General features: G+C 39.5%; 4 protein-coding genes and 2 long non-coding RNA genes across 14 annotated transcripts in view; 3 read left to right on the top strand and 3 right to left on the bottom strand.

Annotated features, from left to right (window-relative positions):
- LOC131003164 (uncharacterized) overlaps positions 1-7,916 on the top strand; it is an 8,092-nt gene extending 176 nt beyond the window's left edge. The window contains exons 1-4 of one of the 3 annotated variants that reach the window (XM_057929645.1): positions 1-515; positions 1,800-2,171; positions 2,320-6,748; positions 7,287-7,916. The exon at positions 1-515 is cut by the window's left edge and continues 176 nt beyond it. In XM_057929645.1, coding sequence (XP_057785628.1) covers positions 402-515; positions 1,800-2,171; positions 2,320-6,708 — 4,875 coding nt within the window. In that variant the 5' untranslated portion in view covers positions 1-401 and the 3' untranslated portion in view covers positions 6,709-6,748; positions 7,287-7,916. The remainder of the gene's footprint in view (positions 516-1,799; positions 2,172-2,319; positions 6,749-7,286) is intronic. The other 2 variants (XM_057929647.1, XM_057929646.1) reach the window with 2 other exon arrangements.
- Positions 7,917-33,890: 25,974 nt separating this feature from the next.
- On the top strand, positions 33,891-36,882 carry LOC131003163 (protein DEHYDRATION-INDUCED 19 homolog 4-like). The gene is made up of 6 exons (XM_057929644.1): positions 33,891-34,026; positions 34,142-34,208; positions 35,025-35,164; positions 35,980-36,057; positions 36,180-36,445; positions 36,546-36,882. Exons 2-6 carry the CDS (start codon positions 34,148-34,150, stop codon positions 36,649-36,651), a joined length of 651 nt encoding a protein of 216 aa, XP_057785627.1. The 5' UTR covers positions 33,891-34,026; positions 34,142-34,147; the 3' UTR covers positions 36,652-36,882.
- An 802-nt stretch (positions 36,883-37,684) lies between these two features.
- Positions 37,685-41,547, bottom strand: LOC131003162 (uncharacterized). The gene is made up of 6 exons (XM_057929643.1): positions 41,008-41,547; positions 39,909-40,120; positions 38,900-39,170; positions 38,723-38,808; positions 38,545-38,636; positions 37,685-38,354 (listed from the first exon to the last, which is right to left on the bottom strand). Exons 1-6 carry the CDS (start codon positions 41,206-41,208, stop codon positions 38,146-38,148), a joined length of 1,071 nt encoding a protein of 356 aa, XP_057785626.1. The 5' UTR covers positions 41,209-41,547; the 3' UTR covers positions 37,685-38,145.
- Positions 41,548-50,099: 8,552 nt separating this feature from the next.
- LOC131003161 (uncharacterized) lies at positions 50,100-53,664 on the bottom strand. Of its 3 annotated transcripts, none has more exons than XR_009094565.1 (4): positions 53,233-53,664; positions 52,183-52,288; positions 50,374-50,532; positions 50,100-50,290 (listed from the first exon to the last, which is right to left on the bottom strand). It is a non-coding gene; the product is annotated as an uncharacterized LOC131003161 (long non-coding RNA). The 3 variants fall into 3 exon arrangements; XR_009094564.1 differs by having other exon boundaries at positions 50,426-50,532; XR_009094566.1 differs by having other exon boundaries at positions 50,100-50,515.
- A 9,819-nt stretch (positions 53,665-63,483) lies between these two features.
- Positions 63,484-64,644, bottom strand: LOC131003160 (uncharacterized). 5 transcript variants are annotated; one of them, XR_009094562.1, is made up of 4 exons: positions 64,373-64,632; positions 63,950-64,220; positions 63,783-63,834; positions 63,484-63,670 (listed from the first exon to the last, which is right to left on the bottom strand). It is a non-coding gene; the product is annotated as an uncharacterized LOC131003160 (long non-coding RNA). The 5 variants fall into 5 exon arrangements; XR_009094560.1 differs by having other exon boundaries at positions 63,484-64,025; positions 64,118-64,220; positions 64,373-64,644; XR_009094561.1 differs by having other exon boundaries at positions 63,484-64,007; positions 64,118-64,220; positions 64,373-64,644.
- A 1,963-nt stretch (positions 64,645-66,607) lies between these two features.
- LOC131003159 (major strawberry allergen Fra a 1-3-like) lies at positions 66,608-67,746 on the top strand. Its single transcript, XM_057929641.1, has 2 exons — positions 66,608-66,895; positions 67,297-67,746. Exons 1-2 carry the CDS (start codon positions 66,709-66,711, stop codon positions 67,587-67,589), a joined length of 480 nt encoding a protein of 159 aa, XP_057785624.1. The 5' UTR covers positions 66,608-66,708; the 3' UTR covers positions 67,590-67,746.
- Positions 67,747-70,848: the final 3,102 nt, after the last annotated feature.

Below are 70,848 nucleotides of genomic sequence, written 5' to 3'. Positions count from 1 at the left end.
TGTGTCCTTAACCCACCTATAGATTCACCGAATCCCGAAAAATTGCTGATTAGTTCACTCGATTTGGGTTTATGTATATGGCATGTCCGACTGGATCGGAAGGTTAAATGAGTTTGTGATTTCCGTGTTTTGCAGATCGCCCAATTGAAGCCGCTGCTAATTTCAGATGTTGAGGCCCTTATCCGATCATTAATTTCGGATGGTTTAGGGTTTTCTCGACTGGCAATTAGGGATTTCTAGGGTTTTCGTGAAGAGGTTGAATAATCGAGATATTTAGGGTTTTGGATTTGCGAGAAGCGGAAAAGGGTGAAGATTCAGGGCAGTTGATTTGAATTGATGGTTGAAGGCAGTTTTTGTGGTTGTGTCGAATATCGGAAAAATGCAAAGAAGGGATTTTTATTATGCATGGGAGGTTTCGGAGGGAAGGTGAGGGGAGTTGCAGAATTCTACAACGCAGTATCAGTTGGCATATGCACCCAACTGTAATTGCTGCGGATTCAAATTCGTTTTTTAAGGTGCGGACTTCTTTTCTTTTGTCTAAGTTTTTGATTCTTTACTAGTATCAGTCGATTGTTTTGATTGAATACATCAAAAATCGTTCATTTTTCATGGTTTTTGGCGATGACATCTTTGCTGCCATCGTGGACAATTGAAGATTTTACTGGGTGCTGTTATGTAGATACCTGTTTACGTGTATATATGCCTCTAAAACTTATATGGCAAGAGTGATCGATTTACATACCTCTTTGGCCTACCAACAAGTTTGTGATTGGTCCAATAGTGAATGTCTCGATTGCTGATGTTTTATACTCTAATGTGTAAGTTTTTACCATGAAAACTTTTCATATGTGCCTCGTGTGATTTGGCATGGACAAAACAAATCTATGTTAATTGGACGCAGATATGAAAACAATCCCTCTGCTTCATGTACAGTGTTTTTCGTGGATTTTGTACTTGTACCTCTGTGCCAGGATTTATGGGTTTCTGTTGGCAGTGGACTGATTGACTTGTCGAAATTTCAGAGATGACAAGCCAGTAGAAGAAACCTTATTCCTCAAATAGCGAGTAGTTTACAACCTTTACTATGTCACATGAGAAATGGTATCTAGAAAATCTTATTTATAAGATGAAGGATTGCTTAAGAAACTATAGGTTATTAACACTGAAAGTGGTCATCTAAAACTTCATAACTTATAGTGATTAAGAAAAACGAGTATCAAGGTACATTATAAAATAAAGGGGCTATGAGGTGATCATATTTTGTCAAGGCTTTGTCTGTTTATGTGATAAATCAATATTGTTTAGATTCTTGTGGTTTATGGTTATTCACTGTTTTTTGAAGTAGATTAGGTTCCTCACCTGTTTCTTTTAAGTGAGTTTGTCTAACAAATTTTCAACTATTTATACTTCCCAGAGGTATGCAAAAATTTTGGTTCTGTACACCTTATAATATCTATATTATACATAACTGATACTCGTTATCATTAATACTTGCTTCTATTTTGATGCATCTAATGATATATGTTTCTGGGGAATGGTAACCTCATCCGTCATTCTCTACCCATCGTCGTTTTGATTCTTTTTTGACATTTTGTTTGAAGAAAATGGAGTACCATGTGACTAAGTGAAAATTGGAATAATTTTCTGAAGCACGCATCCTAAAGAAACTCACTGCACCTTTTTCAGAACATAGTATGGCTTGTCAACCATTCAGTTTTATTTTTTAAGAAACAAAAATGTTAGTGGATTGCATGAAAATACTTGACTTTACAAGCATGTGTCATCTTCTTGTCTTGCAGGATGGTCGCAAAATCAGTGTTGGTGATTGCGCTCTTTTCAAACCTCCACAGGATTCACCGCCTTTCATTGGTTTAATTCGTCGATTGACATTAAGTAAAGATAATAACTTGCGGGTAGGAGTTAATTGGCTTTATCGACCTGCTGAGCTAAAGCTCGGAAAAGGCTCTCTCTTGGACGGTGCACCAAACGAAATATTTTATTCGTTTCATAAAGACGAGATTCCTGCTGCTTCTTTACTTCATCCATGTAAAGTTGCATTTCTTCCTAGAGGTGCTGAACTTCCCACAGGGACATCCTCTTTTGTTTGTCGGCGCGTCTATGACATTGAAAACAAGTGTTTATGGTGGCTAACAGATCAAGATTACATTAATGTTAGTTGTCATTGTCATTTGTCAATAATTTTTCTCCTTTGCTAGTTATATGTTTTACTGATTAGGGAACGGTTACGGTAAGGTAGCCATGCTGATTCTTTCATCTTCTCAGAATCTTTTTCTAAACAGATTTATGCGTGACTTGCAGGAGCGTCAAGAAGAAGTAGACCAGCTTTTAGACAAAACAAGGACAGAAATGCATGGAACATTGCAGCCTGGTGGCCGCTCCCCGAAACAAGCTAATGGCCTGACTTCAGCATCACAATTGAAACCTAGTCCAGAGAATGCTCAGAATAGTGGGACTTCCTTTCCTTCTCAAACCAAGGGTAAGAAGAGGGAAAGAGGAGATCATTCTACTGATCCTGTTAAACGGGAACGTTCCTCAAAGACAGATGATAGTGGTTCCGGTCCGCACAAAATTGAAAATAATGTGAAATCTGATATTGCAAAGATAACAGAGAAAGGTGGAGTCGTAGATTTTGAAGGAGTCGAGAAGCTTTTACAATTAATGCAACATAGAGTGGAGAAGAAAATGGATTTAATTAGCCGTGCCGTGCTTGCTGGTGTAGTAGCTGCAACTGAGAAGATTGAGTGCCTCAATCGGTTTGTGCAGCTGAAGGGTTTATCTGTATTTGATGAGTGGCTCCAGGAGATCCATAAGGCGAAGATTGGTGGTGGTAATAATTCAAAGGATGGTGACAGATCTGTGGAGGATTTTCTTTTGGTGTTACTGCGCGCACTGGATAAACTTCCTGTGAACCTCCCTGCACTTCAAACATGCAACATTGGTAGATCTGTGAATCATTTACGATCACATAAAAACGTAGAAATTCAAAGAAAGGCTCGCAGTTTAGTTGACACCTGGAAGAAACGTGTTCAAGCGGAAATGACTAGTATTGATGCAGAGACTGGTTCAGCCCAAGGTGGACCTGTGTGGTCTTCCAAATCACGCCTCCCAGAGGCTTCCCATGCTGGTAGCAGGACACCGAGTGGATCTGATGTTGCCATGAAAAGCTCTATCACTCAACATTCTGCATCTAAAACTACTTCAATAAAGTCCTCACATGGGGAAAACAACACAAAGTCTGCATCTTCATCTCCTGGTCCAGTAAAACCATCTTCGCCACCGGCATCTGTTAAGGAGAGCCAACCTGGAACTTCTGTTGGTGGCAGTGGCACTCCTGATGCCCCTCTGATTAGGGAGGATAGGAGCAGCAGTTCAAATCAGTCTCATAGTTACAGTCCATCAATTTCAACAAAGGAGGAGGCAAAGAGTTCGACTGCAGTTTCTGCATCTGCTAGTAAGATATCAAGCAGTAGTTCTCGAAATCGAAAAGGTGGTGGTTTTCCAGGGGTCAGTGGAGTTCAGAAAGACAACAATTCTAGTAGAAGTTTATCAGCAATAAGAAATTCTACCTCAGATAAAGTATCTCCATCTGGTCTTGCTAGTGAGAAGGTTAGTGATGGACCGGTGCTTGAAGCAGGCAATCCTAAGCTAATTGTTAAGATACCAAACCGGTCACGGAGTCCAAGTCAAGGTGTCAGTGGAGTATCTCCGGAAGATCCTTCTGTTCTGAGTACCCAAACATCTCAACCAGGGCTTTCAGACAAACATGATCAGTTTGACAATAATTCAAGGGCGAAGAATGATGCTCTTCGATGTAATGTTAGTCCTGATGCGAATGTTGAATCTTGTCAAGTCAATTGTAGGAAAGATATTGTGACTGGATCTGGCGATGGAGCTGGGTCAGCTGCTGTTCTTCTTGAAGAAGAGAAAAGTATGTCAACTGAAGACTCCAGGCGATCTATGGAAGGCCCAAAAAAGAACCAATTGAAGTGTGGAAAGTTGCATGAAACTTCTTTTAGCCCCATGAATGCTTTAATTGAGAGCTGTGTCAAATATTCTGAAGCACACTCTTCATTGTCCCCCGAGGATGATGTAGGGATGAACCTACTTGCTAGTGTGGCAACTGGGGAAATGTCAAGATCCGAATTGATTTCACCCTCTGATTCAACAGAAAGAAGCACACCTGCAACAGATGGAGTTTGCTTTAGCGATGATGCAAAATCAAAGTCATCCCCTGAAGATCAAATTCGAGGAACTGAAAACCAGCAGCTTTGCAATGACGGGGAAGGTGGTTACAAGAAACAGGTTTTGTTAAATGGTTCATGCTCGGAAGATGGATTACATGTGCCTAAACAAGCATCATTCTCTCCGGACATGGATTGTCGTCCATTCCATACTTCTGAAGACACGCCAGCTGGAGAGAGAAACAAACACTATGATGCTGCTAACGCAGATTCTAAAAGCACTGCTGACCCTAAGTGGGAGGTTAGTAAAAATTTGTCTCAAAAGAATGATGCCAATCAGAAGATTGAAGATGGTGAAGTAAATAAAGACTTTGAGGAGGAAAAGACACCATCAAGTAATGCTTGTATGGATAATATTGTCAACTGTAAAAAAGATGGAACTAATGTTGCAGGGACTGAGTACAAATCTGGTGATGAACCCTCAGACACAGCTAAGGGGACATTAATTGCTGAAGATGCATCTATGAGTCAATTGTGTAATATCGACTGCAAGAGTGATGTAAAGGATGGATTGATGGTGGGTACTAACTCCATGAAGAAAATCACTGCTATGGTTGTTAAGTCTGAGCTCAAGGATAGAGCTAGTGATGAGAATTCGCAACAAACTTCATTACAACCGATATATTCTGAAGCTGGTGGTGTAGTGAAAGCTAGAGAAAGGGATGAGAAGGATATCAAAAATTGTGCTAGTGAGATTGAAAGGGGTAGCATCAATAGGAGAGTGGACAGAAACACAGCTCTTGATGGCCGTAGCATTGCTGGTTCATGTTCCACTAGTGACGGTCTCAAAAGTCATATTATGGACACAGCTACAGAAAAGAAAGAGATCAGCGAGTTGGTTTCACTCCCTGAGACGGGGTTTCCTGCTTCTGTTGCCCACGAAGGGCATACAAATGATAACATTAGAGGAACAAAACCTGTTGGAATTAAAGTGGATGAAGTAGAATCTGCTTCAAATGTTGCAGAAGCACCTTCTGCTGCAGCAGGAGCAGATCCAGATGCAAAAGTAAGGTTTGATTTGAATGAAGGGTTTACTGTTGATGATGGAAAGTATGGGGAGCCAGGGAGTTTGGTGACCTCTGTTTCAACAACTGTTCAAATGTCCAACAGTCTGCAGTTTTCTGTTAATCCTTTTCCTACTCTCCATCCTGCTTCCATTACAGTGGCTGCTGCTGCAAAAGGCCCCTTTGTTCCTCCAGAGGACCTATTGAGAAGTAGAGGGGAATTGGGTTGGAAGGGATCAGCTGCCACTAGTGCATTTCGGCCGGCTGAACCCAGAAAAATTATTGAAGTGCCTTTGGCTACAACCAATTTTTCATGTGATGCTTCTACCAGTAAACAGGGCCGTGCTATGTTGGATATTGATCTTAATATAGACCTAAATGAGCCAGATGAAAAAGTTCTCGAGGAGACGGTTTCTCGAGATTGTTATTTGGTTAATGATAGCTCTATATTGCTTAATAAAAGTGCAGGTTTTATACCAGTTCTTGGCTCTGGTGGGCTGGATCTTGATTTGAATAGAGTTGATGAATCCAATGACAATGGACAGTGTTCTACCAGCCGGAATCATAATGAAGATACTTCTGTAGTGCATGTCAAACCATCGAGAGGCTTTCCGTCTGCTGATGTGCAAAGGGGTTTTGATCTCAATGATCAACCTGGGTTCGATGATGGTAGTGCAGAGCACTTAAGAACAGCTCAACAAGTCAAAGTTGCTATGACATCTCAGTTGCCTTCTATTGGTCCTAGAACAAATAATCCCGGGCTAGGTAGTTTGTCATCTTGGTTCTCACCAGCTAGTACTTATTCAACTGTGGCTATTCCATCAATTATACCTGATCGTACTGAGCAATCCTTTCCAGTAATTCCACCTGGAGCATCCCAGAGAATGTTTGGACCTGCTGGCATATCTCCATTTACGCCTGATGTTTACCGTGGATCAGTATTGTCATCATCTCCTGCTGTATCATTCCCCTCTAGTCCTTTCCAGTTTCCGGTGTTCCCTTATGGGCACTCTTTTCCTCTTCCATCCGGCAGTTTTCCTATCGGTGGAACCTCATATGCAGATGCCTCATCTGGTACTAGGCTTTTTGCACCTCCTGTAAATTCTCAGTTATTGGGACCAGTTGGTGCAATTTCATCCCAATTTCAGAGACCGTTTATGGTTGGCCTTCCAGATAATAGCAGTAACAGTGGACTGGAAAACAGCCGAAAGTGGGGTAGACAAGGTCTAGACCTCAATGCTGGCCCTGGAGCTGTTGAAGGTGATGTCAGGGAAGACAATTTGCCTCATTCATCGAGTCAACACTCTGTTATCAATTCCCATGTGCAAGCAGAGGAGCAAGCTAGGCTCTATCCAGCTTCAGCTAATATTTTGAAGAGGGCAGAACCTGACGGAGGTTGGGATAAAGAGAACTTCAGATACAAGCAGTCATCATGGCAGTAGGAACTGTAAATTTCTGGGCTACATGCTCAATATAAGTCCTGTAAGTTTGCTTCTCTTTGCAGCACTTAATTTGATGGTGGCTGGTATTACTCCATGTGAATAAACTTACTTGTTTTTATGTTGCTGAGTGTTGGGTGGTGATTGATCTAGATATGTTATAGTTTTGTGGATATTGAAAGTTTGAAACATAGTTTGCTTTCCATTTGAGGCTATGATTTGTTGAATAATAGCTAAAATGTGTACTTCTAAACCTAGAGGTTAAAACACTTCTACACTGTTTAGCGGGACGCCTTGAACTTCTTAAGTCTTAACTGCTGATAACTTTTTCACTAAGTTCTTACTTCCACATATCCTCTGTTAATTTTTTTTACATAATGTTTAGTCTCTCAAAAGATTTTAACATCGACAATAGTTATCCAGTCCATATGATTTTCTTACAACACTGAGTGTTGCGGAAATTCTCTGTTTACCTGTGCACCCTTGTCGATCTTTAACATTAGACGTGTGACATACAAAATCTACTTCTTGAATGGACTTTATGTGATGTGGATCTAATGAAAGTATCTTAATTGTCCTAGCTCTGCAGCAGGTTCTGAACCCTCATCCTACCAGGGTAATCTTCAAACCGTGAGTTGTTTGAAAAACTCGTTTCTTATCTATCCGGTCTCTGAAGCCCACCTCTTCTGAACATCAGTGATATCCTTTCCAAAGCCTACTGGGAGGATGGAGGTCCTAATCCACCTGTACATAGTTTGACTGCTGGAGAAGCACGAGCTTTTGGCACCAAGATATACTGAAGATTGATGTGCATAGTTTCTGGCTAACCGTTCTGAGGAGGCTGGATCTTTGATTTTATACAAGCCCTTGTGAATTTGAGCTTTACTGTTCATCGTCCTTTGCTCTTTTATACTTTTATTCTTATTTTTTTTCCGCCTACATATTTATAAGTAGATTTCTGTCGAATTTTGATGCTGGTGTTTTTTCATCTCAAGGTTTAGTTGTAATGGCCTTTGCTGTACTTGAACTTGATGTTGGGTTGCTGTCCTAACCTAGTTTCAGCCAGCATTTCGGATTACATAGCAGAGATACGCGCCATTGTGTATTTCTGATGCGCAATTCTGCGAACTAGGGTGAAGCCAGAGCAGCAGTGTTCGAGGAGAAAATAACACATGTGAAATTGAAATGCTATAATGCTTCCAGTTCTGCTCTTTCTTTCTCGTCATGTCATGTGGCGCCAATTTCTGGGACTGAAAAACTTATTTATATCGTAGCTTAATATTCAAGAATTGCATACTCATATTTCTGCAAAGATGTTGAAATCAATATAGGAGGAGACTGCAGCCATGACTATAACAGAAATTTTAAGCATGTTTTTTTTTGGAACAATTTATTTGTTTGCGACACAACGCAACCTTCAACCTTGTGTGTTTAATTTATATACCATTTTAGGAAGGTGTAATGTTATGTCCCAATTTTTTGCGTAAGTTATTCTATTGATTTTAATTTCCCTAGTAAAATAACTAATTCAACATTATTATATTTTTTTGTAAAATAAATTAATTACTTGGTACTTTCCAAAGTCTCTTGACCATCCTTAATACTTGGTACTTTGGTAGCACCAGCGATTGAACATTCTTTTTGAACAAAAATATTTATTCATTTAAAGTATTCTTTTAATTTTTTCTCCAGGTTGAGTGCATCTTGCAAATTTTGGCATAATACACAACTTTTTTAAGAAGATATATGTACACAAAACTTAAGTTCAGTGCCGCGATTCATTTATCTTTTGTAATTTGTATATTATTATATAAATGCTACATTTACTCAAACATGTAAAACCACTGCTAATTTATACGAGTATATCCAAAACCAAAACGAGAAAACAAGTTATGCAATTTCATAGTTTAGCAAGTGCACCGGACTTTTATCCCAAAAAAAAAAGAACAATTAATGCAGGGATCATTTTGTTATTTACAAAGAAAAGAGGCGATCATAAATTTCAGTATGCCCCAAATGAGAAAACTCTGACAGTGTCAGATCCCTGACTTGTGTCTTCAGTCGAATCAGCAAATCACTCATTTTTATATTCCGTTTCAACGGATCCTCATTACACGTATTACTTGTCTTGTCTTCGTTTTATGATTTAGAATTTCAATCTTAAGAGCACCCGCAACGCTGTCCTCCAGTGGCTACTCGAGGAAGGTGTTGCGGTCGAGTAGGTGCGTTGCGGCGGGGGGCGACTCGAGGAATGCTCGAGTGCTCGGGTAGCACTCGAGCGACGCGTGCTCTGCACGCGCCCGAAATAAAAAAATATATATATTTTTTCCAACGGCTTTTTCGTCCTTTTTTCGATTTTTTTTTTCAAACGGCTCTTTTACCGTTGAGCCCATTTTCCTTTTTTTTTTTCTTCTTCTTTTCTCTCTATAAATAATACTTCTCCCTCATTCATTCATTCATCACAACTCACTTTCATCCATCACAACTCACTCCTTCTTCATCCTACAATTTTTCTTGCAAAATATCATATTTGTTCTTCCAAAAATGTCGTCACCTGAACATGATTCTTCGCCCGATTTCGACGAAGTCGCTGAAAAGTTCATGGAGTTGGTTGAGTTGCAGAAACAACTGCTTCAATCATACTGCCCCCAACCGGCGCCAGAGCCGGCGCGTGCCAAACGTCCCCGATCATACGTCCACCGTGATCGTGAAGAGGCCCATGTACGTCTTATGCAAGACTACTTCATCGACAATCCAACGTACGGCCCTACTTTTTTCCGGCGTCGATTTCGCATGCAGAAGGAGCTGTTCTTGCGCATCGTCGAGGCTGTTCAAGGTGAAGATATTTTCTTCCATATGAGCACTGATGCACTCGGTCGAGATTCTCTTTCTCCTTTGCAGAAATGCACGTCGGCTATCCGCCAATTAGCCATCGGGGTTAGTGCGGATGTGTTCGATGAGTATCTCAAAGTGGCGGACTCAACCGGTCGTGTATGCCTAAAGAAGTTCTGCAAGTCGGTCATACGGGCTTTTGGAGCCCATTACCTGCGCCGTCCAACGGCAACCGACGTGCAACGCCTACTTCATATGCACGAGGCGAGACATGGTTTTCCCGAGATGCTCGGGAGCTTAGACTGCATGCATTGGGCGTGGAAGAACTGCTCAAAGGCGTGGCACGACGCATACACACGCGGGGATCAGGGAGAGCCCACCTTGATATTGGAGGCCGTTGCCTCTTTCGATTTGTGGATTTGGCACGCCTTCTTCGGCGTCGCTGGTTCAAACAACGACATCAATGTGCTAAATCAGTCTCCTCTCTTCTCCGACGTATTAGGAGGAACTGCGGCGCCGGTGGTCTTTCATGCCAACCAGCGCGAATACCGGATGAGCTACTATTTGTGTGACGGCATATATCTGGAGTGGCGTTGCTTCGTGAAGAGTCCATCAATGGCAACCAATCCGAAAGAGGCAAGGTTCAAGAAGATGCAAGAATCGGCACGGAAGGATGTGGAACGCGCCTTCGGAGTCCTTCAAGCTCGGTGGGGAATCATTCGAAGTCCGGCGCGCAATTGGTACGTAGACATCATGTTGTGTTGCATCATTCTCCGCAACATGATTGTGGAGCACGAAGGTGAAGCGGTTGCCAACTGGAGAGATGATGACGGAGCGTCTAGCAGTGGTTCGACGGAGAGTGCTGGACAAACACCGGTGTCCTTCGAGGAATATGTGCGAAGGGATAGCCTTCTCCGAGATAGACAACTACATGCTCAGCTCCGATATGATTTGATGGAGCACCTTTGGGCACGTTTCGGACCTCTAGGGCCAGAGTAGTTAATTTTTAGGAATTGTTTTTATTTTATTTAAGTTTTATGTACTCCCTCCGTCCACCAATCAACTACCCATTTGATGGTCGACACGGAAACTAAGAAAGCTGAAAAGGTGGTGTAAAAGTGGTGTAAAAGACTAAAAGGGTAGTGTTAATATATTTTGATTACTTTTGTTAATCTTTCATTAGCTATTTGACATTATTTTAATGCCTTGACTTATTAAAGTGTTTTTTTTTGTTTTTTTTATAAGCTATTTCTTTCTTTTGTTACTCTTTAATTAAATAAATTGAAAGCTGGAAAACAAATAAATTGAAAATTCAAAAATAAATAAATAAATAAACTGAAAATTCGAAAATAAATAAATAAATTAATTAAAAACTGGAAAATAATTTTTTTAGAAAATAAATAAACTTAAAGTTCGAAAATAAATAAATAAATTGAAAATTCAGAAAATAAATAAACAGGAATTAAATAAATAAATAAACTGAAAATTCGAAAATAAATAAATAAATTAAAATCTGGAAAATTATTTTTTATAGAAAATAAATAAACTAGAATTAAATAAATAAATGAAAATCTGGAAAATTATTTTTTTTACAAAATAAATAAACTTAAAGTTCGAAAATAAATAAAAAAACTGAAAATTCAGAAAATAAATAAAATGGAATTAAATAAATAAATAAACTAAAATTCAAAAAATAAATAAACTTAAAATTCAAAAATAAATAAACTGGAAATAAATAAATGAATAAATAAACTGGAATTAAAATTTTCAGAAGATAAATAAATAAATAAACTGAAAACTGAAAAATAAATAAACTGAAAATTTAAAAATAAATAAACTGAAAATTCAGAAAATAAATAAACTGGAAATAAATAAATGAATAAATAAACTGGAATTAAAATTTTCAGTAAATAAATAAACAAACTAAAAATTGAAAAATAAATAAACTGGAAATAAATAAATAAACTGAAAATTCAGAAAACAAATAAACTCGAATTAAATTTTTTAGAAAATAAATAAATAAATAAATAAATTGGAAACAAATAAATGGATAAATAAAGTGGAATTAAAATTTTCAGAAAATAAATAAATAAATAAACTGGAAATAAATAAATAATCTGAAAATTCGAAAATAAATAAACTGGAATTAAAATTTTCAGAAAATAAATAAATTAGTAAATAAACTGAAAATTGAAAAATAAATAAACTGGAAAATAAATAAATAAATAAACTGAAAATTCAGAAAATAAATAAACTTAAAATTCGAAAATAAATATACTGAAGATTCAGAAAATAAATAAACTGGAATTAAAATTTTCAGAAAATAAATAAATAAATACACTGAAAACTGGAAAATAAATTTTTTAGAAAATAAATAAACTGAAAATTCGAAAATAAATAAATAAATATAATGAAAATTCCGAAAATAAATAAATTGGAAATAAAATTTTCCGAAAATAACTGAACTAGAAATTTAAAATATCCTACTCCATTTAATTAACATCAAAATTGGATTAAGTAGACAAGTAATGGTAGAGCGTGGTGGGTTCAATTGGTAAAGTGTAGTAATTGAAAAAGTAAGGAAGTGTATATATGTCCAGAAAGCAGAGTAGGTAGTTAATTGGTGGACAAAATTTTTGAGGCAAATGGGTAGTTGATTGGTGGACGGAGGGAGTAATATTTAGGATTTTATAATTATTGCAATTTAAATTTGAAATAAATTGTGTTTTTAAATTTGCGCAATTAAATTTAAGGGTTAATTGCCTATAAATACACAAACTATACCCAAATTTTGGTTTTTAACTAAATCTATTTTTTTGGTCAAAAAATACATAAACTTTTAATTTTTTGTAATCTGACATGACCCCAAAAGTTCGTTGGCCAATAACTTGATTGTCTGAATTCTGATGGCCAATCTGAAGATACAATTGGAAAGCTATTGACGTTGTCTTTCTAATGATACTTATATTGTTGAGTTTTGGTAACCGAAAGTGGTCGAAAAAAGGAAAAAAATATAGAGTTTCGTGACCTTGACTTTCATGCCATTTTTTTTACTACTTTCGATTATCAAAACCCAACAATATAAGTATCATTAGAAAGATAACATGAAGAGCTTTCCAACGGTACCTTCGGATTGCCCATCAGAATTCAGTTAATCAATTTATTAGCCGACGAACTTTTGGCTCCGGTCAAATTCCAAAAATATAAAAGGTTATGTATTTTTTGACCAAAAAAATAGATTTGGTCAAAAATCAAAATTTGAGTATAGTTCGTGTATTTATAGGCAATTAACTCTAAATGTAAATGAAAAACATAAAAATAGAAATTAATATTATCAAGTACGCTATCAAGGAATCCCAATACAGCACTACCTACTCAATAACACAACCACTATCAAGTAGGCTATCAATGGTTTGGCGAGCTGATGTCCGACAAGCATGATCAGTTATCAATTGCACCCTACTGTAGCTGTCTCTACTTTTTTCCTCGTTGATTGATTAACGTGATTTCGTTATGTTCAGCTGGGATTTATGTTTCTAACTGTTAATCACATTACTCCAATTTCCCCTGTTAATGTTATGTTGCAGAATATTAGTATAATCTGTTTTTTTTTATCTTATTATGAGAGTGGAATAGATATGTTTGCCATTTGTATGTGATTTTATTTTTGGTGAATTTCATCCCCTGCTAAACTTGAGGTACCTTATTTTAATCTAAAAATGCAGTTTTATGTCAATTACTACGTGAAAGAGGTGAGAGAGAAAGTTGACACACAATTAATTTAAATTTTGTTGTTTTGTTGCGGCGAAATCAGTTGTTGTGTATTTCTCTTTTAAGAAATCAATTAAACAAAGATGAAAATTTGCTGGTAGGAGTGAATTGGCTGCTGGGAATCGAAATCTTTGAATCCTTCAGTTGAGAAGTTGATGAGAGGGTATCTTCTGAAGGGGATCCCTCCACCACCAGGAGATGAAAAGCGTGGGCCGCCGCCGTTGACTCCGATCGAGATCTGAGCGACGCCGCTCCACCGGGCCACCGCGCCTTCTCGCGGTACCACCACCACGCTGCATCAAGCGTTGACTGGAACCCGCCGGAGCTCTGAGCCTCGCCGATTCCTCCGAGCAGAAGAAGGCATCTGTGCGGCGGACGTGGAACTGATCTGCCAGTGCTCGGCCATTACACCACCAGTGCCGTTCCAGATCGCCGGTCGCCGAGCTGCTGCTGCTGGATCTGGACGCCGCGCTGCTACTGCTGTTGCTGGATCGTGAGTTGCGGGCGATTGACGGACGAGCGCTGCTGCTGGATCGTGTAACTGAGATCTGCACGCAGCCGCATCGCCGGCAGTCAGTCCTCGCCGGTCATGTACCCACGGCAAACTACCTCACGCCGCTGATCTTCCGTCCGTCCAATGGCGTCAAACGGCGACAATGGCCCCTCGACCGTTGGTTGGTTCCCGCCGCTGCCTTTGGCTTCCGGTAGAATCAGTTCACCGGGCGACAGAGGGGCGCTCAATCTGCCGGTCGTCTCTACCAATTTTCTCCCAAATACTACTCGTTACTCGTTCGTTGTTGGAGAGCACTCCGACACCGCTTCTCTGGATCGAAGTTCCGGTGTGGCTGCTACGCCTGCTGGTGCGTTGCCTGCGGAGCGGATCTTCACCAAACAATCTCCTCTTCGGCTTGGGGGGCCGACCTCGGCTATGCCGCCACTAGAACACTTCGTAGGGAAGGGTCAATCTAAAGCACAGCAATCCAGTCGATCTTTTGCGGATACTCTCAAACAGACGAAGGGAAGTCGGCAAGCTGATGTTCCTGCCTTTGACTTCACTGTTCTACAGCCTTCTTTGGTGAACGACAAACCCTGTCTTATCATTTCGGAAGGGTTCCATCAACGACAAGTGCGATCATTCTCTCATGCCCTGCATTGCCGGATTATCCTTCGCAAGGGGGATCGTCCTCGTTTTGCGGCTGATTTGCATGATGAGTTACAGCAGTTATGGAAGCCGGATTTATCTTGGGAAATTATCCCTCTGGGTAAAGGTTACTTCACCCTGAAATTCTCCTCTGCGGAAGATATGGCGCTGGCTTTCGCTAAAAATACATGGAAATTACGTCCGGGCATCTTGCATTTGCAGACTTGGGTCCCAAATTTTAATCCATACAAGGATTCATCCACTAAAGCACAAGTTTGGATTCGTGTTTTTAATTTACCTCACGAGTATTGGCATCCGGAGGTGCTTTCTGGTATTGCTAGACACGTAGGGGCACCAATTGTTATTGATGGTTTATCTGCTCATGCTTCTGTGGGTCATTTTGCGCGTATTTTGGTTGAGATGGATGTCTCCAAGGCTGTGCCTGATTTTTTTGATGTCAAATGTGGGGATCGGGTTTTTGTTCTCGAATTCGGATATGAAGACCTACCATATTATTGTCACTCTTGCTGTGTTGTTGGCCATGCTACTACCTCTTGCAGGAGATCTACAGAGGGGATGAATGATACTGAGGGTCAACCAGCTGGCAAAGGTACTGACCCAGCCCCTGTTCAGCAACAACGCTCCAAATGGAAAAAAGTGGATCGTAAACAGGCCTGCTCTGAGGCTTCTCTTCAGATGGTTGTTTATGAGAAGGGTGGAATCCTGAGCCCCTCGAATCGTGACTCTGCTCTAGGGGATGACGAGATGGACACCTACCCGGATTCAACAAGGGAGGAAGTCGTTGGTTCCCTAAATATTGGATCTCATGCTGCGCAGGTGGACCTTCACAACCCCTTTGCTGCTCTGGAGACGTTGGATGCTGAGGTTCAGTTGGATAATGATGTTGTCTCTGAAAACTCGGTTGGTGATAACAGGGCGGACAAGTCTGTTGGTATGGAGATTGTTCCGGTGATGAATGACACTACCCGACATCCGGTGGAAACTACTATAATGTCAGATACACAGGTTGATATTGTCAATCTGCATTGTAGTAATACAGACATGGCTTTGACTGTGACGCCAGGAAAGGCGACAATGGAGGATCCCCCCATAATTCGCGGTCGTGGGCGCCCGAAAGGGGCTTCCAAGAAGGGGAAGGTTTCTGATTCCTCTATCAAGAACCGGCTCCGTCGTATAATCAAGAATGGTATGTCCTCGGACAAACAAGCAACTGGTCGTGTCGCTGGTGCTGTTTTGCAGGGAGCCGTTCTTGACTCTTCGTCGCCAATGGAGTTCATGAAAAAAGTGCAACAGGCTCATTCTGAAGGCGTGCTTATGCAAAATTTTGTGATAGAGTCTTCTTCTTCTGACGCTTCTCGTGCTATGTCGACCGTGGTTTCTAAAAGATGGGGAGATATGCTTGACGACGAAGATCCTTTTGATGAGGATGATCCTCTAAATATGTTCTCTTAGTCTTGTTTGTTTTTCGGTTTCTCGTGGCTTATCGCGGGGGCTTTCACTTGTTTTTGTTCTTTCTATTTTACTTTTAATAAAATTTCTATTTCAGCAGATGAGAGGGTATCTTCTTGTGTTTGTATGAGAAAGAAACAAGTGTATACGATGGTGATTCAATGCAGAAAGGTGGACTTGTATGCTTGGTGGTGTCTTTGAGCAATGACGGATTCGGGTTTTTAAATTTGGGGTGCGATAAATGAGATAACTATAAAGATGTGAGATCCAGGTCGCAAACACTGCGTCTTTCACTGACAACTTGTTCTTTGTCTGTGTTTGTTGTGACTTGTGAGAAAAAAAGGAAAACCGAAAGAAGCATAGAATTAAAGCTAGGAAAATTTTAAATTTTTCAGCTGTACAAAATATCAAATATATTACTCCCTCCATTTCAATAATAATGTCCCAAACTTTCGTTTTGGACGTCTCATTTATAATGTCCAACTCAGAAAATGAAATAATTTACGGTATTTACTCTTTGCTATCTTTCCCCTCATTTACTTTATTGTTATTTTATGTTTTTTTACTATTCTATCTATCGTTCTCCCAATATTATCTATCTCTTACTTTATTACACATTCTTAATTTGCGTGACCCATTTTTTTTGAGACGTTAATATTGGGACGAAGGCGTACTATATTTCATATTGTACACATATATTTGTATATTTAATTCAATTTGATTTCATTTAATTCTGATGAGGAGTGATGTGTGCAGAGTAGATAAAGGATACAAATCAGAGGAATCATCCTCATCAGAGGAGTCATACTGGTCAGAAGAATCATCCTCGCCAGAGGGATTTCATCCACCAGAGACAACTCATCCACCAGAGGAATGGCTATTGCCAGAGGAATCGTGTTCGTCAGAGAAGTCGCCCTCGTCAGAGGAGTCACCTTCGCCAGAGGAGCCACCTTCGCCAGAGAAGCCACCTTCGCCAGAGAGGCCGTCTTCGCCAGAGGAGTCACTCTTCGCCAGAGGAGTCACTCTTCACCAGAGGAATCATCTTTCGCCAGAGGAGTCACCCCCGCCAGAGAAATGCTAGAAGGCGCGGGAAGAAATCCCGCGTAAAGACGAATTACTGTTATACCCTCCGACCACGCAAGGAGCATGCGTGGATAATGATTTTACCTTTTTACCCTCAATTGTAATCTATAAATAGACCTCAGCTCGTGTATTACATTTACGCTATCTGATACTTTTGAATATAACAGCTATTTTCCTCTAGTGCAAAGTTTCCGATCATTCACTTCGTCTTCTTCAGTCAATCGCACTAGGTATAGTTTATGATTTCACTTTGTAGTTTTAGGTGTTGGTTTCATAAAACACCAACTGGCGCCGTCTGTGGGAAAGTTACCGGGCTAGGACGTGAGATCACGGTCGCCGGCGTACGCAGATCTGAAATTCCAATCGGATTTGCGGGCGTTGGCACCAATCGAGCCGATAATTCGGACACCCAGCTGTTTTTAATCGGTTAATTGCGTCTTCTGGTTTAATATACTGATAATCTGCTGTGATGTGCGTTGATTTATGTTTTTGGTGCATGGGGAAAGGTGGCGACGGGTACAAATCATGAATCGGGGAATTCTACGTTTATTCACCGTTTGTTTGGGTTAATTGTTTACGCACGAAGGGTTTCCTGGTATAATTGATGCTTTCTTCACTGATCTAATGTTTTATATGGGAAAATTGTGGTGTGAGGCTCTGTTTTGATTATGTTGGGCGTTTTTTTTCTTACGGATCCAGTGTTTTGCGTCGATGAACTGTGGATTGACCTCGTATCGCCGGTATCTTGGGTTTATGCTGTTAGTATACGGGTGTTTTACGTATAAACGGGATAATTGTGGGTGATCTTCATGTTTTCTCCGATAATCTTTGAATTGTGCTTGTGGGCTGTTGAGTATTATTCTATTTTTGGGAGGATGTGAGGGTTTGTTGTTAATTAGGGGCTTTGAACTGATGAAAGATTATTTCGCACTTTGTCTCTTGTCTCATGAACTTCTTTACTGTTGATTTACGGGTTTCACACCGATTAATACGTCGATTAGTGTTTTGGTGTTGTTATCATGAGGTTTGTGTTGCTGATGGGTGGATAATTTACGTTTAAAAGAATAATTATGGATGTCCTTCATGCTTGCTTAGACTAATTTTCGTCCTATACGTTGAATATTGCCTTGCGCTAATAATTTGGGGGATGGTCGTGATAATCCTGTTGTTTATAGGCTTTGTGATTATTATAAGACAGGATCATGTTAATCTTGGGTTGATTGCCGTGTTAATCTTGTTCGTTTCCTTACATAGCTCTCGTTTATCTATCATTTCTAACGTATTACGCTAATAAGTTTGTTGGTGGTTGCCCTGTTTTTGCTTGTCTTTGGATTTCCTATTTTGGTTCTCTGGGTGCTCTGTTTTCTCCGCCGGACTTTGGTGGGGGTTCACGGGGGAAACCACCGTTATGCGGGCTCTGTTTTCTTAATCTATGCCCTGGGTTTATTTCCCAGTGTATAGAGTTACTGCGTGGGGAATTTTTTAACGGTCTCTGTACCGGTAGCCGGGATTTCTTATTGGATTTCTTATATCGGGACTCCAATCGGTAATAAGGGGTTTATCCTTTCGTCGTTAGAATGGTTTTCTCACTTTGTTTATGTGTAGGTACCATGGGATCCTCTGATGCACACCGCAACCTAGAAAAGGAGTTCGACTCCGCTGCGCTTACCACTGAGGTGCCTACCTCATTGTTCAACAACTTGCAGGGCAACACAACCTTCGCTACGCCATCGGGATTCCCCGCTATTTCGGTTACTCCGCTGATGGGATTGAATGGTAACTTCCAGAGGTCTGCTCTGGTGACGCCAGGATCAGAGGTGCCGAGCTTGGCCCCCACATCTGGTGGGGGGATCGATTAACTTTGGGATAGCAGAGCAGATGATGGCCTTGCTCAGTTACGCTAACATGCGCCAGGCAATGGGAACTCTGATGCTGTCTATCATGCCTACTGTAGCTCCCCTGGTTGGAGCAGCAAACCCGCAGGGCACTGAGGCCCCACCTCCAACTGCCCAGGAGGTAAACACTTTAGCAATCAACAAACAGGCCGCGATGCCTCTGGAAATGCAAGGGGACCCGGCTGACAGGGAAGTGGAAAGAAGACCAGAGGGGAGCCGGGTCAGACTCAACAGTGTGGTCAGAAGAGAGCGGGTTGACGAGTCTGATAGTCAATCCGTCTCCCTGGTGTTTGAAGAGGGGAGACCGAATGAAAAAAGCAAGGTTGAAAAACCAAGTGTCCCAGCTGAAACATCAACTCCAGGATCTGGAGGAATCACTGAGGGAGAAATCCCGAAGGGAGGATAGGGAACAAAGGTCAGGAAAATCGCACCGGGTAGAGAAGTCCCATCGATTAGAAAAATCGCGCTACACAGAAAGGTCAGAGGAACGGGAGCCGGAGTATTCCTCTGGTAGACCTGAATATAGAATCCACAAGCGCCACGCTCGTGATGCGCCTAGAGACAGAAGGGAGCAGGGGAGGCATACAGGGAACAAGAGGGCCAAGACTTCGCGATTTCACCCCGTCAGCAACCGTAGTCCTTTCTCTGAGGATATTCTGGCAGATACCCTACCTAGAAGCTACAAGCCTATCTCGCTGGATTATGATGGCACTACCGATCCAGAGGTGCACCTCAATCGGTTTGAAGGGTTAGTCACGTTGCATATGTACACGGAGGGCATCAAGTGCCGCATCTTTTCAACTACGCTTACTGGCCCGGCTCAGTTGTGGTTTGGGATGCTTCCCCCGAACTCTATTCATTCCTTTGAGGATCTACAAACTCGTTTTTTACGTCAGTTCGCGAGTTCGCGGAGGGTAGGGAAATCAGCTCTTTCGCTAATGGATATCAAGCAAGATCAGGGTGAAACGTTGCGGGAATATACAGCAAGATTTAATCTCGCTGCTCTGGAGGTGCCAGAGGCAGAATCGCAAATCAAGAATTGCGCCTATGTCAGAGGACTCAGGCTAGGAATCTTCTTTGACGAATTGCAAATTCGTCCAGCAAGGGATTTTGATGACATTATGGCAAGGTTGCCAGGTTATTTGCAGTTGGAAGATGCCAAGATGGCAAGAAAAGTGGAGAATGATAAGCATAGGGTCAAGAAAGCTGAGGAAGCACCCGAAAGACAGAGACATCAGGAAAGGGCCCCGTTCAGAGGGTTGCCTCCCAGGGTATTGCCACCCCAGGGAGGAATGCCGTCTCAACAGCAGCGCACAGTGAATGAAGTTACGCGGTTTACCGAGTACACACCCTTGAATAAGCCACAAGAAGAAATTTTTCATTTGATAAAGGATCAGCCGTTCTTTCGGGCACCGGGAACCTACCGGACGGGGCCGCCACAGGAGGGGCCTAATAATAAGTTGTGCGAATATCACAATTCCTTCGGGCATTACACGAAATATTGTGGACATCTTAAACACCAATTGGAATTACTGGTGCAGTCAGGGATATCTCGACCACTTCATTGACAGAGGAAATGAGGGCCAGAGGAGGACTGATCAGAGAGATCAGCGGGATCAGAGGGATCAGCGAGATCAGAGGATCAAAGAAATAACCGGGATCAGCGACAAGAGCAGGGAAACAACAGAGATCGCAGGCTTGATGACAATCCGGGATAATCGCAGAGAGGGGGCAGACAGGCAAGCTCCTCCTCCCCCCCATACAGGAGGGAAGTTCACATGATTTGCGGAGAGAACGGGATGCCCACATCAAATCGGGCCAAAAAACAAGTCGTCAGAGCAGTAAAAACAGGGTACTATCCTAAAAGGGTCATGGAAATCACGAATGCAGCGAGAAAGCCTGCGATCACCTTTGGAGCAGAAGATATACGCACATTGATGTACCCGCATGATGATGCGCTGGTCATTACGGCAGACATTGCCGGCTGCATCATTCACCGTATTTTCGTAGATTCGGGCAGCGCTGTAAACATCTTGTATAAGGAATGTCTTCAAAATATGGGAATCAACGCTCATATTGAGCCGACAAACGCCCCTCTGTTTGGGTTCGGGGGAGAAATGGTCATGCCTCTAGGATATGTAGAGCTGCCATTGATTCTTGGTAGTGCAGTTGCGGGCAACAAAACAAGGATGGTACGGTTCTTAGTGGTGGATATGCCTAAACCCTCGTACAATGTCATACTCGGCCGGCCTGCCTTGACGGCGTTCAGGGCGGTTATCTCTTTGTTTCACCTAAAAATGAAGTTTCCAATTGAGGGTGGAAGAGTGGGAGAAGTTTGCGGCGATCAAACAACATCAAAAGCATGCCACGTACAAATGCTCACACAGTCAGCGGGACAGAAAAGGGAAAGACGGACAGAGGGGTCGGACGCTCGGAAGAGGGGGAAAGTGGGCGAGGTGCACGCCCCAGCAGAAGAGCGCCAAGAGTTGGCGGATTTGTTAAAAGACAGAGACTCCACAGAGAAAACCGCGCTGGTGTCCACCAGCTGATGTTTGCAATATGATCGAATTATTTCCAGGGAAAGAGGGTTTCCAGACAAAGGTTGGATCTACCATGAGTGATCAAGTCAGAGAAGAGCTCATTAGCTGTCTTCGGCGAAATGCGGATGTATTCGCATTCAGCACCGCAGATCTAAAAGGAATTGATAGAGAATTAGCAGAGCATTGCCTCAATGTGGATCCCAAGGTTAAGCCGGTGAAACAGCGGACAAGGAATTTTGGGGCTGAAAAGGACGCTGCAATCAGAGAGCAGGTCTATGAGTTACTAAAAGCCGGGCATATTGAGGAGGTGCAATATCCAGAGTGGATCTCAAACGCGGTGATGGTACCCAAGAAAACAAACACTTGGAGGATGTGTGTGGATTTCAGAGATTTAAACTGCCGCTTGTCCGAAGGACCACTATCCTCTGCCGAGGATTGATCAATTGGTGGACTCTACTTCAGGATGTGCCTTATTATCCATGATGGATGCATACCAAGGGTATCATCAGGTAAAGATGAACAGGGGAGACATCGCCAAAACGGCCTTTGCCGTCTGTTGTGGAGTATATGGGTGGAAGAGTATGCCGTTTGGTCTGAAGAATGCGGGAGCCACGTATCAGCGAATGATGGAAAAAATTTTCAAAGACCAACTTGCTAAGAATATCTCAGTATACGTGGATGATATGCTTGTTCGGAGTATGAGGGCAGAGGATCATGTTTCTGACCTGGAGGAGATCTTCACGGTGGTCAGAGACCATCGGCTTATGTTGAATCCAGCAAAATGCACCTTTGGGGTCACAACAGGGAAGTTCTTGGGATATAAAGTCACGCCTGCAGGAATTGAGGTTAACGCCGAAAAGGTCAAAGCTATTATGGAAATGACACCGCCCAGAGGAATCAAGGAGGTGCAGACTCTGAATGGGCGCATCACTGCTCTGAGCAGGTTCATCTCGCGATCAGCAGAGCGGAGCATGCCAGTTTTTCAAAGTATTGAGGAAGGGCAGTAAGTTTCTGTGGACAGAGGAATGTCGAGCCGCATTTGAGGATCTTAAAGTGTACCTAGCGAAACTCCCTACTCTGACCAAGCCGGTCCCGGGAGAAACGTTGTATCTATATATAGCGGTGGGAGAGGATGCCATCAGCTCTGTGCTTATCAGGGAAGAAGGAAGCCATCAGAAGCCCATCTATTTCGTCAGCCGAATTATTCAAGGTTCTGAATTGAATTATACAGAGATTGAGAAGGCTGCTCTGGTAGTCATGATTACGGCAAGAAAACTGAGACCTTACTTCTTGTCACATCGGGTGGTGGTGCGCACTGCTTTACCTTTCAAACAAGTTTTGGGACGCCCGGATTTGTCAGGGAGAATGGTTAAGTGGGCTGTGGAGTTGGGGGAGTATGACGAGGATTATGAACCGAGAACGACGATCAAGGCGCAAGCGCTGGCAGATTTCCTACAAGAAACAACTCGGCGTCCCGTGCCAGAGTTCTGGGTTGCTTTCGTGGATGGATCAGTAACAAAAGAAGGGTGTGGAATCGGGGTTTATATCACTTCGCCGGGTTATGGGACATACCAGTTCGCCATCAAATTCACTTGTCGGTTATCCAACAATGAAGCGGAATATGAGGCCGTGGTCAGAGGGGCTCATATCTTGTCAGAGCTTAAAGCCGAGTGCGTCATCATAAAGACAGATTCCCAGTTGGTTGCCCAACAGTTCTCGGGAGGTTATAATATCAAGGATCAAAGGATGAAGGCGTACCATACCAAAATTAGCGAAATGAAAGAAAAGTTCATGGAATTTAAGCTCGAACAGATTTCTCAGGAGGAAAACACGAAGGCCGACCTACTGGCGCGCATGGCTAGCGCAGTAGAGCAAACTTGGAGCGACGAGATTATCTTACTCTGTGATACCAGAGAGATGGAGACTTCGCAAGTGTTCTCGGTAGAGATCAGGGACGATTGGTGAGCTCCGATTATACACTTTCTGAAGACAGGGGAGCGGCTGAGCAGAGAATCCAATCAGAGGGCTCGCTATGAGAACTACTGCTTAATCAACGACCAACTCTTCAAACGATCTTTCACTAAACCTTTGCTAAAATGTTTATCTCCAGAGGAAGCTAATTTTGCTTTGCAAGAAATTCATGCAGGTTGCTGCGGTGGGCATACGGGATTTCGGGATCTTGTGCGCAAAATTATCCGGGCCGGGTTCTATTGGCCTCACATCAACAAGGAGGCCAGAGAGTTCGTCCGCAAGTGCGAAGCTTGCCAGAGACATGCAGGGCGAATCAATGTACCAGGGGAGCCTATGGGTGTTATGTACGCGGCATGTCCGTTTGACAAATGGGGCATTGATATAGTCGGGAAGTTGCCTACAGCACCGGGAGGGAAATGCTTTCTCATCGTGGCAGTAGATTATTTTTCTAAATGGGTCGAGGCCGAGGCTGTGGGCAAGATTGATGAAGTTACAGTGGAGCGCTTTATTTGGAGAAACATCTGTTGCAGATTCGGGGTACCAAGAATCATTGTATCTGATAACGGGACTCAGTTCACAGGGCAAATGATCGCGGATTTCTGCGACCGAATGGATATCACACAGCGTTTTGTCTCGGTGGCCCACCCACAAGCCAATGGCCAGGTGGAGCTGGCTAACAGAACTATTTGTGAAGGGATCAAGAAGAGACTGAATCAGAGCAGAGGGAAGTGGGTTGAAGAATTGGATACCGTCCTCTGGGCTTATCGCACCAGTCCAAAGACGGCAACAGGGGAGGCTCCTTTCACGTTGGTATATGGATCCAATGCAGTGGTACCAGCAGAAGCCAGATTGGAATCATACCGCATTATCACTTATGATACGGAACACAACGCCGATCTTCGAAGAACAGAGCTCGACCTTGTGGAAGCACAGCGAGAGGAAGCTCAAATCCGAGCAGCAAAATATAAAAGTGTCATCAAAGCAGGGTACGACAAAAGGATCAGAGCAAGAAAACTGGTCAAGGGCGATCTAGTATTGAAAAGAGCAGACGCGTTAAAGGCGGTGGGCAAGTTTGAAGCAAATTGGGAAGGACCATTTATCGTTACAGAGGTTTTGGGTGGCGGAGCGTACATATTGTCAGATTCAGACGGCAGAACTCTCCCCAGGCCATGGAATATAAACACACTCAAAAAGTTCTATGTATAACTGCTATTTAGCAGGAGTAATCATTTGTAGACCGGATACTCTTTTTCTCCACAGGGGTTTTAACGAGGTCCGGGGCCATGATATCAATAAAACAGATATGTGGTTCTAGGGAATTCCCTGATGTTGTGTTTGTTTATTTCAATTATCGTTTTCTTACGTTACATATGCCGTTTAACATGTTCATGCAGAGCATTGCACATGTCACCAGAGGGGGGAGTAGGGTGGATACCCGTAATCCCCAATTTTCAAATTCAAAGTACAAACTGCTTCCCAGCAGGATAAGGGAGAAATAAATACAAAAACTGCTTCTTAGCAGGTCAAAGGGAAAACAAAAACATCAAGAGCTGACGACTTCGCCTCCATGTGTCAACACTTCAAGCTTTTTTCTTCCATCGGGGAATACTCATCCCAGATCTACCGCAGATCCACCCCGGATCTACTCCACACCTGCAGAATACCAAGAAAAGCAACAAGTCAAAGTGCCAGAGGGAAAGAATGCGGAGGAAAAGACCAATCAACTTCCAGATCTCGGGAAACTGGTAATAATGCTCTCAAATACGGGAAGTCCCCTCCTCACAATCACAAAGCTAGAGACCTGCACTGGAAGCACAGAGGAAAAAGCGAAGCCTTCAAGGATATGAATGTTCTGAGGGGAACTTCCCTTATTTGAGTACTTTACAACCAAGCTAGGAATGGTTCAGGGGGGAAACTTTCTTCAGGAACCCTGGAGATAAAACTCTCAAGCGGGGGAGAGTCCTGTCTTTTCAATATACAACCCCTTAACAGGACTCGCTCCCCCGATTGAGAGCTTTACAACCAAGATGGGGAAAGATACAGGAAAGGAGAGACAAAGGGTCGGGAGATCTAGGGTCTGAGAAGAAGGTGGAAAAGAGCAGGGGGAGCCTCCTGTAAGAATCTCGGAGATAAAACCCTCAGGCGGGGGGGAGTCCTGTTTATTCAGTCACCAACGGGCGCCGGCGTACTTTCGCAAAAGGACTCACTCCCCTGACTGAGGGCGTTACAACCAAGATAGGAAGGCATTTTGAGCCAAAAAGACGGGAGATCTAGGGTTTGAGAGGAGAACAGTTTGGGGGCGGCGAAAAGAAAATAAGGGATTCTGAGCTAGGTCATGAAGGGGAGAAGGGTATATATAGAGACGGTATTGGGCCTGAGAAAGGGGACAAGAGGTAATGGGCTTATGCGAATTCATGGGCCGGAGAAGGGAGTAAGAAGTAATTGGGCCAACATGTTCATAACAGAGTATTGCACATGTCACCAGAGGGAGGAGTAGGGTGTATACCCGTAATCCCCAATTTTCAAATTCAAAAATGACTTCTCAACAAGTAAAGGGAAAAACAGAGGGATCACGCTCCAGCAGAGCAGAGGGAAGCGCTCGTAAGCCGCAAAAGTTGGTTGCGCCATCCGGGCCTTCCATGCTCCGCGCAGAGGGAGGGAAGCGCTCGTAAGCCGCGAAAGTTGGTTGCGCCATCCGGGCCTTCCATGCTCCGCGCAGAGGGAGGGATACTATTTAATCGTAAGCCGCGAAAGTTGGTCGTGCCATCCGGGCCTTCCATGCTCCGCGCAGAGGTGGCACATAATCGTAAGCCGCGAAAGTTGGTTACACCCCCCGGGTCCTCCATGCTCCGCGCAGAGGTTGTCCTTAACCGTAAGTCACGAAAGCTGGTCGCACCCCCCGGGTTTTCCATGCTCCGCGCAGGGTGTTCTTTCAATCGTAAGCCGCGAAAGTTGGTCGTGCCATCCGGGCCTTCCATGCTCCGCGCAGAGGTGGCACATAATCGTAAGCCGCGAAAGTTGGTTACACCCCCCGGGTCCTCCATGCTCCGCGCAGAGGTTGTCCTTAACCGTAAGCCACGAAAGCTGGTCGCACCCCCCGGGTTTTCCATGCTCCGTGCAGGGTGTTCTTTCAATCGTAAGCCGCGAAAGTTGGTCGTGTCATCCGGGCCTTCCATGCTCCGCGCAGAGGTTGCACATAATCATAAGCCACGAAAGTTGGTTGCACCCCTCCTGGGTCCTCCATGCTCCGTGCAGAGGTTGCACTTAACCGTAAGCCACGGAAGTTGGTCACACCTCCCGGGTTTTCCATGTTCCGTGCAGGGGGTTACTATTTAATCGTAAGCCGTGAAAGTTGGTTGTGCCACCCGGGCCTTCCATGCTCCACGCAGAGGGTTACTATTTAATCGTAAGCCGTGAAAGTTGGTCGTGCCACCCGGGCCTTCCATGCTCCACGCAGAGGGTTACTATTTAATCGTAAGCCGTGAAAGTTGGTCGTGCCACCCGGGCCTTCCATGCTCCACGCAGAGGGTTACTATTTAATCGTAAGCCGTGAAAGTTGGTCGTGCCACCCGGGCCTGCCATGCTCCACGCAGAGGGTTACTATTTAATCGTAAGCCGTGAAAGTTGGTCGTGCCACCCGGGCCTGCCATGCTCCACGCAGAGGGTTACTATTTAATCGTAAGCCGCGAAAGTTGGTTGCACCCCCCGGGTCCTCCATGCTCCGCGCAGAGTGCTCAAGCCTGGATGGGAAGCAGCTCGGATGGGAAGCAGCTCGGATGGGAAGCGCGAAATCATTGACAAAGAAATTAACCAAATCCTCGGAAGAGGAGGCGGTGGAATCCCTATCGTAAAGGTTAACCAAATCCTCGTAAGAGGAGGCGGTGAAGCTTTTACCAGAAGGGTCATCAAAATCCTCGCCAGAGGAGTCTGCGAAATCCTCGTCAGAGGAGTCCGCCAAACTCTTGCCAGAAGAGTCAATCAAAATCCTCGCCAAAGGAGTCTGCGAAATCCTCGTCAGAGGAGTCCGCCAAACTCTTGCCAGAAGAGTCAACCAAAACCCTCGCCAGAGGAGCCTTCCAAATCCTTTCCAGAGGAATCAACCAAATCCTTGCCAGAGGAGGCGGTGAAATCCCTTCCGGAGGAAATCAACCAAATCCTCGTCAGAGGAGGTGGTGAAATCCTTTCCAGAAGAATCAATCAAAGCTCTTGTCCGAAGGAATCAACAGAACCCCCACAGCGGAAACCAGAGAAATCTCGAAGGAGAAAATCAAAGAAACATCGACAACGAGCACAATGAGTCAAACCAGGCCAAGCACAAATCCAACATGAACGTGAAAACAACAAAAACAACACAAGTAATGAAAGGGAAAAAGCAGTACAAGCAGGGAAGAAATTTCATATAAACAGGCCAAGAAGGCATAGTTTCATATCAAAAACAGGAGGTAAGTATTAAGTTCATACAGACCAAAAAATTACAAAAATTTTATTAACTCAGGCAGGAGGAACGGAAGCATCTCTATCAATGGCAGAAGGGGCAGGAGCAGAGGCAGATGAAACCGGGGGAGGAACACCACTCGTAGAGACTTGGCCAGAAACGGCTCCCTCTGCGAACACGGGCAGCATGCCAGCTTCCTTCACCGCGGGAAGACGGACCCCCAAGTCCAGCAATTTCACAGCTTCTTGTACAAACGTTTTTTCATCTCGATACAGGGAAAAAAGCTGATCCATCGCAGAGGAGGAGGAAGCGGAATCTTCAGAAACAGAGGCCGCCAAATCAGAGGGCAGAGGAGGCACCACACCATACTGGGAAAAACTCCGGGTACTTTTGTTGGTGGGATCCCGCAGCCGGTTCACAAAGCCCGCCAGGGAAGCAGAGACAACAGGCACATACAATGGAGCGGAGGGCACTGAAGCAGACCCAACCCCAAAGGCGAAATAGGGAATGGCCCTCTCCAGCACTGGATACCACCATTCTGGTTTTTTCGGAGAATTCGCAGGGATCCCCATCAGCTTATTTATTTCCTCATCATTGAGGTTATCCATCAGGGCATGCAAATCCAGGGTAGCGAGCTGCTCCGAGGTCGCCCCTGCCATTTCTAACGCCTTGGAAGCGGACTGCTGTATCACATAGGCAAAGAGGGGTCCGAAATCCTCCAGGTATTCTTGAGTCCGCTTGAAGGCCGCCAAGGTGCCTTCCAGCATCAACCCCAGAAAGTGTTGACCCTGCGGAGACAAGAAATACTCCAGGCGCTGATCTCGCGCCCCCAGGACGTAGGCACGATTCTGTGCTTCCACGAGCGTCTTCTTCCAATCACGCCGAGTCGCCTTGTAGGCTTCCTCATATCCAGCCTTGAACCTAGCCAGGTTCTCATGACTTTCCTTGGTTACCCTTGTTAGTTCAGAAACCAGGGAAGACTTCTCCACATCTGCTTGGGCCAGCTGAGCCTTCAACTCAGCTATCTCTGCTTCAGCCTTACTCAGACATTCCACCACCCCAGCGACATCATCATCACGCTTGGCGATGTCCGCCTGCTCCTTCTCTCTTTCTTTTTCTGACATATCATAGTCATGAATACACTTAACAGCTCCCCACATCCGAGCTTCCACCTGCAAGAAGACAAAAAGGATTCCGACAGAACAATAAAGAGGTTAGTAATTTCATTTTTACTATGATAAAAAGTATAAAAAGTAAGGTACCTGAAGAGCCAACTGGCACAACTGAGTAACTAAAACCCCCCGGGTTAACTTCTCCACTTTCTCCTGGTCCTTGGAATGGACACGAGCTATCAAGGCATCAACTAACGCCTGCCCCGACAGACTCGAAATCGGCCCAGGAACAATATCCTCTGGTTCTTCGGCAGAGGCCACAGCTTTGCCCTTGCATTTCCCACCTACAGAGGGGAGGGTCTTTAATCCACCGGCAGGCTTCTTCGCTGGTTCCCTACCCTTTCCCCCGGTGGAAGGGAGGACCTTCGAACCACCAGTGGACTTCTTCGCTGGCTCCTTAGACTGACCGGCCTTCTTCAGGCCTTCTTGTTTCTCCTTCTCCCCCACGGAGATCAGGGAACCCCTCTTCCTTTTCTTAGAAAGTTCAGTCAGGGTGACACCGGGGACCGAGTCAGGTGAAGGAACTTCATCAGTAATATCCACAATCTGGATATCCCTTTCACAGGTGCCAGAAGCACCATCAGTACTGGGACGCCTGCTCCTATGAACAAGGGCGCCTGCATCAACCTCTTCTACATCAAAGGGGGGGAGGCTTCCACATTCCCCTCCGGGACTTCTACCACAGGAGGGAGGGCGACCAGCTCGGCTTCAATTGGCTGTTCTGAGGGGCCTGTCCCAGAAGCAGAACCCCCGGTACCATGCTCCTCACTGGGAACAGGAGAAGCAATAGTGGGCAGATTGTCCCCGCACTTCTTCTTCCAAGACATGTCTGCAAATCAAAATGCTATACCATTAGCATCAGGGTAACAGAAGTTAATGTATTTTTCTATCTCATATTTTTTACCTATCGATTTCTTTGGATATAGGGGAAATAGATCATTATGTGCCAGTGCCGAATTGTTCTCAACAAGATATTTACAGTCTAAGGGCTGGGCCTCGTTCATAGCATTAAGATGAGCTATAATACTCAGATCACGGGTTAAGGGGGCATCGGAAGAGGCTGGTTTATAAGTAGTGCGAGGGTTATGCCACTCCAGCTCCGAAATGTGATAATCGCGCCAAGTGCCGAAGAGGGTGCGCACATAACAGTAATAGCTCAGAAAGCCCTTATCAAGGGAATTTAGAGAGGAGAGAAATGTAGTAGGATATTTGGGAAGACTAGCAAAACTATACAGGGGACTGCCCTGCATGCGAAGAGATTGGGTTTGACAGAACAGTTTGGCGGTATCCCCAACACCGTGAGCCCGACATAGAATATGGAAGGCATATAACCTTCGGATAGCAGAGGGGGTGACTTGAAAGAAAGGGATGCGAAAATGGTTACAAACATCAACCAGAAGGGTAGGAGGAGGGAGCCTTAGGCCAGTATCTATTTGGGCTTTCCAGATGACTATCACCTTGGGATGGCGAAGGCTTTCGGGGGGTGTTGAACCTTTAGAGAAGGCTTCGAATTTTAAACCTTCGGGGTGTCGGCACTTACTCTTCAGTTTCTCCACCGCTGCGACACCAAGACGGGATTCGGGAACACGCTTGGGAGGTTGGGGTGTCTTTCTGGTTCTCTTTTTAGATGGAGAGGGACTCGGAGTAGCTTGGGAATTGTGAGAGAAAGAGGAGGAAGGAAGGTTTTCGAGTTCCTGGGGTTGGGGAGAAGAAGATGAAGAATTTTGAGGGGAAGGCGAATGCGAGAGCTGAGGAGCGGAAGTAGAGGCCATTATCAGAAATACCAATACTAGGGTTTTCTAACACGCTCAATCAGAGCACCAACAAACTTCAAAACTACTTGCACTGATCACAAATAATGGGGAAGAAAAAAGATACGCAAATTACCTAGGGCAGAGAAAAATGGACGGTAAAAACCGGAGCGGAGGTATCGCGGGAAATACGCCGGAACAGGGAGAAAATCGTCGGAATTTGCAGATAGAAGAATTTGAGAAAACTGGAGAAGAAGAATAGTGAAAAATGGGAGTTCGAATCGACTAAGTAAAAATATACGCGGGCAACTACCAACATGCGGGATGAACGACACGTGGCATACGGAAATAAATCGACGGCTAAAAACCCCTACGGAAAGGCGAAAAGACGCAAAGGCTAAAAAGTAACCTCGGGGTACGGGAAAAAGCACTGTAGATCGGGCAGGCATTTAATGCAGGTGACGTCATCCATGCGGGCGAATCCTCTGACTAGTTGCACTATTCCAGAAGTGAACTAGCCAGACCAGGGGGGGAGTGACAAAAACACCAGAGAGCAACTTACAGGACTTACCTTTATTTTCGTAAAATATTAGAGTGTTTATATCTTCATGACTTGCAGGGATCAGGGAAAACATCATAGCACCAGCTTTAACAATACTACAATGGTTGAACACGAAGAATACCCGGTTCAACCAGACTAGAGGGGGGAGTGGTTGATGAGGAGTAATATGTGCAGAGTAGGGAAAGAATACAAATCAGAGGAATCGACCCCACTGGCGGGACGAATATGGCAGAAGAGATACACTCACCAGAGAAGTCAATTCCATCAGAGAAGTCAATTCCATCAGAGAAGTCAATTCCATCAGAGAAGTCATCCCCCTCAGAGAAGTCACCATCGCCAGAGAAGTCCTCCACGCCAGAGAAGTCATCCGTGCCAGAGAGATCGCCTCTTTCAGAAGGATCGCCAAAGACGCGGAGGATTTTCCCGCGTGAAGATGAAATTCCTGATATACCCTTCAATCACGTCAAACGCATGCACTAGCATCGATTTTACCTTTTTACCCTCAATTGTAATCTATAAATAGGTCTCGTGCTCGTGTATTACATTTACGTTATCTGATACTTTTGAATATAACATCTATTTTCCTCTAGTGCAAAGTTTCCGATCATTCACTTCGTCTTCTTCAGTCAATCGCACTAGGTATAGTTTATGATTTCACTTTGTAGTTTTAGGTGTTGGTTTCATAAAACACCAATAACATTTTAGGGCAAATTGCATGAAAATACCCCACTTTATTTCAAATTTAATTTTTTGACAAACTTTTTTTTTGTTGCAAAAATTTGAACGAGCTTTCGATTTGTTGCAATGTCCGGCCCGTTAAATTTTCGGGCCAAATTAAATCTTAGTTGGCAGCCCGGCTGCCACGTCATCTTCTCTTCCTCCTCCTCCTCCTCCTCCCACGTCATCTTCTCTTCTTCCTCCTCCTCCTCCTCCTCCTCCTCCCACGTCATCTTCTCTCTCTCTCTTCCCCCATCTCTCTCGGCGGCAGAAACCACAGCCACCAATCGTCGGCGCCCGCCGCCCCCTACCCATCCCCACTTCAGCGCCGCCACTTTCCCCTCCCCAGACCCCGTCGCCCCTCCCCCTTCCTAGACCCTGTCGGACCTCCCCCTCCCTCTCCCCGCTTTTCCCTATTTGCTCCATTTCTGAGATTGCTAAATCGTTTCTCCAATTAACCAGCTCCAATCTAAAAACAATTTCCCCATTCGAATCCCTAAACCCTAAATCACAGATCTGGAAATAATATGGGAATTCAGGCAATTTCCTAAACAATTTCCCCATTCGAATCGTAGTGAATGGAGAGAGCTTTAGTGGTGATTTTGACATGGAGGAATGGAGGGGTCCGACGGGGTCTAGGAAGCGGAGGGGGACGAAGTGGTTGTTTGGTGGTGAATGCGGGGAGGACGAAGCTTCAAAGCGTCTAGGCGGATATGGGCTTCAGATCTGTGGCCGCCTTCTTCATTCTTCAATTTCTGATTTGGAGGCGGCGAGGTTGTTGGGTATCTGGGACGATGGAGGTCGGAAGTCCGGCGAGTTGTTGGGAATTTGGGGGCGGCGACCGTTGCTGCAGAGGTCCTAGAATTCAGGGAGGAAGTGGCGGGCGATGGAGGAATTGAGACAGAGGGTGAGAGCCGTCGAGGAAGAGAGGGAAGGGGGAAGAGAGAGAGGGGGTGACGTGGGAGTGGAGGGTGACGTGGGAGGGGAGGGTGGGTGTGATTTGGCGTTTTTAATGCCACGTTGGCAGCCGGGCTGCCAACTAAGATTTAATTTGGCCCGAAAATTTAACGGGCCGGACATTGCAACAAATTGAAAGCTCGTTCAAATTTTTGCAACAAAAAAAAAGTTTGTCAAAAAATCAAATTTGAAATAAAGTGGGGTATTTTCATGCAATTTGCCCTAACATTTTACCTTATATTCTCTACATCTCATTACAAGTGTCATAGTTTGTTTCGGCACAAGAATTTAAGTGGATATGATTAAAAAGTGATGAAATCCACTTTTATTTTGTGTGAAAAATAAAATTAAAGTGAAAATAATTAAAAGGCAAAAAGTGGCGGAGTCCACTTTCTTATTTTAAAAATATGACACTTTTTATAAGACAATTCAAAAATATAAATAGAACACTTATTATGGAACAATACACATAATATAAAGATAACAATATATTAAGGGAAATGTATATAACACTATTGATCGTTAATGTGACCATACTCCTCTTAATCATAATAATATAACTTTGTCACTTACTAACATGACTATTTATCATAATTTCACACATTATATACAATATATTAGTATAAAATTGATGAATATAGCCTAAATATATTAATTTTGTATGAAGTCACGAATTTTCAATAATAACGAGTTCGTACCAACTAACCTAACAAAATTTGCCCCGAGCTAAATGTTTATTAACTCCTAACCGAGTTGCCTAATCTAGCCACCGAACCTAACAGTACGCCACGCTACATAGGTTGTACCCTGCCGTAAAAAGAAATGGCAGTTGTGTAAATGTAACGACATACCGAGCCCCTTTTACACAGAAACACAGTATATAAATTGTCGAAATGTCTGACCATAGAAAATTTGGTAGGGAGCTTCATTTCTCTGGCTCTCTTTCTTCATCAATTTCTCCGAAGCTTCCCCGTTTTCAGCCCTTTTATATTAATTATCTCTTTTCTTTATAGATAATATTTACGTACGTCTGAATCTTTAGCTCAGTGTGTTTAGTGTGTGTCCTTAACCGAGTGGGTTTTGTAGAGGAGTTTTCACAGAGACTTTTTCTTGACACGAAATTGGGAATTTTTTTGTAGACGGAAATGGAGTCCGATTCGTGGTCTCGGATTTCGAGTTACTCTAGGCGTTATCGATCTCGATCAGGTGGGTTTGGTTCTGAGAAATTTTTGGAGCTTTTATGTGGAAAAACTTGTTGCTTTGTATGGATTTTTTAAGGAAACTTGGTGAAACGTTTTTTGTTTAGTTTCGAGGGAAATTTGAGCTAGATTGTATTTTTTTCTTTTGGGGGGATTTTCTTGGTTGGGTATGGTAATTAATAATTGAATTATCCGAATGAGGAATTTGGGATTTTGATTTGGATAATTGGTTTATTTTCTTTTTAGCTGTTTTTAATTTTGGAAGCACATTTAGGTAGCTTGGTTATTCTTCTTGTGTGAAATTTCAGATTTTATCTCTCAATAATTAAAGATATTTGAATCTGTTGAATGATTTTGTCCTATTCTGTACAATTTTCTCACGAAAAGGGTGCTGGAAATTGTTGCAAAAGTCATGGAGATTTGGATGGATTTTTTTTATTGTTCTGTGGACATGCAATGCTCTATTAGGGTTCTGTGTTTTAAACTTGTAATTTATAAACAAAAAATAAGTAAGTTTTATCCTTTTCTCCGCCTAGTAACGACTTTTCAATTCAGCTTTGCTTGCGAAACTTCTAATGTTTGGGATTGTATTTGTCATATGGCATGAGCTGGTGAAGAAAGTTTGTTTCTTTTTCATTTCTTGTTTAAAGAATTCTTATTATGAGAAACCCTTTTGATCTTTGAGTTCCAATTTATCCTTCTTGTAAGATGTAATGAAATTCAGAAATATGTTTCAATCTTTTTAAGCTGTGTCAGAGATATGCAAGTTCGATTTTGTTATTTCTTTATGTAATGTAATGGTGGGATGACTTATGCGCTGCAGATGTATATCATGGAGAAGAGTTTGAAGGAGAGGAAGAGCTCAAGTCCGAGTTTCTCTGTCCATTTTGCAGTGAGGATTTTGATGTATTAGGGCTTTGTTGTCATGTTGATGAAGAGCACCCCGTTGAAGCTAAGAATGGGGTACCTACATTGCAACTTTCTCTTTCGTATAGTTATTTTTGGTGTTTATTTGTGCGTAATTAGCTGCATTTTGATCAAGAGAGCATTTGGTCTTGTCCTTATCATGCTTGCTTATGACCACATGGAATTAGTTAAGAGCTTTGCTATAGCTACAAAAGACGGCTTTAAATGAGATCATGGGACTTTGGTATAGGATTGCAATTGCAGAAAGTTGTTTACTTTGCATAATTGTGCTTGTACGTAGATGCACATGCTAAGAAAACAATGGTTCATTTAGTTTTATTCCTTATGCTAATCTTGAGGCACATCTTAGGTTGTGATACAAACAATTGGATGAATGCATACTTGTAATGTGTAAATAGACGATTTCCTCATGTACTGTGCTCCTTTACCTTTAGCTGTATAATCACGACATGCTATTAAAAATTCGCAATTAGGGTCTTGGGCGTATTAAAAGTTCGCAATTAGCTGTATAATCACAGCATACTTGTATGTCAATCAGAGAAACAAGTCATGATTCACAAAACGCACTCGTTTCCATTACCTTATCAATTTACACATTAATGCCACCTGCTGCCAACATGCAACCGTTTCTTGAAGTTATTATGCAATATTCCTATTTTTCATCTTTGTGAGGACAACTATTTAAATTCTTGGACATTATGCTTGGACTTACCAACCAGCCTTTGTAGTTGTGTTTCGACTTGATTTGACACATGGTTAAAAATATTGATATACTGAATCATTACAATTCGTGATTAATCTAAATTGTATGCTTTGGTTAATATTCTGATGGTTTTTATTTGCATATGCAGGTATGTCCCATTTGTGCAAAAAGGGTCGGATCAGATTTGGTTCACCATCTGACCATGCAGCATGCAAGTTTACTAAAGATATCCTTTTGAAAAATGCCAAATGCTTCTTCTTGCTATTATATTCACCATCAAATCTCTTCCTCGTATCTTATTTTACAATAAAATGGAGACCGTGTTTTTTCCTTGACCACAAATCTCACGTGCAGCGAAGGAGAAGACTGAGGAAAGGTGTATCTAATTTTCCACTTTCCATCTTCAGAAGAGAGTTGAGGGATGGAGGAAGCCTACATTCCCTTCTTGGTGGATCTTCAATTCCGGTTTCTTCCTCACATATAGAACCCGACCCACTGTTAACGTCGTTCATATACAATCCACCCGATGCTGATGAGTCATCAAGTGTTCGACCTTTATCATCTGTCGAGGAGTGCACAGTTGTCGACAACCATGCAGGGGATTTGTGCAACAGGTAGAGCTATAATCTTTGCCTAATTCTTGGTTTTGTTATGCACTTCTCTCGGATAGTTGTTCATCTTTTTGATGTTTTGGAATTTGTGGTGATGACTCAGAGTCGTGCAAAAGTGCCCATTGTCGGATGAAGATCTGAGGGAGAAGACTCGAAGGTGTGAATTCGTGCGGGGCCTTGTGATGTCGACTTTTCTTGATGATTTATGAGCAATGATATATGGGGGGGTTTTGAAAATGGAGACCTATTTTCGGAGAGATTAAGGTTGTGAGGAAACAGCCAGAGTGAGGAAATAGAGCTAAGTTGTCTCTTTCTACCTAGTATGTGATGTATGTGACAACATATTTATGTGCAGAATAAAACTATGAATCTACTAGTATGTAATATGCATTTATATGCATGTTGTTTTCACATAAGCCCATCCTTTGGATGTGGTGTAACCTCTCTCTCTCTCTCTACTAAGGAGTTTTCCTCAGTGTGTTTTTTTTGTGTGTGAAGGTGGTAATTAGACATCTAATCTTTTGCACTGTTTGAACCCAAATTACTTATTGTGTCCCATTCTTCGACGTGGCATAATTTCAATGCTGATGAAATTATACATTAAGCAAAACTTGGAATTGCAAATGTGATTAATTGATTCCTATTGTAAAAAATCTAAATCCAAGCACTGCATATTCGTAACGCATTCGTAGTGAGCAGAGTTCTCGGATTGGTATATTAGATGAGCCGAGGTTTGCATTCAAATGGCATATAAATATCTACAAATATGGGTATGAATTTGGTTCTTGACCCAATTTCACCCATGATTTCTCACAAGCGTTGAAGACCAAACTATAAAGTTCAAAATGTTTGATTGAAAGAAAAAAAAATGGTAAAGCTAAATGACTTGTATATGCATGCTTTATTCTAATCACTTAATGGAAACTAATCAAAGTTATTTCAATTATAAATTAATCATATCAATTGCATCATTGGTAGAGGAAAAAGTTAACCTTTCCAAGCACTATATAGAGACCTAGATCATATCACAAATTTTAATCCAAAATTCAAATTAAGACGCAAGCAATATAAACAGTGCTATATATAGTGTTAATTCTCATATGATCAATTTTCTAAATTCAAAACAGTTGGAGAAATCTCCAACTATCACAAATTTAGATTTGCACTCTATAAATCCAGATGACCTGAAATAAATAAATAAATACCAATACATCATCAAGAAAAACAATAAAAACTACAAAATTCAAACTTAACCACACATTGCAATTTGCACCAGGTTATTAATATACAATCTATAAGGAATACATAGCCAAAAGGTTGTATACATGATATACTACTATTCGTCATCATCAGGCAGCCTAATCAGCAAAGACGGCCCGGATTTAAAAAAAAAAAAAGATTAGAGAGAGAAAGAGAAGACAGGGCCAGTAAGACAATTATCCATCATTCAGAAGTTCAAAATCCATCACCAAACATCTAATATCTGCATTTGGTTGTAGGAAGCTACTTACTAGGGCGGGTGTCAAAACTTCCTCTACACCATAATCGGCATCTCCCGCGCACAACTCCATCATCATCTGCTATGTAGACGCACACATGCTCACACCGCTTGCAGCCTGTATCGTGGTAAGGATGAGAGGGGTCTACCCTGCTGACGGCAGTATAGAGTTTGTTAGAGAGGAGGAGTTCTTGCGGTTATCGTACTATCTCCAGTAAGTGTTGTGCGACATGAAGAAGTTGTAGTCAGGATGATCGACTTGCAGTAGTCGAAGCCAATTATCAGCAGCTCGTGAGAGAGAATTAACTTTCTGGCCTTCATAAACTCCATCCCCATTCCAGTCTGCGGCTTTGAACTTGTAAGAAACAAGTCCAAAGGTAGGCAGCGAGAGCTTGCTACTAGCATCATACCCACCTTCATTGAATGTACACATGAGAACGAGTTTTAGTATAACTTTAACAGCAAAAACAACGAACTACGAAGTCGTAATGATTATATCAGATTGTGAACCCTGTTTTGGGCAGTAATGTGAATACATCTAGTTGCAAGCACAAAATAGCGATAGAGAATAAAACAAGAAATGTAAAGATAAGTAGGAAATCACCTTTAACAGGTTTTGCAAGTGAATGGAAAGTCAAGAAACATGCATCAACATTTTGTAGAGTTGGGCCTACAGGTATCCTATATATGGGGTACCTGCAAAACAAGACACCAACTCTCTCAATGAGAACAAGATGACATCATCACCAAGCCATTCAAGTCTTGTTTGAGAGAGAGCTTACCAAGCAACAGACATCCAACTTGAAGGAGTCAGATCACAACTCCTGTATGTTTTTAGCTCAGGAACATGAGAGGCAAGTTTTGACATCTGTTGATTGCAAGCAAACACAACCTTTTAAGGTAAATGCCAGAATTCTTATAGAATGTCAGAAAATGGTCAATAAGACATCAAGACTTGCCTTATCAGCTAGTGGTTCACGATGAAATGGGAGCTCCCTTTCAAAGTATTCAAAGATAAGTAGACCAGGGGGGTTGCTAATATCATCTGCATCAACAGATGATTCCATAGAAGGGTTGTTTCTCCCTGCATATCTTCTAAATCCATGGCCAATATTGTTCTTCTGGTTCCAAGATCCCCGAGCATCATTGGCACCTCTGTCAGTTCCTTCACTTTCCCCATCAGTACTTGTCCCCCTGGAGGAATTAGCATCACTTTCCTCACCAGGTCTCCTGTCAGTACGTAAAGTCAGACACAATATAATGAATTATTGCCGCCTTTGAACACTTATAATCAGCATACCAAGATACCAACTACAAATGTGTGCATGTGTTGGCCTAGCAGTAGCAGTAGAGTGGTAAATGTAGGTCTTGGGTTCAAGTCCACCGTGGTGCGGTCTTTAATTACTTATTTAATTGTTAATTTATCAAAAAAAAAAAAAAAGATGCCAACTACAAATATCCAGGCCTTCAGAAAATGTTGGTAGAAGTGGATAAACATATTGGAGCACAACAACTTTTTCGGCATTATTAAATAAATTCACCCACTCACCAGAGACTCTTTTCATCATTTTCATATTCATTCCACTCAGCACATATGACCCTTAAATGACTTGCAAGAAACTACAGCTATCAAATAACTGTCTTGATAGCAACATTCAAGTAAAATTTTGCACTCAAGAGCTCAAGACAGGAGTAAACAATTTGCAAGCATGGCAGCATATTCAAGGGTTCTACACTACTACTAGTAAAATGCACCTACAAGTCTATGGGAGCAACTCCAAATGATGCTTACGTCTTACCTCACAGTTCCTGGACACATTGATATGTCTTAAACAAAGTACTCGTGAGTAACTTGGCAATGAAAACTAAAAGATTTAATCTAACTAAAATACTAGAGGTAGTCATGCTGACAAAACTAATACCCCAAAACAAATGAAGAAATTAAACAAATTGAGAATACAAACTCACCTTTGTTCCACGACGCGGCGTGTTGGATCTATATACAATTGGATACCAGATAGGGATGGTACGTAATATTGGACAACAGAATCACTCTCATTCCAAAGGAGGGGAACTCCAACTCCATATACACTCCACTCCCTGAAAGATTCCCAAAGATCCCCGAGAATGAAGTACGGATGGAACTCAGTACCACGATTTCTCCACGATCTCATACTTGTCTGCAAATCTCCAAATGCATCAAATTAGACTGCCAATATTTCATTTATAATTGTAGTATCATAATATGAAACTGAAATTTACATGAAATCCAAAAATTATGCTCACAATGACATTGATGCAAATAGTTAATTATGGTTTAGTTAAGTTGAGATGAAGGTGGTTCGAGCTTGAAGAAAAATCACCAGTAATACAATTGTTTTTCTATCAAATTTCGGGCCTTGAACTATTGTTTCACTAGAAGAACCAATAATCTTCTAACTTTTCTCTCTTCACTTCAGTTTTTAGTAAATGAATCATTACAAACCCAACTCTCCCGAAGTTTATCTAGTCAGCTAATGACAAAAAGTAGCATCAAAACACACCACAAACAGACCATCTAGTTTTACAAAAACAAAAGTATGAACTAACAAGTCATTACATAAGCCCATAAGCAACCTCTTATAAACAAAAGAACAGATATCCTCTACTCAATTTCCTTACAATCAGCAACTCAAGATTTAACAGACGTAAATTCAATACCAGACTGGAAACCCTCCAAGAGCTTATCATTTTCATAAGTCATCCGCATAGGGGGGATGAGATCCGAAGTATAAAATCTAGTTCATCAAAGCAAAAATAAGTCTATCCAATCGGTACCCCACTACTTTTCAAAAATCAACCTTATTTCAGTTCACAAAAACTCACATTGTTATCATCATCGTCGCCATGTCATCTAGCCAAACTACATTGAAATTGCCAAATATCCAAAGATCCCTCAAAATGATAAAGAACTCACAAATTAAACCCAAATAAGAAATCAAAACCCCCTGCCGCCCGCACCAAAACAGTAAAAAAAGGAACTGACGCACTTCCTAATTCAACAGCTGATGAAACGAAAAAAAATTACCCTCGGAAAATGCTGAGCTGCCACAGCGGGAGTGGTGTGCTCCAAGAACCGATCCAAATACGAATCCGACCCGGATCCTTTCCTCTCAGGCAACGACGACGACGAGGCCGACTTTAGCTCCGATTGCTCCTGCTGCCGCCGCCTCATCGCCGGTGGACTGTAGTATAATCTCTCCTCCCCTGCTCTCCTCCTCGTTGACATTTTCACACTAAAAATCAACACTGAAAACGACAGAAATTCCAGCCAATTGACGTCGTGCAGCAAACGATTCGTTATACGATTGAGTTTCTGGACTTGATTTCTCGATGATTGGAGCACGAATTAGGGTTTTGAAGGGTTTTTAAAGTAGAAATTCGGGCCAAAGGGGGAAATTTTTGTTTATTAGGGTTTTGAAGAATGGGTTTTTGCAATAAATCTAAAAAAAGAAAATGAAACTTTGTGATTGAAACATGTTTTGGAGAGAGAGAAGGTGCACCGTAAGGAAGGTGCAGTGTTCCAGAGGATTCGAGGCTGAAGTGACGGAATTGACCTTGTTGTGTTATGCAGCCTTTTTATGGTTATAAACTTATAATCATTTCCATCGCATCCGTGATATTGGCTACTTGATAGCCTACTTAATAAGTACTCCCTTCGTCCATGAATTAAAGCCCTACTTGCACTTAAATTTTTGTCCACCAATTAAAGCCCTATTGTGCTTTATGTACCTTTTTACTCTTCTTCTTTTCCTATATTTACTATCATTTGCCACTAATGAACCCACCTTACAACAACTTTATCATTTTTATATTCTATATTTATTACACTTTATCACTAGTGGATCCACCACACAACACCTTTAACACTTTAGTCAACTACTTTATCACTTTAGTCAACTACCCTTATATTTAATCTACAACACTTTTTTTAGCTTTCTTAGTCTCCGTGCCCACCTTCAAACGGGGCTTTAATTCGTGGACGGAGGGAGTAGCTTATTTGATAAGAGAGGACCACATTGAATAAGGAGGTCGCATTGGGGTTATTTGATAGTCTACTTGATTTTTTTAGTTTTGATTTTACTATTTTTCATTTAAGTTTAATTGCATAAATTTAATCACACAATTTACTTCAAATTTAAATTGCATTAATTTTAAAATCCTAAAAATTACACAAAACTTAATAAAATAAAAACAATTCCTAAAAATAACTATTTCTGCTCTAGAGGTCCGAAACGTGCTCAAACATGCTCGATCAAATCATGTTGGAGCTCGGCGTGCATCTGCCTATCTCGGAGAATAGTATCTCTTTGCACATATTCCTCGAAGGAAACCGGGGTTGCTCGAGCACTCTCCGTCGAATCACTGCTAGACGCCCCGTGTCATGCGTCATCATCTCTCCAATTGGTTGCTCCTTCACCTTCGTGCTCCGTCGAAGGAAATCATTAGCTTCAATAATCAACAATAGACAAAAATATATCATAATCCTTCAAGCAATAAAATAATAAGATGATGAATGTAGAATAACTAATAAAGTAAGAGTTCTTATAATCGATTAAAGTAAATAACGATCCTATGTAATCTCAATGTTTCCAATGTTTAGAATCTCTCAGAAACTCAAGGGAAAAGGTAAAAATATCAGCAGGTGTCTGTGGAAATTGAGGGTGGCCTCAAAATCCAAGAAAAATGGTTTAAATGGCAATTTATGTAATTGCCATTTTTTGCGCGGGCGGAGGCCAGAGTAGGCGGCGGCGCCGTGAGGTGGAGGCTGTCGCCGCACCCCTACGCAAGTTGGAGTCGGCGGGCGCAGGCCTCTACATTGCGCAATATTTTTTGTTTTAACCCGTTCTCCCTTGTTTCAAAACGGATTTTAGATTCATTTTCGCCCGCGAACTCGTATCGAGACGAGCTTCAATTATTCTTCAGATTAGGGGTGAGCAAAAACTAAATCGGATCGAAAAAACCAACTGAATTGATGATTTTTTGTTCGGTTCGGTTTGAAAAAAAATGATTCGGTTATCGGTTCGGTTTTCAAAACTAAATATCGACTAGGGTTCAATTCGATTTCGGTTCTCCAACAATGGGTCGGTCGGGAACCGAACCGAACTGACCTATATATATATTATTTAAATAGGTTATATATAAGTATATTTTATAAAATTTAAAACTAAAGTACATGTTTTCAAACAAAATAAAGTATTTGAAACTGAAACCCTAAAAAAACTATTGCCGCTGCGCCGCACGTCCACACATTCTGAATTTTCAAACTCTGGTGGCTTCTCCCTCTCCGGCCTCCCCTCCGCCGCTAAATAGACCGGCGCCACCTCCCCGGCCTCTCCTCCGCAGTAGCAGGCCAGCATCGGCTTCCACGATCAGCACCGTCGCGTCAACGCAGCAGCAGAACAACCTCTCTTCCCCACACATTCTCTTTCATCTTTCCCAAACATTCTCTCTCTACCGACCGACCGCCGCTTCCATGGTCTGAGCCTTCCGCTTCTCTGCCGCCTTCCACCTATGCTTGCAGATCAAGCACCGTTTTTAGCATCTAAGTCGGGTTCAATTTTAGTGTTGAATGCTCTGCAATTTCAAGAGTTTTAGTTGTTGAGTTGGGCGTGCTTTTTGCTCGTGTGATTTTGGTGAATTATTGTTTTGCGGTGTGAATTTTGTTTGATTGTTTTGATCTAAGTTTCAGCGGTGTGGTTGATACAAGTTTACGGCGATTGTTCCCAAGTAGTTTCGGTTCGGTTACCGACCGAAACCAATCGATTTCAACCGGTTCGGTTTTGGTTGGTGTTTGGTCCTTTGACGGTTTGGTTCGGTTCGACCTCTATTCAAATCGGTTCGGTTTCGATTTTTACATATTGGGTCGGTTGAATCGATGCACAACCCTACTTCAGACCATTCAACTCAATTATGACTCCATTTTTGTCCACGGATTAATCAATTCGAGCATAAAATCCTAAGATAACAAAATTAGCAAAAAAACTGAAATCAATCAACTCTTGAGTAAACGAGACCAATATATAAATCAATATCACGCCTAAACACCCATAAAACTCATCACAACATAGGGCTAAACAGGGTGTTTTTAGGGTTAGTATTATATTTAATTACTATAGTTAATTAAATTATTAATTCTTCCCTAATTACACCTAAAAGATGAAACATGCCAAGTAACGTGAGACAACTGATCAAAAAGGAATACGAGCCATGAATATTGGGACACATGGAGTAATAAATACTCCATCCATCTAAATAATACTTCCTCCGTCCACGATATCGTTTTCACTTTGTGGACAACACGGGTTTTAAGAAAATGGTGGATAGTAGTTGATAATAGTGATAATGTTGTGAGTGGAGTTTGGGTCCCACTATTGTTGTGAGTGAAAGTTTGTGAACCCAACTACTATAAATGAAAGTGACAATGATATTGTGAACGAACCAAAATGGCAAAAGTGAAAACGATATCGTGGCCGTAGGGAGTATAGTTTAACTATTATACTGCAATGTAATTTGATATTAACAATTTTTTTGGGTTAAGTACCAAATACCCCCCCAACGTTGGGGCCCCTATCGCGTATAGGACCCTATAGTCAGGGTAGGCGCTGTTTACTACCTCAACGTGGCTAAATCTAAGCATATCCCCCCCTGCGTTTTAACACCGTTAAGTCACCGTTAATTTTTTTTTTAATTAAGATGGTCTCTCCCTCCTTCTCCAGTGAGCGTCGCCGGTTGTCGCCGCCTCCGGCGTGGTGAGGCCGGCGCCTCCCTTCTTTCCCCTTTCCCCTATTTAGAGACGAAAATGATGAATTTCCAAATTGAAGCATTAGACAGAGCTAAGCTGCAAACTTGGTGAAGAATTGATGAAGGCAAGCATTGACTTGATTAGGTCTCTCCTGATTGATGAAGTGGCCAGTATCCTCAACCACCACGCACTCCTCCAGCAACGGCACGTTCTGCTTGAATCCGCAGCCGTGCACGTACTCCTTCACTCTCGGCGTCGTATACACCATGTCCAGATCTCCCACCATGAATTTCATCGGCACTCTCACCTTCGCCGCCGTCCACGCCGCCGTCAGCTCCCAGTTCAGATCCAGCGCCCGGTAGTAATTGAGGCCGCCGGTGAACCCCTTCTGTTCAAATAACTAAGAAACCCTAGATCTATTTATGATTTGAGGAAAAGAGGAAGAAAATGAAGGAAAAGAGGGGAAAGAAGGGAGGCGCCGGCCTCGCCACGCCGGAGGCGGCGAGAACCGGCGACGCTCACTGGAGAAGGAGGGAGAGAGACGGTATAGCAAACATGGAAAGAGAACGCAGAGGAGAGTAGAGAGGATGCTCGATGGGGGGGGAGAGAGAGAGAGAGAGAGATCATCTTAATTAAAAATTTAAAAAAATAATTTTTTTAACGGTGACTTAACGGTGTTAAAACACAGGGGGGATTTGCTTAGATTTAGCCACGTTGAGGTAGTAAACAGCGCCTACCCTGACTATATGATTCTATACGCGATAGGGGCCCCAACGTTGGGGGGGTATTTGGTACTTAACCCAATTTTCTTTTCATTTTGCACGTGTGAATGAAGATGTAAGAGAATTCATAGCAGATAGATCTTAAAACCATTCATATTGGGGATTGCTTGCTGTCGTGCCCCCCTCCCCCACGAGATCTTAAAATCATTAAAATTGGCACATTACAGTAATTAAAATAAAATACAATAACTAAAATGAAATTGGTGAAGTATTTGTTGTAGAAAAAAGTGTAGGAAATAGGTATATTTATAGATAAATGAATGAAAAAAAGGAAAAATGGGTGAAGTAGTCGTTGGCTACCAACAATTCATGTCCTACATTTAGTAACCATTTATATATTTTTTTAATTGGTGAGTCCCAATAAACAATACATTTTTTCTCCACTCAACTAATAAACAATACACTTTGTGAGTCTCTTTCTCCACTCAACTAATAAACAATATATTTTTTCTTAAAACCCGTGTTTCCTCCCCTAGGTCATGAATTAGTAGAAGGAGGGAGTAATAATTTCCAAACTTTTTCAGATTCTAAATTAAAATTTAATTTTTTAGGAAGCGCGTGCAAACCCTGCTTAATTTTAAAGGTGCGAAAGTTAGAGCCGCTGCTCGAGCTCGGGAAGTCGACAACGTGGCAGGGTGCCAAGCGCAAGGCTCAAGCCGTCTCACTCGGCCCCCATTGGAGGTGCTCTAAGGGACATTCTAAAGAGTCACCCCACAGCAGCGGGCTATAAGGTGGCTCTATAGACTTTTCATTTTATTTAAAAAAAATATATATATAGATAAATTTTAAAATTGAAAATTGAATTTAAAATTGAACTTTTATTTTTTTGAATTTAAATTTGATTTTTTATAATATGAAATTTAAAATGATATTCTTATTTTATTTTACTTTTTCAATATCTTTATTCAATTCCTTTGAACTTGGCTCATGAAATCGAGTCCCCCAATTGAGTCGGGGGCGAGGCTCGCCGAGGTGGGGCTCGAGGCCCAATGTTGATTTCCTAACAGGAAGATTATAAGTAATACTTCCTTCATCCTCATAAAATGTATCTAATTTGTCATTTTCGTCCGTTCTCATAAAATGTATTCAGTCTATTTTTGATATCTTTTCCAATCAATAAAGTGAGATCCTTACTCTACTCGCAACACATTCAATTACTTTATTAAAAATTCGTGCTATTTTAGAAGAGGATACATTTTAAAAGGACAAAGGGAGTATCACTTTTTTAAATATATGGGTTAATTGCCTATAAATACACAAATTATACCCAAATTTTGGTTTTTAACCAAATCTATTTTTTTGGTCAAAAAATACATAAACTTTTAATTTTTTGGAATTTGACATGACCCCAAAAGTTCGTTGGCCAATAACTTGATTGACTGAATTCTGATGGCCAATATGAAGGTACAGTTGGAAAGCTATTGACGTTGTCTTTCTAATGATACTTATATTGTTGGGTTTTGGTAACAGGAAGTGGTCGCAAAAAAGAAAAAATATAGAGTTTCGTGACCTCGACTTTCATGGCATTTTTTTACCACTTCCGATTATCAAAACTCAACAATATAAGTATCATTAGAAAGATAACATTAAGAGCTTTCTAACGGTATCTTCGAATTGCCCATCAGAATTCAGACAATCAATTTATTAGCCGACGACCTTTCGGCTCCGGTCAAATTCCAAAAATATAGAAGTTTATGTATTTTTTGACCAAAAAAATAGATTTGGTCAAAAACCAAAATTTGAGTATAGTTCGTGTATTTATAGGCAATTAACCCTAAATATATTAAATATTTTTTGTATATGTCAATACGAGAAATTGACTATATCTTTTGAAGTGAAAAAAGTACAAATTTGCAAAAGAAATGAACTTTTGTATATAGGTAATCCTTTATGTTTTAGTGATTATAAGATATGTAATTTGGGTAATACTCAATTATCACGAGAGGATATTCGATAAATTTTGTAATGTAAAATGAAATTTTAGGGGTGCAGATAGCAACATAGACCTTTTGAAGTTATGCAAGTGTTGCACTTCAGATGGATTCAGATCTCGACCTTCTTGCAATGTCGCACGCCTTAATTTCTCTACCAATTGCCTAACGAATCACCAAAAACTATAACTCCAAATTTATCACTACTAGTATGTCCGCTCGTGCGATGCACGACCAATGTTGAAATTGAACGATATTTTAAATAAATAAATACATATATTAAATATAATTTAAATATAAATAAATGCAAACATAAATCTCAATAAAAAATTGAAGTCATGAACAACATAATCTCAATAAATACATGAATCTGAAAACATTTGAATTTTGAATTTTTGAACTACCAATTAATTATTTATAATTGATAAAAATGAACAAATATAAGTTTAGTTGCCTTAAATTTTTATAATAGAAAAAATTATAAATAAAAATATTAAAAATAATTTCTAACAAAAAAATAAAATAAAAATAGAAGAAGGAATGAAATAGAAAAAAAAATGAAGAACCCTAGCATTTAAAGAAAGAAGATAGGAGAGAGGAGAGAAAAAAATAATTTTGTGATTTTAAATGATAATAACTTTTTTATTTTATATAATTTTTACATCAGATTTTGTCATCATCTTTAATTTAACATCCATATTGAATATTTTTTTATGAATCAAAGTTTATGATTTTTAAAAGAGAATCAAAATAAAAAAAGAAAAGTGAGGAGAGAGAAATTTTGGTGGGAAAAAGTAGCCGTTATACTACTCTTTTATTATATAGATTATATAGATGTGGGAGGAACCAAAACTATAATTTATCACATATTGACGCTGAGGCTAGAGGTTAGAGGCTAAAATTGTAAATTTATTATTATTAAAATTTTACAGAGAACTAAAATGAGGGTTAAGAATAGAATCACCTTGAAAAACCATTATAAAATAAATATATTTTTGTCATTGTAGGAAAAAAAGAAGGTTTTTGACGTTGAGTTCGTTTTTTTTTTTTTTTTTGAGGGAATTGATGTTGAGTTATATACTTGCACTTGCTTGTGCAATTGTAATAGATAGAGATTTGAGCCCATAAAACGCTCAAACCTGATGGTGGCCCAAATTATTGATTTCATGAGCTTAATTAATGTGCATACTAAATCGAGCTATTTAAGGCCCTAATTTAACGATGAGTTTATCATCAACCTAATATGAACTTAAGCCCAAAAGAGAAAATGATTAAGGAGTAGCTCATTTTCATTACTCTATAATCAAGGAAATCAAAGGCCAAATATCGCTAATATCGCCTTAGCTTTTGTTTGTTTATTTGTTTTTTTTTGTTATAATTTATTTTAAGATTTTTTTAGAAGCAATTTATTTTAAGATTTGATGAGGGGGAGTGGTGGGGTTTGATCCTAGGCCTTGGTGTGGAAATATAAATGGCCCTTGTAGCTTCAAGAAATTGTATCTCATGATGAGGCTGAGTAATAAACTATTGTTTCTACTGCCCAAAAAAAATCATTAAAAATATAATTCTTTGTTTTTTAAGCTATGATAGTAGCCATTCTGGATATTATAAAAATTACTTTGACAAAGAAAATCGCAATTACTAATTCATTTTTACTGTAAGTAGTAGGTAATGTAGATTCAACTGTATATATAGTTCTGTTTGTATGGATAAGCTTGCAATCCTAGCTAATTTTTGCTTTCATTTATTTTTCATTACAAAGAGAAAAACTTACTACAGTTATACTTGCAGAATATTATGAATAAAATCGTGTCATTATTGTTGGATTTGTATACTAAGGGCTCGTTGGATATACCTATGACATTTTAATATCTTGTTTGAAAAAATATACAACTCTTTATAAAGAGAAATTATCATACATTTCGAGTGGTTTCATATGCTACCTAGGAAGACGGTATACGTTAAACAAATCATAATTATAATCATTATTAATTTAATCTAATCTTAATAGATCATACCAAACAACATATTATATTTAATAGATACTAGTGGGTAACCCGTCGAAATTCGACGGGTATCTTTTGGCGCAATAATTTTAAAACACTGATATATTAATAAGTTTTTAAACAATATAATATGAAATGATAATATTAATACATTTAATTAGAATAAGAGCCTCCACAACAGCGCTCTTGCGCCTAGCTCGGGCCCCACTGTTCGTGACCCCTCCCCCGCATATGGTCTTTTGTCTCGCACCCAGCTTAAAGAAGAAAATGTAAGACATGTGCTATGCACGTGTCATATTAAAATTTTATCTTTTTTTTTATTGCAAAATTTATCAATAAAATACTACTCATTTTATTTTAACTAATGTAATATTTTAATTTTAATTTGTATAAAATAAAAATTTCTTAGAGCCATTTTAGAGGCCCTTGCTATGGAAGGGTGACTCTTAATGAGGAATATCCTCTTAGAGCCTCCAAATGGGTTATGCCATTGTGAATGCTCTAGGTGTTGCGATAAATGAAATTATTATTGAAAAATAAGTTTACATTAGATTTCAAACTATAATAGAAGTAAATACAGTATGACTCCAGTTAACCCTATTCCCATGAATTTAAAAACCACATAGGAAGCACCATTTATCCATCCAACATTGCAATAGAAGGAATGGTCAATAGTATAACAATATATACTAAAGTACAAACACGAGTTATTGAATTTTGTATGATGGACGCGGACAAATTGATATGTTCAAGTAAATTACATTCTAGCTTGTGGCCTTTCCCAAGATGTGGGCAGCAAGTGGCCGGACATATATAATCTTTTAATCGAACCACATTAGCGAAGCAACTACAGAGAAGCAAGACAAATCAAATGAGCTGACATATTTTAGATGAGCAAAAAATAAAGTGTGTAACAAAAACTTCATTTACTTGTTTCCACCATTTATATGTCCACAAGCAGGTCGTCTTTATACATGTATACCTGCTCATAATCACCGTCATTGTTGAGTTCTTCTTCTTCTACATTTTCTTCCTCTTCGGGTTCATCCTCTTCATTTTCTCCTTCCTTTCCCTAAAACCACAAATTTCCTGAGAGAAAAAGAATGACATAGTAATCACAAAAAGTTCCAGTGATTCATTATCATGAGGTTTTAGAATGCAGATTTGAGGGAAAATGTTGTCCAACTGTGTCACTATTCCGTCACAATTCACATTCACTTGATTGTGTTGCAAGTGTAACTACTACTATTAGGGGGTGTTTAATTTGAGTGGTAAGGATGGATTGATTAATTTTAAACTTGTTTGACCATCATATCCTTCAAATACTCAATCCTATTTTTTTGTTAATTTATTCTATCATTCAAAGTAAATGCCTACTTAGTGTGCTATTGTTTGTCTCTTGCATGAATGCTTTATGACCTGAGCTGCCACTTTTTTTTTTTTTTGAAAGCACCTGAACTGCCACTATTTCTGCTTTCTTTGAGCAACTATTCTACCTGTATCTTCAATTAATTGCTATATACAAGGTTTTCCTAATTATATATACATCACTTGAGTTTGGCAAATTCTTGTAATGGAAATAGTTAGGTAAATTATGGGATCACGTCTTATGAATTCATTGAAAATGATTCGAATCTAGTTCATGGGCCTACCAGAAGTGAAGGCACTCTGGGTGGGATTTTCACAGATAGAAAAAGGATGCAGCCCTTGCAAATGTACATAATATAGCAGCCTATGATAAAATCCAGGTCAAATCATTCACAGCCAGAAAATTTAGTTAGCTATAAATCCGATAACTAAATACTACTACTTCATGGAACAATCAGTATACTTCAACATTAGAGGATTTTGAGCACTCAAACCAACTGCAGTAATTTTTACATTCAGAAAACTCAATAAGTTCTACCATCAATAAGTTCATAAAGGACCAATGATGCACATGATTTTAGTAGAGGAAGAACACCACAACATAAGGAGTTACTCAATATGTGAACTTTTGCATACATATTGCAAAACAAACATCAAACCTCTCTCTCCTTTGATCACCTATGCTAAATTCAGCTAAATTTGAACAAAAACATGATTTACTTTAGGATTCCAATATCACGCCATCCCCTTCATAAGCTGAACATGAATCCAATGAACCTAAGAGACCCAAACTTTTGTCATTTGATGAAGTTGGGGAATGTTCGTCATTTTGATAGAGTGAAGACGATAGGAAACTAAAGAACTTGAATATGAAAGAGAGATTCAGGAACAAAAGAACAGCTCCTCCTCGCGAGGCCATAGAAACTGAGTTTCTGTTCAAGTCTTATGATTGTTTTAAATTTTCTTTCAGTGACAAGCATATTCTCAAAATAAAATTATAAAGAAAAAGATCTTACAAATAGGACATTATTCAAGTAACATCTATGACTACAATGATCACCAACATATAACGAATCTCTATCTTCTCAAAGATATAATATGATCCTCAACAAATTTATGGATATGTAGATAAATATAAATGTAAATCAACAAAAGCATCACAAATATGAAAATTTAAAAAGCGCAAAAAATATTTGAACTGATTCATTCACTGCAAAACCAAATCAAATTATGAATGAATTACAGAAAAATAGCCTAAAACCCACGAAATATGCCCTTCAACCTACACTCTCAAAAATGCAACCCCCTTCTCCATACACAACCCAATTAATTAAGGTGTTATAATAAAAATAATAAAATGAAAAAGTATACCAAATATCTTCAGGAAATTCGTATTTGATGAGCTCCTCGTTCTCGTACTTGTCGAGGCCCATGAATATGAGAAATCCCCAGCCTTCGGCAGCGCCTTGAATTCTTCCTATCAATCAATCAAATTCATCTTCGAATCAAAACTACACAGATAATCAAATCTAGGGGTGTCAAAATGGGCCGAGAATGGCCCGGCCCGATGGGCCCGCCCGGCCCGCCCGTAGTTTTGGCCGGGCTGGGCTAGGATTTTTAAGGCCCAAAAAAATCCGGGCCTCCCTGGCCCGGCCCATGCAGCCCGCCGGGTCACGCGGCCCGCGGGCCAAAAAGCCCGCCGGGCTTTCAGGCCCAAATCGGCCCGTCAGTATAGTAGGTGAAAATATCAAAAATTTATATCTCCTCCCAAATCCCAATGCACCCAACCCAATCTAAGTCCATTTCTTCAATTGACGACAATGACGAGTCAAAGTCTAGCTTAGGATTTAAATTAGCAATCAATAATCAATATTAAATTATTTTTACTTGAAAGATTTATTTATTTTTTGTGGTTGTTATTTGATTCCAATTGATTTGATTACTGTATTAATTCATTTGAGAATAAATCGTTTTCAGTTTTTGTTGTTTTTGCAATTAGTTTTTGTTTTTTACTTGTATTCATATTGTTTACATTTAGTTTTAGTCATATTTGTTTACATTTAATTTTAGTCAATTACGTAATTTAGATGTAGATTGTTTAAGGCCCTTTTTATTTCATCGAATTTGTCTTCAATTTTTTTCTTTAAATTTGATTTAATTTATTAATTTTTGGAACTATATATATATATATATATATATATATATATATATTAATTTTTGGCCCGTTTTGGCCCGGCCCGCCCGGCGGCCCGTATAGGGCCGGGCTGGGCTTCATTGTTCGAGACCCGCTGAAATTTTGGGCCGGCCCGACCCGGCCCAAAAAATTGCCTAGGCCCGCTGGGTTGGGCCGGGCCGGCCCGACCCGCAAGGTTTGACAGCCCTAATCAAATCACATTAAAAGAGTATGATATTTCTGATTACTGGAAGATAATCGAAAGGCAGTTCCCTCGCCCTAGGCGGCCCACGACCCTGGCTATGGCCGCTAAGGCCCCCTCCTCTGAATGCCATGTATTATATCGTCGCCGGACGGAGGCATCGAGGCCGAAGAAGGCATGGCGTGGAAAGGCTAGGTGAGGGCGGCGTAGTCGGGCACTGCTGTTGTCGATCGAAAGAGACAGGTCGGGGCGAGCTGGTGAGGGCCGGAGCTGCAGCACATCGTAGATCGGCCGTACTGGAGGGAGGGACGGCGGCGCCGACTTGAGGCCGGTGTGTGGCGCATCGCAGACCGGAGGGAGGGGCGGCGGCTCCAAGTTGAGGCCGAAGTACAGCGAATTGCGGCGGGTGAGAGAAGAGCGTATGTGAGAGACGGGGAAGGGGAATTGGTTTTAGGTTTTGGGAATTGGGGAAGAGAAATATTGATTTTGTGTTTTTAAAATAAAATAGTTGATGTGGAATTATATTGCCACGTCAGCGACAGAGAATTGAGCTAGAGGCTCTAGAATTGCAGGGATTTTGAATGGTGAATTATTAGAGATGCCACGTAGGACCCCGGATTAAGGAGAGGCCTAGATTCTCAAACCGTATTATATAATGATTTTAATGCATTCTACCAAACATGATATATTAATATGACATATCTGTATCTATAAAATAGCACTGCACCGAAACCTTCTCCAACTTCTTGTTCAAATCCTCTAAATTTGAGTTCTTAGCTTCAAATTCATAAAATTTCTTACAAAACCGCTCAATATGCCCAGTAAGCCTGTGACTCTCACCAATTTAGTAATTGAGTTTGTTTGGGCAAACTTCAACGATGTTATTCTTTATTCACTCACAAAAAAAGTACAATGAATTTGAAAAAAAAAATCTCAGCTTGCAACAAATTAACCTCAGCAGTAAAATACAGAAGAATATTTTTTTAAAAAGGAAAAAACTTCACATTCAGCTCGTAAACGACAACAGTAGAAGCACGCTCAAGAATATTTGCGATTTTTGAAGTTTCAACCCTTGGGGCGTTTTTACACATGCAAACAATGATTTTTGAATTTAAGCCTAAGGGAAGAAAGAAGAAGAAGAAGAATCCCCCTAGTTGTAGAGACGTGATGAAGAAGAAGAAGAAGAAGAAGAAGAAGAAAACAATAATTTAAGGTAATGATTTCAATTCTACGGATTGGGTGATAAATATGTACTAAACGACGTAGTTTCGTATTCTTACTAAATATTGTGCTTAAGTTATTGGACGGGAAAAAATTGTGACGCGTGTTAGCGAGCTACATCATTGTCACGATGATTTTGAATTGGAGTAATTGAAAAGCGATGATAAAATTGAACAAATGTGAAAAATTTTAATAAAAAAAATTGAAATTCTAAAATTCGTAGCCAAATCGTAATTCGACCCAAAGTTTATGATTTTAATGCATTTAACCCTAAAAGAAATGGCCTTTAGAAAGAAGGAAAAAAAAACCCTAAAAGAAGTCCCCCCCTCCCTCCCTCCCAAACACACACACACTGACACACACCATCTCTCTGCAACTAAATAATTTAAAATCTGATCGTTGTAAAATCGATTGGCAATTACCTTTAATTTAATCAAAATTCTTTCAACAATTATCTAATCCTGTTTAAGAAATGGTCGTCGTCAACGATTTGAAGTGTGCATTTATAATTTGATCAAGACTGATAATTTGGTCAGTTTTTATCAATACTATATTAAAAAAACAATTCCAATTTAAAATTAATTTTAAAATTGAGTGGTAATTTTTTAGTTATAATAGATTAAAAGTTTATTTTTAAACTATATTTTTTCTTTTTATTTCTTTTTTCTTTATCTTCTTATTATTTTTATTTCTTTCTAAAATTTTAAAATCCAACTAATTATAAAATATTTATGCATATCAAATTAGAGGTCACGATTAGAGATTGAATTTGATACCATGCTTTATATACATATTTAATTTAAAATTTAAAAGTTATTTAAAGATTAATTTTTTTAAAATTCTCTTTCATCTCTCATTTTTTTTAATAAATTTATTTTTTATTTAAGTTTTGTTTTTTATTTTTTAACTAATTATTTTTGCCTTCTCATAATATTTGTTTCTAATGTTGTGATTTTTTTTAATTTTTTATATTTTTAATATTCAACTTAAATATATTCAGTTAAAATTATTATTTTTAATTATTATATTTACACATATGAAAATAGAGTTGGTATTGATTTTATATTAATATAGAAATATAAAAATATTTTTCGTGTATTGCATGGGATGCAAATGCTAGGGGATGTGTATGTGTTAGTTTTATGAAATTATTCGACAAATTACTTTTAAAATTTTCTTGATATCCTTGGATGGCTTTAAAATTTTCTTGAAAATTTTCTTGCTAGTGGAGTACTAAATCTCAATTTAATAATAAATTAAAATACAGATTAATATTGTACATTCGCCCTGTTCTGTTTTAATAACTCTCACTTCACTAAATTTATTTATTCACTTTAAAATTCATACTATTTGATTAATATACATGTCCGTAGTAATTATGTTTTCTTTTTAAGGTCCAAAGTTCAAATCACACCGCTCCCCCTCCCTCAAAATGTCAAAAAAAGAAAGAATATTGAGCTATTAATTAGACGAAAAATGACTTATTGACTGAGTCGAGCTTCGTCATTACTAATGATTTAATTAAGACCGTAGATTTTTAATATTTTTGAGCTGATTGGGATTGCACCATAGTCGTACGATAAGATAAGAGTTTGGAGTGAAACGTCATATGATGGAAAATTCTTGCTAGAAAAGACTAATTATGTTCTACTTGCATTTGAACATTATTTATTTTATTTCACCAAAATAAGTTGAAAATAATGTTGATAATAGCAACCTAACGAATACGACAACCAACAAATTTCAATACTTTTCGATTGATGTAAATATGTAATGGTAGAGTAGAAGATTGTTTTATGATCGAATATTTACGAAGTTTGAACCATTCAATTAACAAAATCAATATACTTGTTTTAAGTTAAGCTAGTTTGTTAAGCCAAATTTTTTGAGAATTAATCTCACAAAAATGGGATTTTAACTCATCGTACACACCTACATATAATTAGGGTGTCCGCGATTTAAGTTGAGTTGACGGGGTTTGGCATTAAAACTAAATCAAATCTAAAATAGATTTTGTGATTTTAATAAATAAAATTAAATTGTATTAGTATCAAATCAAACCAAACCAAACCAAAGAGTATTAATACAATTTGGTATTGTTAGGTATTATCGCGACACGTCGTCGTCCACGTACTCGTTAGCACGAAGCCAACGAGCTCTTCAAGCTTTGGAGGGAGAGAGCAACAGGAACAGCAGGAGCGTGACAGCAGCAGTGACTTCCCTGGGAGCAGCTGCGCCGCGGCGACGTTCCAGCTCCAGCTGTAGAAACACGAGCAGCAGGGGGGCAAAGCTTCGGCTCAGTCCCGTTTCCTTCTCTAAGCGCACAACAACTTGCACCACAACAAACTCCGGTAGCTCCACACACCCACGACACCCTTGACCCTCTCCGGCGGCCCCTCACAGTAGCTGCGGCGGGAAGACACGAAACAGGGGGAGAACAAGCAAGACACGAAGCTTCTTGTTCGATCCACGTGAGGAAGGCGAATGGAGAGATAGAGAACATGGTTCGCTCGATCACACAAGAACAGCGACAACACTCGTCTTCTCTCTCACACTCAACTGCGCCTCTCCCTCTATCTCACTAAGAGAAGATGACCTCTCCAATTCAAACTCACGCTGCCTCTTCTCTGCACACTTTCCCTCACTTAGTAATTAGGGCAAAGAGGCTTAAGTAGGCTAGGATATGGGCCTGCCAGGATGGGCTTTGGTGTGTGGGTTTGGGCTTCCAAGGAGTTGGGCCAAATAAGACTCACAATCTCCACCTTTGGCCCAATCGTGGTGCACAAACGAGAAGGACAATGGGATTCATCAATGCCGAGATCCCTGTAAAATCACACAGACAATACAAGGGAAATAAGTGAGCAAACACAAAGTAAGCTCCGATCACACAGATCACCGTGTAAACTAACCGTGTCCAAACACCTGCAAATCACACAAGATAAAGCAACCAGCAGAACACACATAGAACACATAGATCACTAAGATCTAACAATCCTAAAAGACCACGCAGATCACGAAGGACAGACTCAACACACAGTTGGACAATCACAAAGATCAAACCTGTAAAGTCACGAAGACATCACAAGCAAACAAAACGAGCAACACAATGCTCAAACACACAGAAACACAAATGTTCAGATCACATAAACTAAGAGGGGTGAACAACTCCACCTCAAAGTGAGCAGTATCATAAGACAGACTAAAACACACGCCAATCCAAGTCTTTTTCAACTTGGGTGTCATCCACACAGTTAGACACAACAGTAACAGGATCAGCAAGGCAGACATACATGTTATCACGTTTTTCAGCTGTGAAAACAATCAAGGATCCTCTCATAATCTCCATTAGACCATTTCCCCACCTACCTTCTAACCCATCACTTTCTAAGGCGGAATAGGACAAGAGGTTAAAACACAAATCAGGCACATACCTAACATGCTTCAAAGTGAAAACATATCCAGACTCAAACTTAAGACGCACATCACCAATGCCAACAACATGACATTTTGCACCATTAGCCATAGACACACAGCCATTACTAACAGTCTAAAAGTTTGAAAACAAATTCTTAAACGGCGACATATGAAAAGAGCAACCAGAATCTACACGCCATTCACTTTCACACAGACAATCAGAATGCATAGATTTCAACAGGTTGTTATCACATGCTCCAACCACCGAAAATAAATCACCCATGTTATCGCTACAAGAAGTCAAATTAGCATGCTCATTTTGCAAATCACCATCAGACTCTGACTCACCATCTGAACTAGAACTACAACTAGAACTAGAACTAGGGCAGTCTTTAGCAAAATGACCTGGTTTACCACAGTTATAACACTTCTTAGTCCTTGTCTTATAAGACTTTTTCTTCTTCTTCTTCTTAGTGTCATCATTATCTTGGTTACTAGTATGCTTTTGAGGTCTAAATTGATTTCTCTCTCTCACATGCATAACCTTGATCTCGGATTCCCTCCCAACATTATGCTTTAAATCAAGTTCCTTTCTTTTCAAAGCATTCACAACAGTCTCATAAGTCACGTCATATCTACCATACTTAATAGCAGACTTGACATCACTGTAAGACTCAGGAATAGCATTCAACAGCACAATAGGGGCATAATCATCAATGTGTTCATCGCCAGTCAGTTTAATATCTTGCACAAGTTTTGAAAACACATCCAAATTTTCGTCTACATCCTTAGACAAATCAAGTTCAAACTGAAAAAATCTTTCGAGTAAAAACAATTTGGATGGTAGCGACTTTTCAGTGTAAAGCTCTTCCAATTTACACCACAAATCTTTAGCAGAATCACATACTCTTACTTTTCTAAGCACACAGTCAGATAAGTTGAGTATGACAGAGGACAATGCAAGTTCATTCATATCTGATTTCTTTTCTTCAGTCTCATTTTCAGCATAAGAATGATCAACAGCTTTAAACACATGTTGCTGAATTAAAATGCACTTCATCTTCTGCTTCCAGATACTAAAATCGGATTTTCCATCAAAAGGAGCCATACCAAAAAAAGACGCCATACCAAGCTATCACAGCAAGACACAACAAAGCTAAACACCGAGACCAAACACTAAGATGCCTTCACAGAATCACAAATGCAGCGGAAAAAATACAAAACAGAGCAGATTCACGAGGCAAACAAAAATTTCAGATTAATAAGATAAAAGCACACAGCTTAAGTCAAATTACTCCCAAATCAAAACGCACATTGGGAAACAGCAGCAAACCCAAGCCTAAACTGCACCACTCGACAGTTTTCTAAATATAAGACAACGGGGAAGGTTTCGCCATTTTACCTGAGCAAGGTCCTAAGATCAGAACCTCGACTTACCAAAAGCGATTTGAATCGCTGCGTTCCGATGCAGCAGGACAGGGACGCGATGACGTACCAACCGTGGCTCTGATACCACTGTTGGGTATTATCGCGGCACGTCGTCGTCCACGTACTCGTTAGCACGAAGCCAACGAGCTCTTCAAGCTTTGGAGGGAGAGAGCAACAGGAACAGCAGGAGCGTGACAGCAGCAGTGACTTCCCTGGGAGCAGCTGCACCGCGGCGACGTTCCAGCTCCAACTATAGAAACACGAGCAGCAGGGGGGCAAAGCTTCGGCTCAGTCCCGTTTCCTTCTCTAAGCGCACAACAACTTGCACCACAACAAACTCCGGTAGCTCCACACACCCACGACACCCTTGACCCTCTCCGGCGGCCCCTCACAGTAGCTGCGGCGGGAAGACACGAAACAGGGGGAGAACAAGCAAGACACGAAGCTTCTTGTTCGATCCACGTGAGGAAGGCGAATGGAGAGATAGAGAACACAGTTCGCTCGATCACACAAGAATAGCGACAACACTCATCTTCTCTCTCACACTCAACTGCGCCTCTCCCTCTATCTCACTAAGAGAAGATGACCTCTCCAATTCAAACTCACGCTGCCTCTTCTCTGCACACTTTCCCTCACTTAGTAATTAGGGAAAAGAGGCTTAAGTAGGCTAGGATATGGGCCTGCCAGGATGGGCTTTGGTGTGTGGGTTTGGGCTTCCAAGGAGTTGGGCCAAATCAGACTCACAGGTATAATTTGATTTGTGCGGTCTTCATATATTTTTCATTTCAATAATTCAAATCAAATTAATATCTATAAGGCCGTCTAAAAGAAGAAAATATGATACTCAATAAAAACTAAAACTAAAAATATCGAAATACATGAAAAACAATTCTAAGACATGAATTAAATGAATCGATATATCTCTAACACTCTAAGGGCACGTTTGGTTCGTGTCTATAGATTAGGCTGTATTAATAATGTGCGGTTACTTAAGCAAGAATGCAATAGATTATAAATCTAAATTTTCGTTTCTCAGCATTTATAGATAAACATCAATCTAGTTTGGTAGCATTTATTAAGATCTGGATTAGGGTTACAGATTATTGTAGTATATTTAAAAATACATATTTGGCCTCCTAATAAATAAAAAATTACCATGATTTACATGGGATTAATCCCACGCACATAAACTCAGCAATATCGCAACACAACAATATCGCAAGTCAGAGACATACATAAAACGATCGATAGACTAGGGTTCCAGCAGTCTTCCTCGTCTGTGGCTGTGTATTTTAAATACCGAGGCGTCGAAAGCAGTAAAACATGAGTTCCGGGACGCAAAGTGAGTATCCAATAGTTCATGGTGTATTTTTTTCGACAAAAATTTGATGCATCCGATTTTTTGTACTACTGCAAATGTTTTGATTTTTTTTTTGTGGTTAACGTTCCTTAACAAATATTCTGCAGTTGTTTATCAGAAAATAAATAAATGCAAACACTACATAACAGTAACACTTCAGCACACTAGTCTCATGGTTTTCAAAACTCATCTCTATCAAGCATTTTATCAAACAGTTTTCGGACCTAAACTCCAATGGCCAAATTGGAGCAGAATTCAATGGTGGTGGCCGGATACAGGGAAGAAAGCACTAATAGCTTCACCTTATTTCTGTTAAAAACCAAAACGAAATCTGTAAAAGAAGAATTCAACAGCCTAAACTCTTCTTTATCAAGCATTTTATCAAACAGTTTTTGGCATAAACTCCAATCACCAAGTTGGAGCAGAATTTTGGGTGGTGGTCGGATTTAATTAATGCAGACGAGTAATAATGGTCTTATATCCCCTTTCATCACACATGTATCTGACCTTCTGCTAGTTCTACCACAATTAAGAGTATCTGCATTTGAGAGACATATGTGCATGAGTCACAACTCTGGTGATGATAAAGATTTCATCTTTACATTGCGGCAGTAACAAGAATGACATACTTTAGTAAAGCGGAATAAAAGAAGAAGTTGATGATTATGATGCTATTAGCCTAATTAAACAAAATAATCACATTGAGGTGATCATCCTACCCTACTACAATAATAGCAGCCCAAATTCCCCCCCCCCCCCCACCTCAGGCGTTCAAATCCAACAATCAAGGAGACTATTCCTCTCTCTCTCTCAATGGTTGAAGGAAGTTAGAGAAACAAATACACAGATACACACAATATCGTAATTTTTTTTGTTTTCTTGAGAGTGAAAAATTGTGTATCTTTTTCCATTATCTACAGCGAGAAAACATTAAATCTCTCATAAACTTCCCTCCCCAGCCCAGTGTCCTCACACAAAATAAAACACACACACACAAACAGAATCAAAGATTTAGAGAGAAGCAGAGGAAGGGAGCTAACTAACTAACCATTAGGAACAGACAAGCAAAGGAAACCATTTCCACTGCTTTTCAAATTCACCTGCAAAACAAAAATATAACCTAAGCAACTCAATAAATCAAGGAACAAATCCAAGAAAAAATCAAGGAAAAAGAAAATAAACTGGAGCTCAGGGACAACAGCATAGGAAACAAAAGCAAGATGCAAGAAACGAGGGAGAAAAATGCGAAATACAAAAACTTTGGCTTTTTCGAAAAAAACCTAACAGACAGTGGCGAATTCAGGATTTGTGATTTGGGGGTACTAAATTTATACGATGTCTGAAAATATTTGTATGAGGGTTCGGGGGCGAGAGATCTCGAGCTAATTATTTTTAAACATTTAGTACAGTTCATTTTTATATTCAAGTAGAATCTTAACGAACTTAGAATTAGAATATAATAAATAGTTGTTCGCACTTCTATTCATTTAATGACAAGTACATTGAAAGCATATAAAAACCTATTTTTATGCATTTTTTTTGAAAAATTATTTCATATTCTAAAAAAATAAACTAATTCATTATTAATAGTTCATAATTTTACTTTGACTCGATCATTGACTCAAATTCAATACTAAAAATTAACTAAGAAATGAAAATGAGTCAAAAACAATACAAATTTAACAAACTAATATAACAAATTACTATAAAAAATATTAAATAATTAACATGAATATTATAATTATTAAAATGACATATTATATTTTTTCTTGTATTTCTTTTATATATATATATATATATATATATATATATATATATATATAGGGAGAGGTTCAAGAAAGAACTATAAATAAAAAAAGAACGGAGAACCATTTTCAGCCATTCGATCATCAAGATCTACGGTGGATGCATCATCTTGTTGGATGAATACAGATCCTGGGTTCGAATCCTGAAGGTAGCAATTTTTTTTTATTTTTTTGAGTGCATTAATTTTAACAGCGAATGCATTATTTTTTACAGTGAATGCATTAGATTTGATGGTTCTCACGTTCTCACAAATAATGTAGTTCTCCCTAGAACCACACCCTATATATATATATATATATATATATATATATATATATATTAAAAATATAAGAGATTTGGGGGTACAGTTGTACCCCCTTGCACCAATGTGGCTCCGCTACTGCTAACAGATTCAATCGTTTCTACTACTCTAACATTCTCAAATAAAAATCAAAATTAGGTTCGATTGGCAAAAACGATTAACCGCACACACCGTGTTGTCGATTCCGTGGTCAAAATTAGTCTTGGTATTGCACAACAAAGCTTATGCAAAGTTCTTCATCGGTCGGCAAGAACAACAACGTTTTTGTAGAGAATAATGAGTAGTAACTCCTCACGCATAGAGCTGATAATATTTAAATTTCAGGGCAAAAATGAGATTTGGATCCAAGATAATTCTGGTGGTTTGTGTATCAGAGGGGGGTGGCGTATTCCTAAACGGGATTTATCTATGTAAAGAGGCCGAAGCCCCTTGCATATATGCAAGGGCATATAATACTACCGACACATATAAGTGTCTCTAAAAGTGTCTCATATGTGTAGATAATTATATTTTTATCATAATACAATGATGATGTGGAAATTACGTGGATGCTGATGTGGCATGTACACGTGGCAATTTGTATGTGTGGATAAATACCTAACTTATGTGTGGCTAAAACTATTTAGAATTTTTTCAATTTAATTTTTATTTTATATATATAAATATATATATTATTATATTATAGTTAATCTAATAGTATATTCCTAACTAGTTTAGAAACTCTTAAATTAAAAATAGTATGTACAACACATTAAAATATAACATGATTATATAAAAATATTTACTTTATTAATAATATCAAAGTACACATTATTTATGTCACAACTATAAAAAGCATTACATAATAATACTACACAATTGATCAAACTATTCTAATTTTCTATGAAGCTTCGTTGACGAAAAGTAATCCAACGTATTGGTTAAATTGCATATTGACATCTGCTTCAGTTATTCCTGTAAAGATAATAAAAACACAAAATTATTCAAGATACACATCTATATATTAATTAAACACAACTTAATTGGATTCAATAAGATGAATACATATGCCACAAAACACTCTTACCTGACAAAAACAGAGAGGGTGCAACTAAAGTTAAGAAAATAAAGTGTGCTTTCTGCCAGATCAATCATATAAAAAAATCCTTTAGACCTAGAAATTGCAAGAATTGGAAGGGCAATACTAAATGAAAGCAATAGAAATCCTTCAGAAAATATAGCATTTTCACTCACAAGGTAGGCAATACTCGAACTTCTTTTACGCTCTATCTTGAGATGTCTTAGACCAGCCCTGCAAGAAGTAGCAACTCTTGGACACAAGTGTTATAAGATCAATGGAAAAGTTGTCAACAATATGACACACGAAATGAGCAGGAGAAACTTTAAAGGAAATTCTGATACCTTTTCTAAAGAGACCCAATCCATTTCCATCTCCTTCATGGGCACAATTTCTTTAGTCACCCTCTGAACTGATTTCACACCAACTGGATGAAGATTATACCTTCTGCAATGTCATGAACAGTTTAATTTTTTTAGCTATTGAATCTTCTGATGAAATTAAGATCTACATGAATCATGACAATAGTGTCTCATGTTATTTTAAAAAAGAACTAACATGAAAGTTTAGACTACAATGTATTGAATAGAGGAGACAACCTTGGCAGCTGAGGTCTTCTGACGGCGGGGAAGGTTGGAGGCGGCGCCGCCGCTTAACATTCCTAGGAGAACTTGATGCATCTTCCCACAGGCGCCCTCAGTTTGATCAGCTCCGCGCAGTTGTCTTAGCGGCCGGAAATTGACTCAAAGGTGACTCTTTCGGAGTATTTAGATAGGGTAGTGGGGATTTACCGGAGCAGAGGACTTGGCAATCTAAACTCCACTAAGATTGTGGCAATGAGAGCCTGAAAACTGCCCGACTTCTTAAGATAGTTTTTTGAATGTAGGGCGGTAAAATGAAATAGTTTCTTGAATGCCTTTTTGGGTGTAGGGCGGGAGAATGAAATTTCTTTCTAATCCGACACTTTTACGAATTTAAATTATATAACACTTATCTTATTTAACACTTATCTCTTTTTGGCTAAAGCAATATACACAAATAGTATTATTTAAATCCAACACTTTTAGTTTTGTGTAAGTAATGAGTTCGACCACAATAATTCTATGAAAAATTAAAATCCAAATGTTTTGATTATGCTGAGCGATTCTAAAATAGATGTATTTTGTATCATATTTTAATAATATTATATTATAGTTACAAATATTTATGCAAGTAATGCTAAGCTATTAATATTTGTAAGATTTTGTGTGGTGCAACATATATAATTATGAATTGTGATATATTAAAATGATAACTTTATATTTAAAATTAATTTGTAATTAATTTTAAAATTAAGTGATAATTTAGCGATTATAATAAAATTAAAAATTTATTTATATTCTATATTTTTTCTTTTTATTTTATTTGTATATATCTTGTTATTTTTCTATTTCGGTAAATTTTATTCTTGGATATTATGGTCGAGAAATAAAAAGTTGCTTCCCTGCAACATAAATTTCTATATTGATTCAGCAAATTTTTGTCGATATTTTCTTTACAAAAAAAACATAATTAAATTGAGTGAAGGCAATATAATTTTCTTAACTATATATAAATGTTGACATATGGATTATCAACCACACATAGATATTCGGTAAAATGTGTGACTAATATTTTACATATATTTTTCATATTAAATAAAGTTTGAAATAAAATTATTTAAATAAAATCAAATAAAAAAATAATTAACAAAAGAATATACGTGTCACTAAAATGTTTATGTCACACTTATTAATTGTTAATAAACTAATGTTTAAATATGTCATTAACCACACATATATAATCCTTAACTATGTGTGGGTAATAATGTTTATTAATTTGCCACGTAAACACATTAAATATAAAGAGTTAAATAGAAAATAAAAAGTTAAAAATAAATGAGATTAACTCTTTTTACCCACACATAACTAAATGTCATTAACTGTTTAAAACAGTCTAATGAATTTACCTACACATATTTAATTATGTGTGGGTAAACTGCCACACATTATTATGTGTCACAAATTATGTGTGGCTAAAACCTCAAATTCTTGTAGTGATAATGCTAGGCCGTCTGTGTTAGGCGCGAAGGCACCAAACGATCGTTTCTCAACAGATTAATATGCTAAACCAGCGTTAAACACCGCAACAAACAAGGCTAAGACTATAAGATGAAAACAATATCACACCTATATAAGGGACAACATACTTATCAAAAAATTAAGAAGTAAAAATGGGCTGCAACAGATAACTGGTAAGGATGGATGAATGGTGATGATGAGTGAGTGGAGCTTAGAATTTAAAATTTTAATTTCTAAATTTCTAAGTTCATGTCCTCAGATAGTTTCTAAAAATTTGTAAAGATAGTTATGAATATAAATTAATACTAATATTCTTTAGATATAAATTGTTTTAAAACAACAACAACAACAACAACAACAACCACCACCACAACAACAATGTTTGCATATTTTAGTTTGATTTATATATTTGAAAAACCAAATCAAAATCGTAGTAATTTTCTAAAAGTATAGACCAAATAATATTTTAAATTTAATTTAATTATAATTTAAATCAACGCCCCTACCCTAGGTATAATTGTATTTTCCCTCGTTGCCGACCGGTCACGTACAAACAAGAATAAAAAAAAAAACTAATGATGCATCATCCATATAAAAAGAGAGAAGGAAAATGTCTAACGAAGCAAAATGACTCAGTCTCGCAAGCAAAGAGAAGACTATCAATAAAATACACACAAAATTTTCTTGGAATAAAATAATGACAAATATAATCCCAATTCTCCACTTATAAATAGATTCTCCCTTTCATGCACAAAACACAACACAACTCAACTAGCTTTCATTAATCTTCTTCATAATCTCATCAATTTTTTCAGACAAAAAAAAAATATTGAATCATGGCACCAATCATCGTTGATCAAGAAATTAGCTGCTCACTCCCACCAGCAAAGTTGTTCAAAGCTTTTGTGGTGGATGCAGACGAACTCATGCCCAAAGTTATACCCAATTTCTTTAAAAGCTTCGAAACTGTAGAAGGAGATGGAGGAGTTGGGAGTATCAAGCTAATTACTTTTACTGGAGAAGGTAAAATTATTGTTTTCGAATTATTTGTTTAGTTGTTTCTAATTAAGTATGAGAATAAGGAGTTGGGTTTGATATACTCTCCCCGTCCCAACTTTTAATATCCATCTTAATTTCCTTTTCTTTGGCCGTCCCATATTTTGGTATTCATTTATATTTTTAGTAAAAGTAGGCGGGACCTTTGCTCCACTTTAACACTCGTATAAAAGGTGAGACGCTTATTCCACTTACAATACACTCAATCACTTTATTAAAATCCGTATCACTCTTAAATGGATACTAAAAATTGGGATGTATGAAGTATTAAATTTCTAAGAAAATGCACATGAGCTCGAATAAACTATTGAAACCTAACCTCAATAGTATTTAATATTGAAGTGAGCTATAACCAATTATTTTTTTAGGAGGAGATATCAAGCCCGCAAAGCATAAGATCGTAGAAATAGATGAGGAAAAGCAGGTGTTCAAGTACGACTTGGTGGAAGGCGGTATTTTGGGAGAAGATCTTGAGTTTGTATCCTATGTTTTCAAATTTGAGACGAGCGGTGATGGTGGTTGTACCATCAAGATTGCGTCGACGTACCACCCCAAAAGCGATGAGCACCACCATACCATAAAAGAGATTATCGAGAGAAGTAAAGAGGTGACTAAGGGATTCGTCAATGCAATTCAGGCTCACCTCCATGGACATACCTAAGGACAAAATTCACTTGCTTTGCAATTTCCTTTTCTTTATTTCAAGAATTAAATAATAAGTTTGAGTGTTGAGTGTGTAATATCTAGCTTTAATGTTGTGTTCCATGTATTGTGTCAACGAGGTTGAATAAATGCTGTGTTGATAAAAAGTTTCAAAATTATATTTTACCTTTTTTTATATACATATATAGTATTAATGATTGATGCATACAATTTTTGGTGAAATAGTGGTAGGGGTGAGCATTCGGACGGTTCGGGTTGAAACCGAACCGTACTGAAAAAATCCGAACCCAAACCGCCCTAAAAAATTCAAACCAAATCAAACCGTTTTAGTTGCCAAAACCGAACCAAACCGAATCGTAAATTTTCGGTTTCGGTTTGATTTGACTTAAACCGTTTCGTTTTTTTATTTTTTAAACTAAGCTATTTTCCACAAAATGAAACAATTTTGCTCTAATTAAAAAGGGGGATTAGCTTCATTAATGTTAAATAAAAAGGGAGAAACAAAAACCCTAGCTCTAAAATGCTAAATATTGAATTTGACTCTAAAATAAAACCCTAATGTTTAATAATTTAATAATTAATTATTTTTAAAATATATAATATATTATAATAATTATTAATTCGGGCGGGTTCGGTTTAAAAACCAAACCATTTTTTTCAAACCGAAACCAAACCGAAAATTGGCGGTTTGAAAATTTCTAAACCGAACCTCACCGTTTTATCTATAAAAATCGAACCAAATCGCCCGATTTGGTTCAGTTTGGCGATTCCGGTTCTGTTTTGCTCAGCCCTAAATAGTATTATTATTATTATTTTGACTTGGGGGAGGGAGAGCTGTGGGATTGAAACCCTAATTATTCGTTAACAGGAGTTCACATGACCGCTTGATGTCCCATGAAGGACAATATCTATAGTTATTTAGGGCCCGTTTGTTTGACACAGATTCTGGCCTGAGAAAGTAATCTGATTCCAAAATATTAAATTCTTGTGTTTGGTTAAATTTTTATTCCCTAAAGGAAAGTAATAAGAATCATGAAAACAAGGAAAGTAGTGCAACTTTCCAGGATTCTTATTCCCTAGCTTTTCTTAGGTATTCTTTTTCCTCATTCTCAGGATTCTTACTTATTTGTATTACTTTATAAAATGTAAATTATAATTTTTATTTAGAAGGTATTTAATGTTTTGTATTATTATTATTATTATTATTATTATTATTATTATTATTATTATTATTATTATTATTATTATTATTATTATTATTATTATTATTCTCATAACTATGAATCAACTTTATATTATTAATTTATTATTATTATTATTAAATTTATTAATTAGTTAATAATTTATTTTAAGCAAATTATAATTTAATTATTAGAACTATGAATCATACTTTATTAGAAAATCTTAATTTAATTTTTTAAAACTATAAATCATACATTATTATTATTATTATTATTATTATTATTATTATTATTATTATTATTATTATTATTATTATGTAAGAAAATTTGAATTTAATTTTAGAATTATAAATCATATAATTAACCTTAATAATGCACTTTGTTGTTACTAAAAAAATTAATTAGAGAAATTTATTATAAAGATTAAATTACAATTTAATTCTTATATATATATAATGATAAATTATATTTATTTAATGATACCAATCCAGAATCTTAAAAATTATTTTTGGTATTTTCTAAAGGGTTAAGGTGCAGATAGGCCCCTTAAGTGGAGGCCCTTAGAGCGTTTCAGTCCCCTTACTAACTATGTGTGCAAATTGGCCCCCGAACTCAAAAAAACGGTGCAGATCGGCCCCTCTGACTTAACACCGTTATGGGCCGTTAGTCAAGGGGGCGATTTGCACCGTTTTTTCGGAGTTCAGGGGCTAATCTGCACCTTTTAACTTTTTAATTAATTCAACTCTCTCGCTCAAAATTTGATCGTCGTTGTCGCTGATTCAAGCTCCGGCGAGGCCGGCGGAGGGCGCCGCCCCTTTCTTTCTCTCTTGGGCCCTAAACCTCGAAGGCCGCCGCCCCTTTCTTTCTCTCTTGGGCGCCGCCGCCTGGCTTTTCTCGATGAGGAGTCGCCTAGCTTTTCTCGATAAGGAGTCGCATCTTTCTCTCAAATCCGGCGAAATCCGGTGATAAAGGCCGACGATGCCCGTCGCCATCTACACTATCGGCGTGCTGTTGAAGAAGGACGCCTTCAAATCAAAGACCATGGCCAACATGATCTCGATCTTGATTGGGGTCACGATCACCGCCTACGGCGAGGCGAAGTTCGATTCGTTGGGGGTGATTCTGCAATTGGGGGCGGTGACGTTCGAGGGAGAATTCGAGTTTCCATTTCGATTATGTGATTTTCGGGAGCAATGACGCCGATTTGGAATTCCCGATTTGGGGCTTGGGAACTTGATTTCGTGATTTTCCTCATCTGACGGCGATTGACGCCGGAAAAGTTGGTCGGAGAAGATGAGATGTGATTTTTTTAATGAACAGTGTGCAGATTAGCCCCCAAACTCCAAAAAGGGAAAAGGTGCAGATTAGCCCCTGAACTCCAAAAAAACGGTGCAGATCGCCCCCTCTGACTAACGACCCATAACGGTGTTAAGTCAGAGGGGGCGATCTGCACCATTTTTTAGAGTTCGGGGGCCAATTTGCACACACAGTTAGTAAGGGGACTGAAACGCTCTAAGGGCCTCCACTTGAGAGGCCTATCTGCACCTTAACCCTTTTCTAAATGCTGGAGAATGAATATATTAGGATTCATTTTCCACGGAATCATATTGCTGAAAATAATAATCTCAATTCACATTAGTTTCCTGGCAAGTGTTTTTTTAATCTCTCTTATTTGCTAGGCAAAAAAGTACTTAAGTATTGCATAGGTTCATCTAATTGGATTTTAGCTATTTTTAGTTTGGGTTAGTTGGGTTGAAGTTTTTTTGACCTTAACCTTATATCTTTGGTTTTCGAGTCCTTCGAATCAGCATGAGATGTTAATTAGTTGGATCAACTCACTTAATTTGGGATCAACATGAGATGTTAGTTGGATCAACCCACTTAATTTTGGATCAATTCATTTAATTGGCAAGCTATTTTCAGTTTAAGCTAGTGCTGAATATTTTTTGAACTAAAAATTTTCGACACTGACTTAATATTTTTTGTTTTTGGACTAGTCCATCGAGCCAATAAGTTCACCAAATTTTTTTTATCATGGAGTATGATTTTTTCTTGAGAACTATATTCTTGTGAAAA

The sequence above is a fragment of the Salvia miltiorrhiza genome, unplaced genomic scaffold, assembly GCF_028751815.1.
Source record: "Salvia miltiorrhiza cultivar Shanhuang (shh) unplaced genomic scaffold, IMPLAD_Smil_shh fragScaff_scaffold_79, whole genome shotgun sequence".
Classification (NCBI taxonomy): Eukaryota; Viridiplantae; Streptophyta; class Magnoliopsida; order Lamiales; family Lamiaceae; genus Salvia; species Salvia miltiorrhiza.
The sequence above is the reverse complement of the archived record's forward strand: the minus strand, read 5'-3'. Positions and strand labels throughout refer to the sequence as shown.

What these genes read in the sequence shown, in the direction of transcription:
- LOC131003163 (XM_057929644.1), top strand. Translation starts at nt 34,148, where the DNA reads ATGGAGTCCGATTCGTGGTCTCGGATTTCGAGTTACTCTAGGCGTTAT. An exon ending in AGCATGCAAGTTTACTAAAG is followed by an intron (nt 36,058 to 36,179) that starts ATATCCTTTTGA and finishes CACAAATCTCAC; the next exon opens with GTGCAGCGAAGGAGAAGACT. An exon ending in GCAGGGGATTTGTGCAACAG is followed by an intron (nt 36,446 to 36,545) that starts GTAGAGCTATAA and finishes GTGATGACTCAG; the next exon opens with AGTCGTGCAAAAGTGCCCAT.
- LOC131003159 (XM_057929641.1), top strand. Translation starts at nt 66,709, where the DNA reads ATGGCACCAATCATCGTTGATCAAGAAATTAGCTGCTCACTCCCACCA. An exon ending in AATTACTTTTACTGGAGAAG is followed by an intron (nt 66,896 to 67,296) that starts GTAAAATTATTG and finishes TTATTTTTTTAG; the next exon opens with GAGGAGATATCAAGCCCGCA.
- LOC131003162 (XM_057929643.1), bottom strand. Translation starts at nt 41,208, where the DNA reads ATGTCAACGAGGAGGAGAGCAGGGGAGGAGAGATTATACTACAGTCCA. An exon ending in CAGCTCAGCATTTTCCGAGG is followed by an intron (nt 40,121 to 41,007) that starts GTAATTTTTTTT and finishes GGAGATTTGCAG; the next exon opens with ACAAGTATGAGATCGTGGAG. An exon ending in AGTTGGATGTCTGTTGCTTG is followed by an intron (nt 38,637 to 38,722) that starts GTAAGCTCTCTC and finishes CTTGTTTTGCAG; the next exon opens with GTACCCCATATATAGGATAC.